Genomic DNA, 69,225 nt, shown 5'->3' with positions numbered 1-69,225 from the left:
ACACAGGATGTTACGAAACAGCCGACTAATCTGCAAACATCAACTCCATCAACTAATCAAGATGTTACAACACAGCCAACCAATCCGCACAAGCACGAAGCCGAAGGCACCAGCCTGAAGATGGCGAGTGGGACCTCGTCACCAAAATACTCTCAATGTTACAATGTTTTATCTATCTATCTATCTATCTATCTATCTATCTATCTATCTATCTATCTATCTATCTATCTATATCTATCTATATATATCTATATCTATATCTATATCTCTATATCTATATCTATATCTATATCTATATCTATATCTATCTATCTATCTATCTATCTATCTATCTATCTATCTATCTATATATATATATATATATATATATATATATATATATATATATTTAAAGTCACAACCCCTGGTATGCCCAAATATGGGAGAAAGTTCACTGCTTCAATTCTATGTCCATCGGCTTGTCACAAGAGACCATCCAGACAGAAACCCAATATTTTTACTGTTGCCTTTGTTACATTTGTGTTGTATTTGTGCTGACAAATAAATAAAGGGAGACTAGTATAGATCTATTTCAAGCTATTTAGCTCTCATCAGCTAGCCATACCCTTACTGGGATTAGAGTCCCTTTATTTATTTATCTAGTCTCCCTATATATGTGTGTGTGTCTGTGTGTGTGTGTGTGTGTGTGTGTGTGTGTACATATGTATATATGTATGTATTTACATATGTATATGTATGTATGTATTTATATATGTATATGTATGTATGAACGTATGTATGTATATACTTATTATAAATTTAACATACATAATTTCATGTTTATCTGTTCTCTCTGAAGAGAGAGAGATTCAGAGCGAAAAGATAAACATGAAATTATGTATCTTACATGCAAAATAAGAATTAAAAGAATATTGTGAAGCAAAAAGCAGGAAAAGGGTGAAAAAGAAATACAAATAGAATAGAAAAGATTTATAGTTCTTTTAATGTGTTTAGTTTTTATAGCTTTAATACAGCCTTTATGCTGTTTTAACTTTTGATTTGGAGCCTCCCAGAGCTGATTATAAGATGGGCAGCATGGGTGGGTTCCTGCCAGTTCTAACCTCTTCTAGAGAAGAGGTTCCACAAATCTACAGTGCCGTTTAGAACCGGTTCCAGCTCCCTCCCCCCGCCCGTCCGCACATCATCAAGATGAAGAGCGAGAGGAGGAATTCTGGGAGTTGAAGTCCACAAGTCTTAAAGCTGCCAAGTTTGAACACTCCTGGGGTTTTCATAAAATTTCATTGTGCAATTGGACTCCTGATTTTTTTAATTTTTTTTGCCACCATAGGCCAACACAGCTCTCCCATAATGTGCAAAGAATGGTGTATATCAACAGTGAGGCACAGAGGCTCTATTGCTTTGAAGTGTAATTGGGAGTGAAGGTGCATAACAAGGGAGGTTGGGAGGGAGGAAAGGAGGGAGGAGGGAGGGAGGGAGGAAGGAAGGAAGGAAGGGAAAGGAAAGGAAAGGAAAGGAAGCTAGCACCCACCCCTCTCCTAGGAAAATGAAATATTCTAGGAAATATTAAAAAGACTGAATATTATATTTTCCCTAAAGGAGAAACATGTTTCTAAAGACAAACTCAGAATCTCAGCTCCCTGCCCCCCCAACAGATATTTTGGTGCCAACCTATCTACAAGAAAAAAGCCTGGGCCAGCTTATCTACAACACAAAAGACATGGCCCTCAGGTCATGATAGGATTACTCACTCAAGATCCAGACCAAGACAAAGCCATTAAGCCATAATAGGATTTGCCCAAAGCCCTTCATTACATCATCATCATCACCCAGCAAGATTCAACCAGGCCTGGAACTCAATACAACCTACAAAGTTACTCCTGCGTGGCTCCATGGGAGTCCGACAACCAATCAGAGTACATTTCTTACACAGGAACAGGAAGCTCCAAGGTGGGGCCCAAGAGGGGGTATAAATCTCTCTCCCTCTCTCACCCATGTGCTCTTTTATGCGCAGGATTTCAAACCATGTGGTCCTGTCCATCATTAAACCATCTTTCCAAGCAGTCGTCATGTTTCCAGATGGACGGGAGGAAGGGAGGGAGGGCAGGAGGAAGAAAGATGAGAGGAAGGATAAATGGATGGAAGAGAGGGAGGGAGGAAGATGAGAGGAAGGATAAATGGATGGATGGATGGATGGATGGATGGATGGATGGATGGATGGATGGATGGAAGAAAGAAGAAGGGAGGGAGGGAGGGAGGAAGATGAGAGGAAGGATAAATGGATGGGTGGAAGGAAGGAGGAAGGAAGGAAGGAAGGAAGGAAGGAAGAAGAGGGGAAGGAAGATGAGGGGAAGGATAAATGGATGGATGGATGGATGGATGGATGGATGGATGGATGGATGGATGGAAGCAAGCAAGCAAGCAAGCAAGGAAGAAGAAGGCAGGGAGGGATGGAGGGAGGACGGGTGGGCAGGAGAGAGGAAGATGAGAGGAAGGATAAATGGATGGATGGAAGGAAGGAAGAAGAAGGGAGGGAGGGAGGAAGATTAGAGGAAGGATAAATTGATGGATGGATGGATGGATGGATGGAAGGAAGGAAGGAAGGAAGGAAGGAAAGGGGCAGGGAGGGCAGGGAGGGCAGGAGGGAGGAAGATGAGAGGAATTATAAATGGATGGATGGAAAGAAGGAAGAAGAAGGGAGGGAGGGAGGAAGATTAGAGGAAGGATAAATTGATGGATGGATGGAAGGGAAGGAAGGAAAGAAGGAAGGAAGGCAGGGAGGGAGGGCGGGAGGATGGGTGAGTAGGAGGGAGGAAGATGAGAGGAAGGATGAATGGATGGATAAATGGATGGAAGGAAGGAAGGAAGGAAGAAGGCAGGGAGGGCGGGAGGACAGGTGGATAGGAGGGAGGAAGATGAGAGGAAGGATAAATGGAAGGAAGGAAGGAAGAAGAAGGGAGGGAGGTTACAGGAAGGATAAATGGATGGATGGATGGATGGATGGAAGGAAGGAAGGAAGGAAGGAAGGAAGGAAGGAAGGAAGGAAGGAAGAAGGCAGTGAGGGTGGACAGGCAGGAGGGAGGAAGATGAGAGGAAGGATAACTTGGATGGATGGATGGATGGATGGATGGATGGATGGATAGATGGAAGGAAGGAAGGAAGAGGGAGGGAGGGAGGAAGATGAGAGGAAGGAAGGAAAGAAGGAAGGAAAGCAAGCTAGCTAGCTAGCTAACTGGGGAATTCTGGAAATTGAACTCCACACATCTTAAAATTGTCAAGGTTGAGAAACACTGCTCTGGGCTCAAAGCTAGTACTGAGTGAGGCTCATATTACTCTCGCCCATCCCACAAATGTCTTCACTCACATTTTTTGCTTGGTAATGCTCAGCCAGAGGATGGCAGCATTGCATGAACTTCTTCCTATACACCCTCCCCACTTGATAGATTCTACAATATGGTTGCATTCTAGCTGGAGAGGGATAACTCTGAAAACAAAAAATGAGAAGGAGCTGTTGAAGCTTTTGTACGGCACCATCTGAGGGGCTGGGAAGAAAAGCTGAGGAACACCAGATCTTTCAGCCTGAAATCCGGGAATCTGAGCCTAGCAAATAAATGATCAGTTTTACTCTACAAACGCTGATCCACCCCAGTATAATATATCTAGCATGCTGCAATGTTTCTTTTGAGCCAGGTCAATAACTCTCATCCCAGGTCACGGCTATCCAAATTAGAAAACCCTTCTCTGTGAATAGGCAGTGGCGTATTTTTGAACTCTGCCGTTCCCCATTGTTGAAATAAAAATCCACTTTTGTCCACAAATGCAGCATTTAGCTTTCCCATGGATAGAAAAAAAAAACATTATCTTGTTACATTACCATCTTTCCTTCTTCCTTTTATCCTTCCACTTTATCTTCCTCCCTCCCTCCTTCTTCCTTCCTTCCTTCCATCCATCCATCCATTTATCCTTCCTCTCATCTAACAGTTCTTGACTGTTCCAACCATCAGCCAGAGTGCACCTTTCTCCAACCTTGAGCCTTTCAAAAGAGTTGGGACTACTACAGGCCTTAGACTTCCCAGCCAGCAGGACTGGGGATTATACTGGAAAGTCAGTTTGGGGTAGGAGTTCAGGGGCAATAAAAATTGTTTTGTGCATATGCAGAAGAAAGAAAGAAAGGCAGGCAAGCAGGCGTATGTGTGTGTGTTTGTGTGTGTGTGTGTGTGTGTGTAATGAAATGGAATGAAGAAAAAGAAAGAAAGAAGGAAAGAAAGAAAGAAAGAAAGAAAGAAAGAAAGGCAGACAGATGATATAGAGCAGGGGTGTCAAATTTGATTTCATTGAGGGCCGCATCAGTGTTGTGTTTGACCTCAGAGGGCCAGGCGTGGCGGCTGGGAGTGATGTCATGGTGGGCGTGGCCATGGTGGGCATTTGGCACAGGCTCAAGATACGCCAGGGTCGCTACCGGTTCCAGTGACCCAGGCTGCCAAACCGCTACCGGCTCGGCTGAACTGGTCCAAACCAGTACGAACCCACCATGAAACACACACACACACACACACACACACACACACGTGTGGAAGAGAAAAATCAACCTCTTTTACTATTGTGCCCTCTTAGTAGTTTCTACCAAATGTAACCTACAGCTGCCTGAAACCTGGAAATAAACAGCCATCAAGATTAACAGATATGTGTGCCTACTTTAAATTCATAGTTGAGCTTCAGGCGTCGCGTACAACCCTAAGTGGGAAGTGATAGTCATCTCCGTGGGAGGCAGAGATCATGGATGGCTTAAAATGCCATTAAGATGCGATTATGGCGGCATCTTTAATTACTCTGCTATTTTGTGAGCAAACAACCTGGGATAAAACTAAATTGATTTTCCCTTCCCCTCTTTCACTTCAAGCTGTAAAACTGCAAATAGGGATTTCAAAATTGTGCATGATTTATTTAATGCACTACCTAGGAAATTCAGCACTTAATTCTACTGAGCCCCCAAAGAGAACTGAAAGGCTTCTAGCAAAAACAGGGGAAAAAAATGGTTAAGCTTTTGCTTAAAAACCTCTAGAGGGCTCTGCAAATCGTTGCCGAAAGTGAAACCATTTACTTTGATTCCTGTAAACATAACAGATCTGTCCAACTTTATCAACACTAGCTAGAATCGTATTCGTATTGCATTTAATTGTCTAGATTATTTTTGTGATCGTATTTAATCATCCAGATTATTATCATTTTTAATCGTGACCTCCCTGCTCTCTTTGCTAAACTAATAATTAAAGCAATCCCTTTATAATTCTTCCCAAATCAAACTTAAAGGCACTTTCTGGAACGTGGGTTGTTTGATTTGATCTAAAACTTCAAAGCCTTGCCTTTGATTAAAACCACAGCAGAAGAGTCCATTAAGGAAAAGTAAGGGAAATGGAAAAAAACATATTAGCCCTTCAATCAAGTTGTTAATTTATATCCCTCAAGGAGTTTAGGAAGCTTGTTAAGGCAATGTCCCTATCCTCCGTTTTTCCAAATATTCCAAATATTCTCAGCTAAATTAAGGCAGGAAAGAAAAGCTGAATCTTGATTTTCAAAGATGATGATTCTCCTCCTCCTCCTCTTCCTCCTCCTCCTCCTAGTTGATTCTAGTAATGAAGATATGTGTCAAAAGAGAGTGTAGTGAAAAACAGGACAAATGATACATTTGTCTCCTCCTCCTCCTCCTCCTCCTCCTCCTCCTCCTCCTCCTTCTTCTTCTTCTTCTTCTTCTTCTCCTTCTCCTCCTCCTCCTCCTCCTATCCCCCCTGAGTGGATCAGATAAAAGTAAATATTTGTACATCAGAACAAGCCGTTCTTCAGAAGCTGCCAGCTCAACCACCAGTATCCCTACCAAGGCATTCGTTCCATGAGTATGCAGAGGTCAGCTCCGTTGAAACACTGCATTCCTCAAAGCTTCCTCATCTATATTCATAAATACAGAGATCCCGGTTCAATGCTCATGTGGGAAGTTACCCCCCTCTCCTAGAGAGTGAAATATTTGGGCGGGGGGGGGGAGATATTAAAAGAGGCAAAATATTATATTTCCCCAAAGGAAATAGCCCCAATCTTCCTGCCATAGGAAAACAGCTTCAAACGAAGAAGCTTGATGAGGCTGACTTTTAGGAATGCACATTTTGTATCTGTTCAGAAAGACTGGACCAATCTATTCATAAACAAAACACCTTCAGCCACAGTTCACAACTAAGGGTGGAGCTGATGGGATTAAGAATGTACATTCCCCCACCCAAAGTCTAAGGACAGGGCACGACCTTTAGGACATAATAGGATTCACCCACCACTATTAGAATAGCCAAAGACACAAGGCTCACTGTATTGTACAACCCCTCTGGAGCATCTCAATCACCAAACCCCAAAACCCTATAAAAATCCATATTCTATTCTTGTCAACCAGGTGGTGAGTCCCAAAGTGTCTGCCGAATAGCACCACTGTATGTGACAACCCAAACAGAAACTGGCGTAGTTGCAACATTCTCAGGTCAGCAGCTTGCCCTCAGAGGACAGCAGTAAAGAGGGAGCAGTGGTGGGATTCAGCTGGTTCGCACCTATTCGGGAGAACCGGTTGGTAACTTTCCAGGCAGTTCGGAGCGTGACCCGTCAAAACCGCGTTCCACAAAAGCGCGGTCGACGAAAGCGCGTATGTGACATCATCACAGCACGACGAAAAAGATCGAAAAATTTAAATAAAAATTAAATTACAGCAAGCCGATTCACATAAAAGTAAGGGTTAGGTTTAGGGTTAGGGTTAGGTTAAGGGTTAGGGTTAGGTTTAGAGCGTTAGCATTATGTTTAGCGTTAGGTTAAGGGTTAGCGTTAGGTTTTTCGTTAGGTTAAGGGTTAGGTTTAGGGTTAGGTTTAGGGTTAGGGTTAGGTTAAGGGTTAGGTTTAGGGTTAGGTTTAGGGTTAGGTTTGGGGGGGTTAGGGTAAGGTTTTCGCTTTATTTTTACATTTTTCGATCTTTCTCGTCGCGCTGTGATGACGTCACATACGCGCTTTCGTCGACCGCGATTTTGTCGTCCGCGGTTTTGTGGTGGAAGAAATCTCCTTTTGTTTTTCCCCAGTTTACAGGGCTAATCCTGTAAGGAAGGCAGGAAAGAAACATTCTGGTGTTGTTTCTAGCCTCATCTTTGTTGACCTGCTTACAAAAACTGTCTCTCCAGGTAACCCTGATTGCATTGTAAGAGCTAAGACGAAGGAACCATCGACGGGAGTGACGTTGAGTTGGCCAGACCCACCCAGTCACGTGACCACTGAGCCATGCCTACCCAGCTGGCCATTAGGGCAGAGATCCGGTTGTTAAATTATTTGAATCCCACCACTGAGGGGAAGGGATATAAACACCATGAATGTTCTTTTGTCAGCATGTTGCAAAAAGACTCCGACAAAAGCAACTGGAAAAGGACTCTCAATCTGATAAGACATGCACACAAAGAAAAAGATATTTGAAAAAAGGCTCAGTGCTGCTGCATTCGGACTCATTGATTTACTAGCTGAATGACAGTGTCCGTGTGCATCCGTGTCCGTGTGTGTGAAGTGTTGCACATTTGCAAATGCAGAGAAAAAGAACAGGATCCTCAGTTCAACAGTGTTGCAGTGACACATAGATTTACCTACCTTTCTTGCATTGAAGAACAATTGTCCTTAAACTGTTTGACCCAGCCTACTTCCCCCTTCCCCTAGCTAGATCCAGGGCTCGGAAACAATCAATGATCAAGTGCACCCCGACAGAAGAGAATATCTGTAGCAGTGGTGGTGTTCCTACCGGTTCGGCCTGGTTCAGCTGAACCGGTAGTGGCATGCCGGCCTGAGTTGCAGAACCAGCAGCGACCCAGGCTGGCAATGCCCCTGAACCGGTTCCCCGGTTGCCGCAGTCGCTGGCACCATCTTGTTTTTTAGTTCTGCGCATATGCAGAACAATTCCTATTGAATTGTGCATGCGCACCCAGTGTGCACCCAGGGCAGGAGTGCATGCGAAGCGAAGCATGCCCACGAGCAAACCGGCAGTAACGCCAGATAGAACCCACCCCTGATCTGTAGCGGAGTTGAATTATGGAGCCCTTGGGTGCTCTTTGAACCTTAGTTGTTTTCTGGCAGGTGTTTCATGATCCAATTAGATAACATCATCAGTGCAATGTGTTGTTGATGATGTTGCTTAATTGGGTAATGGAGCGTCAATAGAAAAACAATCCCAGATGATGTTATCTGCTTGGGTAACGAAACATCTGCGTGAAAACAACCAAGTTCAGAGAATACCAAGGATCCCTCCTGAGTTGCTCCACTACCTTCAAAATATGCACCAATCACCTGATTGGGATAATTACCTATAGTTTAAGACCATTGAAGTAGAGATTTCATCAGAGCTGTTTCAAAGCTTGTGTGCATGTCAGTCAGTGGTGGGTTCCGGCTCCTGTTGCAACCGGTACGCTGCAACGGGGCTGGGCGTCCACCATGGTCACGCGCACAGCACACGCGTGTGTACCCACCACCTGTGACACTCCAGCTGCTTGGCGGAGCATCGCACAGGTGCCATACGCCCCATGCAAATGCACAAATGCCCCGGTCAGCTCAAGTAGAGATAAGGAGAGTGGGTGGGCCCTACGGAGCACCGTACCGGAATGGTACCTGGTGCTCCCAGCATGCACTGGTATGCCCGTACCAGGGCGTACCAATCGTATCCCACCACTGGTGCATGCATCTCAGAGGGGGTATTCAGCAAGTTCTGATCAGTTCTGGAGAACCGGTAGCGGAAATTTTGAGTAGTTCAGAGAACCGGCAAATACCACCTGTGGCTGGCCCTGCCCCCATCTCTTCTCTGCCTCCCAAGTCCCAGCTGATGGGGAGGGAATGGGGATTTTGCAGTATCCTTCCCCTACCATGCCCACTAAGCCACAGAACTTGTAGTAAAAAACATTGAATCCCATCACTGGTATATATGTGTATTACTATACAGTATTGTTTGTTTGTCTGTGTGTATGGAATGGAATGAAGAAAGAAGGAAGGAAGGAAGGAAGGAAGGAAAGAAAGAAAGAGAAAGAAGGAAGGAAGGAAGAAAGAAAGAAAGAAAGAAAGAAAGAAAGAGAAAGAAAGAAAGAAAGAAAGGTAGATGATATAGAGCAGTGGTGTCAAATTTGATTTCATTGAGGGCCGCATCAGTGTTGGGTTTGACCTCTGGAACGAACTCCCCGTGGAGATTCGTACCCTCACCACCCTCCAGACCTTCCGCACTGCCCTTAAAATCTGGCTGTCCCAGCAGGCCTGGGCCTAAAGACCCTAACCCCACCCGAATGGTATGACTGTTGTGCTTTCTTTTAACAATGTATTGTCTTTCATGCTATAACTTGTTTGTCCTCCCCTCCCCCTGAGTTGTGAGCCGCCCTGAGTCCCCTCAGGGAAAAGGGCGGCATACAAATAAAGTATATTCTATTCTATTCTATTCTCAGAGGGCCAGGTGTGGCGGCTGGGAGTGATGTCATGGTGGGCATGACTGGGGTGGGCGTGGCCATGGCAGGCGTTTGGCACAGGCTCAAGATATGTTTTTCCCCCTATTTTCTTTCCACAGTTCTTTACTATAATCACTTTCCTATCTCTTCTACTGGATGTTATGGGCAAACATTTATTGCTTTATTCTTCATACTCCACTAAACTTTTTATTTCTAAATTTACACCCCATTGTTTAATAGTCAGTTGCTTTATACTACTGTATTGTTATTATTCAACTAATGATAAAAATACAATAACGTAAATAACATGGCAACACAAGATCTAACAGCAGAGGTAAATTTCCAGGATGGTAAATAGAAACGGCTGTCAATTATAGATTGTTGATTGTAGATTAAATGGACCTACAGTATTTAAATTCTGGCATTACACTGTAGTATTAACATAGGATGTTGCTTGTTTCCTATCCAGTTCAGGCACTTCATTGTAAGCCAGTCCAATCCAGTCTTCCTGCAGCACTCTGCTGGCCCAAAACGGGCCCCACAGGGGCCTCGCGGGCCTCCATGTGGCCCATTTTCATCCGCCAAAGTGCCTCTGGAGCCTGGGGAGACTGAAAATGGGCCACGCGGGCATTGCGCGTGGCCTCAATGCAGCCCGCTTTTGTCCCGTTCTTTCATATTTCCAGGCTGGCCCCCCATGTGCCGGATTCGGCCCATGGGCCTTGAGTTTGACACCCCTAATATAGAGAGACAGAGAGATGGCTATGTAAACATAGAGATATTGTTAGGTTTCTGTTGTGACTGGGCAGAAACCTCCTGTGAGTTGTTTCGGGATGCACGCAGGAAAAGGACTGACCGACTCACAGGAGAGGATAACGAGCAGCTGTGGCTCGTTGGGATCTCCTCCTGCGGATAAAAGACGGATGGTGCCACACCCTGGTTGCAGAAGTCAATGTTCGATTCCGTTCTGTTTCTGTTCTAGTCAAGCTCTCCGTTTGTGTGCAACCATCGAGAAAAAGCACTTGGATAAGTGACTTGATTTATATAATCCTGCTTTGTATCAGTTTAGGAGTGAGGACTTTTGCCAGAGAATTTATCTGTGTTTATTTTGGGCTCGCAGCCAGCAAGAGCCGGGACTGATAAAAATATTCCTTTGAAGTTCTGTTTGGCTTTCGTTTCTGAACAAGAAGGTGGAAGTCAGAACAGGTTTCCAATAGATGCCAATGTCAACTCATAAAGTTGCCAGGTATGTTATATACCGGTCGATGTAGAAGTTATGCAAAATACCCATCTCATTTTTTCCATGGTTTTATTCATCAGCGGCTCATAAACATTTGTATATTTTCAGTGTTTCGGGCTTCTTGGTATGAAGTGGATTTAGCATCAATGCATTTATAGAACCCCTTCCCCCCCATTCACACAACATTGTTCCTTCGTGTTGAAGATCTGCACACAAGACGCCACTCAATAAAAGCTAAACCAAGCTGCTCTTCCACTGTAGGAGCTACCCTTTCATAAATAAAATAAAGACAAAATTTCATACATAGAAGATCAAAGTAAAGAAAAATAATATTTTTTTTTTTAAAGGAAAAAAATACACGAGAAATCTTAAAAGCAGGTTATGCCGGAGAGAAGTGCGGTTGGCTGGCAGTCACGAGTCCTGGTGATGTTGGAAGAGTGTCCAATGGAAGCCTTCAACGTTTTCACCTGGTCAAAATGTCCATCCATAATGTGCTTGAATGTGCCCAGAATTCTCATGAAACCCATCGTCCGTCCTCTTCTCTTGCTCTCTGTTTATTGAAGAGGCTTCCAGATCTGATAATCCAGGGACCTTCTTACAAGTTGTCCTAGTAGTAAGCGTCTTCATAGGCATCAGTTCGTAGGCAGTAAAGGATGGCTGCTCCCAGCATAAAGATGGCCGAACCCCAACCCAACCCATATCCCCAGTTGAACTCATGGTAGCTTCTCAGCGGGCTACTGTCGATGAACTTGATGGGGTAGAGAATTAAGGCACAGATCTGGAGAACCACTAGATCAATGGAACAATAGGAGAAACAAGTTCTGTTAAAACCACTGGCCAAGTTGTCAATATTTACCCAGGAGTGGAGGTGGGGGGCTAGAGAATGAGAAGACCTACCTGCTGCAAAGAGAAGAATTGACACTATCCGATAATAGTATTTATAGTTCCCCAGGCACAAGGCTATCAGAGACATGAGGAACGACAGCAGAGTGATGGTGGCAGCTGTCAGGATTAACACCAGGGTAGTGATTTGCCAGTCTGCAAAAGAAAAGGCAGAAGAATAAGAAAAGGAAAAAAAAAAACAAATGAAGAAGAAACTTCAGTCACAGTCAGTATCCATGGTAGGCAAATAATACGCAAATAATATTATATTGGGGATTGGGTCCTTTTGATTTGCTTCTTTAATTCAGAATAGAATGGAATGGGAGTCGAATAGAGTCGAATAGAATTCAGAATAGAATACAATAGAATAGAATAGAATTCAGAATAGAACAGAACAGAGTAGAATAACAGACTTGGAAGGAACCTTGGAGGTCTTCTAGTCCAACCCCCTGCCTAGGCAGGAAACCCTATACCATTTGGGACAAATAGTTATCCAACATCTTCTTAAAGACTTCCAGTGTTGGGGCATTCACAACTTCCGGAGGCAAGTTGTTCCACTGATTAATTGTCCTAACTGTCAGGAAATTTCTTCTTAGTTCTAGGTTGCTTCTCTCCTTGATTAGTTTCCACCCATTGCTTCTTGTCCTACCCTCAGGTGCTTTGGAGAATAACTTGACCCCCTCTTCTTTGTAGCAGCCCCTGAGATATTGGACCAGTGCTATCATGTCTCCCCTGGTCCTTCTTTTCATTAAACTAGACATACCCAGTTCCTGCAACCGTTCCTCATATGTTTTAGCCTCCAGAGAAACTGTTCCCTTGCGTTTACTTTTACATTCCAGGAAGCTGTTCACTGCCTTTCTTGGAATTGAGCTTTTCAGTACCTCCAGAAATAATTTAGTTTTTCATCCCCCATATTTTTTTTAATATTTTCTTCTTTAAGAAAGAACTTCAAGCAAATGCTACTTGGGTAGCCCCCCCCCCTTTTAAAAATGTTGTTTCAGGTGTATGCTGCCAAATGGCAAGGCTCTAATACAATAAAGCAACTGGGTGCCAGGATCTCTCTTTGTTTTTCCTGGAGAAGATTCTGCCAACATCTCCAGATGCATCTTTAACATACTTAGCATGAAACGCTCGACCACCACCATTAGGGCCACACCACAACCACCAGTTTATTCAACTCCCCCATGAGAATGAGAAGACAGCATCTCAGATCTCTTCTTACAAGTTTTGTTTGCTGAGAGATAAAGCTCATCTCTGAAAGCCTTTCTCCTAGAACCTACCTTTGAAGACCTTATCAAGGTTCAGAGATTAGGAGATCTCCCTCTGCTTCCAACCACTCTCTTGAATATACCAAATATTATACAATAATACAATAGCAGAGTTGGAAGGGACCTTGGAGGTCTTCTAGTCCAACCCCCTGCCTAGGCAGGAAACCCTACACTATTTCAGACAAATGGCTATCCAACATCTTCTTAAAATCTTCCAATGTTGGAGCATTCACAACTTCTGGAGGCAAGCTGATTCACTGATTAATTGTTCTCACTGTCAGGAAATTTCTCCTCAGTTCTAAGTTGCTTCTCTCATTGATTAGTTTCCACCCATTGCTTCTTATTTTACCCTCAGTGCTTTGGAGAATAGACCCCCTCTTCTTTGTTGCAGCCCCTGAGATATTGGAACACTGCTATCATGTCTCCCCTAGTCCTTCTTTTCATCAAACTAGACATACCCAGTTCCTGCAACCCTCCTCATATGCTTTAGCCTCCAGTCCCCTAATCATCTTTGTTGCTCTTCTCTGCACTCTTGCCTAGGTGACAGAATCCGATATAAGCATGAGTCTGAACTGATTCAAATTTGCTGTTTATTCATCATTTCATTCAGACCTTGAACAAGGCACCAAACCAGCCTGAGTGCCTCTCGGGAACTAGAAGTCAAGAATCTTATACTATCTTCTCTTCTACATATATAAAAACGGCTCTGTGTGTATCCGTTCCAGCATAACACTGGAACGGTTTGAGCAATTTCAACCAAACTTGGTACACAGATGACTTACCCTCTGGAAACAAATACTGTGGGGGTAAGACACCCCCAAAACCCCTGGGGGGGATTTGTTCTGTTAAGATACAGCCTGTTGTGCCTTAACATGACTTCTACTGTACTGCTGTAAAATGGCTTCTACTGTACAGTGTAGTGGAGTTGCCACAGTAATGGCTTCACAGTACTTTTCCCCACAGTATGTGGGGAAAATCCAACATTAGAAATTATGTTTGGTCCGGACATTTTCCCCCTATTAATAAATACTCGGGCAACATTAACATTAACATCAACTAGTTGTTAATAAAAAGAGAGGAAGGGGGGAAAAGATTCTCCACCAAATATTGTCATGTAAAATTAACCTGTTTAGAATTCCAATCAGCCATTCCCTTTGCATACATAAGGTCGCTAGTGGGGTGAGTTACACAGACACACAAAATGACAGAAAACAACCCTGACTGCTCTTTAGAAGGCCAGATCCTGAAAGGAAACTCAAATACTTTGGCCACCGAATGAGAAGGAAGGACTCACTGGAGAAGAGCCTAATGCTGGGAAAGATTGAGGGCAAAAGAAGAAGGGGACGACAGGGAACGAGATGGCTGGATGGAGTCACCAAAGCAGTCAGTGTGAGTTTCAATGGTCTCCAGAGGATGGTAGAGGACAGGAAGGCCTGGAGAAACATTGTCTATGGGGTTGCGATGGGTCAGACATGACTTTGCAACTAACAACAACAACAACAACAACAACAGAATAGAATAGAATAGAATAGAACAGATGAGTCCTAGAGGAGATCAACCCTGACTGCTCTTTAGAAGGCCAGATCCTAAAGATGGAACTCAAATACTTTGGCCACCTAATGAGAAGGAAGGACTCCCTGGATAAGAGCCTAATGCTGGGAAAGATGGAGGGCAAAAGAAGAATGGGACAGCAGAGAAGGAGGTGGCTGGATGGAGTCACCGAAGCAGTCGGCGTGAGCTTCAATGGACTCCAGAGGATGGTAGAGGACAGGAAGGCCTGGAGGAACATTGTCCATGGGGTCGCGATGGGCCAGACACGACTTTGCAACTAACAACAACGAGGGTAAAATACAAGAGTTATAGGATAAAATACAACAATTTAAAACATAGCTATGTCAAATCAAATAAAATGACATAAAATTATATTTCTTCATCACACCAGCAGTCTACCCCAATCAGGTTTAATTATCAGTAAAGCAGAAGGTGGAGGGCAGGATAGCTGCAAATCACATGAACTTTCTAGGTCTGTTTATGAAACTCACAGAGCCCTCTAGAACCGTGCGGCTGAAATTCAGCAGAATGTGTGTGTGTGTGTGTTTTGTTTTTTGCAGTTTAGAATGGCAGCATTGACTCTTGCAGAGGCTTCCGTTGTGTGGCTGAAACAGTCAGGGAGGGGGGCTTACATAAATCAATAAATAAACACAGGGGAGGAAGGTTGACCAGCCGGCTTCTAAAAGCTTTTCCCAGTTTGCCAGAATATCCAGGCAAAGGAGAGTCGGAATGTGTGGCAAAGGGGTCTTAACGCCAAACTGAGTCATCGAGAAAGAGCGAGTGCCCCCCCGGGGGGATTATTCCAGGTCAACATGTGTGAGGCACCAACAGACCCATCTGGAACGACGATCCCTCTCATGGACGCCCTTCGGAACGAAACGACTGATTTCAGTCTTTAACTGAAGCCAGATTATGCAAGAAACAGAGCGTTTAAGTTCTGGGAAGGGAAAGACAGGAAAGGAAAGGAGGGAAAGAAGGAGGGAAAGAAGGGGGGAAGAGAAGGAAAGGAGGAAAGGAAGGAAAGGAAAGGAGGAAAAGAAGGGAGGGAAGGGAAGGAAAGGAAAGGGAAAGGAAAGGAGCGAAGGGAAGGGAAGGAAGGGAGGGAGGGAAGGAAAGAAAATAAAGGAAAGGAAAGGAGGAAAGGAAGGGAGGGAAGGGAAGGAAAGGAAAGGAAGGAAAGGGGAGGAAAGGGAGGGAGGGAAGGGAGGGAAGGAAAGAAAGGAAAGGAAGGAAAGTAAAAGGAAGGAAAGGAAAGGAAGAAAAAGAAAGGAAGGGAAGGAGGAAAGAAAGGGAGGGAAGGGAAGCAGAGGAGAGGAAAGGAAAGGAGGGAAAGGAAAGGAAGGGAAGGAAAGGAAAGGAAGGAAAGGAAAGGAGAAAAGGAAGGGAGGGAAGGAAAGGGAAGGAACAGGAAGGGAAGGAGGAAATGAAAGGAAGAAAAGAAAAAGAAGGGAAGGGAAAGAGGAAAGGAAGGGAGGGAAAGGAAAGGAGGAAAGGAAAAGAAAGAAAGGAAAAGAAGGGAAAAGGAGAAAGGAAAGGAACATGAGGCAGGGGGACTGGGAAGAAAAAGGAAGGGGAGGGGGTAGGATAGGGGAGGGGGAGAGGAGAGAATCTGACCATGTTTACAAACTTTCTGTCCTGCACCACTGCCAAACTCTTCCGAATGCCCACTTTTGAAATCAATAAAAACAGGAGCAGGCTGGTCTGAATTGAATGCCTGGTTCTACGATTTGGAAACAGCTGTCAGCTCTGGGACGGTTATGTGAACATCTCTCCATCATCCCCATTTACTCTGGTCCCAACAGGGCCAAATGACCTGCCTTTAGACTCAGCCCCGGAGAGCTTGCTCCCTTCGGCATTTCTAGTAAGGAAAAGGTTCCCGGGGACGTTTAGACACAGATTTTCTTTTCTTTTCTTTTTAAAAGAAGTGTTGAAAAGTTCCAGGAAAACCTCTGGGTCGCCAAAAACGAGCTAGTCTTTCTGTTCCTTCTCAACTGGGGAGTTATAGTCTCAGGGTTCTGCCAACCAACCAAACACTGGCTGAACAAGCCACTCACAAAAGCAACCCAAGATTTATAGCGAGGGTCATCGTGGCTAACGATGGAATAAACGAAGAAAACTGCTCCCTGGTTTGCAAAGAGTTTAAAGAACAAGGGAATCTTTTGTCTGAAAGGAGAGGCAGTTAGGCAGGCTGGAAAAGACTCCGTCTCAACAGATGCTTCCTGTAAGGGCATGGAAATGGAGAAACCCAAAACTCAATCAGCCTTTACACCTCCTGTTGATTTTAAATTCAAGGTGACCAAATCAAGGACGAAGCAGTTAGACTCCTCAGATTCCTCTCTATCAGTGGCTTTTCCTGTTTCAGCCCCCTTGGCTATTTTTCACTTTCAAACTATTTTCTGCTGGCTCTTTCCTATTCTCAAAGAGGAGGGTTTCAAAAAAGCATCAGCTGTTAATGATGATACCTGGAACGGTTCCACCACAAATGCGCGAACAATAAAACCGCGCCGGCAAAACCGCACGATGAATGAGCGACGAATTAGCCCTGAAGCGCGCCGACAAAAGCGCGCTGACAGAAGCGCGCTGTAACGTAACCCTAAACCTAAACCTAACCCTAACCCTAACCCTAAACCTAACCCTAACCCTAACCCTAAACCTTACCTTAACTTAAATCGCGCTTCTGTCGGCGCGCTGTTGTCGGCGCACTGTTGTCAGCACGCTTTTGACATCACGGTTTTAGCGCCGCGGTTTTGTCGGCACGCTTATGACGTTCGCGCTTTTGTCAGGTCACGCCTGGAACAACAGTGACTTTCATGAAAGCCTGGAAACCCTTTATGGACTTTTTGCCAAAAAACCGATAGAAGTGAATTGGTGATTTTTCTTGATTAGAAAGGTCTGTTTATGAAAAGGAAGGAACCATCCTATGTTATATTATGTGAAAATATCTACAGACCCCTCACATCCTGGACATAAATTATTTCAACTTCTACTCTCAAAACTACGCTATAGGGCACTGCACACCAGAACAACAAGACACAACACAGTTTCTCCCCCAAATGCCATCACTCTGCTAAAAGAACTAATTCCCACAACACTGTCAAATTATCTACTAAGACTGTATTACTATTATTCTTCTCTTTCTTCCTAGTACCTATCTCTTTCCTAGTACCTATCTCTTTCAACTTATAACCATGGTACTTGTATCTTTAAAATGTATATTGTTTCATTTGTTTCCTAGTATAATTTGATTGCTTATTAGTAATCTATGACTATCACTGTGTTGTATCTTATGATTCTTGATGAATGTATTCTATTTTTTTTATGTACACTGATAGCAAATGCACCAAAGACAAATTCCTTGTGTGTCCAATCACAGTTGGCCAATAAAGAATTCTATTCTATTTCTATTTCTATTTCTATTTCTATTTCTATTTCTATTTCTATTTCTATTTCTGTTCTGTTCTGTTCTATTCTATTCTATTCTATTCTATATCATTTGGAGGGCGAAATACTAATGTCTATGTTTATGGTTGTTGCAAAGTCACTTCTTTAAATATCTTTCTTTCGCCCCTCCTTCTTCTTCTCTCTTTCACTTTTTTCTTTTATATTTCTTTTTTCTACTTTTCTTTTTATGCTTCTGAGGTTTTTTTTAAATCTGATGCAAAACTTTCTTTTAAGGCAAAGTATATTAAACAAAACCTGTCATTTACACCTCTCTCTCCTGCCTTCATATAGTATATATCTTCCAAGCCATCTTCTCTATGATTTCCTAGTTCCTGCAAATTGGTTTGTGTCCAGATAAAATTGGTATCTATTAAATGACCCGTCTTTCTGAGGTCAGTTTCCTTTGTCACCTTTTGAACTCTAAACTCAGTGCTACGAAGGAGTGACGTTTTTCTCTCCATTTATATTCTAGTGGCTTGTTCTGTCAGTGTTGGTGGGGGTGGGGCTGTTTAGTGTTGGCTTGTTTGGCAGTTCCTTCATCAGACCAACAATGTTGGCTTGTTTAGCAATTCCTTAGCAAAACCCCAATCAAGGAACTGGCAAACAAGCCAACACTACACAGCCCAAACAAAGAACCTCCAAGACCATTCCCCCCAACACTGACAGAATATCAACTGAGAGCGAAACGCCTTCCATACTAGCACTGATGATGTTACCTAGTTGGGTAATGAAACGTCTGTAAGAAAACAGCCAAGCTCAGAGAGCACCAAGGACCCCTGAGAGAAACATTATCTAATGGCAGTTGTCTTCGTTCAATAAGAAGTCTTCTGTGCTTCACTCCAAACATCAGAGGAGGCAGCAGAAGATTTGGGAAGCCAAACAGGTGGTCAGCCAATGAACTGCACATGAATGGCTGGGTTTAAGCACAGGGTGGGAATAGGGGCAGTGTAGCCAATCTACACATCTGTTGCTCTCCATCGCAAGCCTAAACAGCCGCCTCCATGCAAGACAAATTGGCACACTGCCCTCACCCTCCTCCCACTTTCAAATTTGCACGCTTGAACGGCGACAAAGAAAGAAAAATAAAAGTTTGCAGCGGGCTCCTGGGGCTGCCCCTCCTGCTTGGACCGTGTCTCCTGGTTTTCTTCCAAGAAAGGGGAATTTATAGGCAGGAATGCCAACCCTTGTCCTCTTGTTCAAGATGTTTGCATGTGGGTTTTGGCTCAAGCTTTTACTATGCAAACTTCAACTGGAGAGTTGTTATGGAGACCAAAATCTTGTCGAGGACGATAGGAGTAAACAAGAGCATGTTAGTTAGAGCAAAACGCTCTCTGAACCAGGCTTGACTCTGGCATATGTTGATACAGAAAAACAGAGTTGGAAGGGACCTTGGAGGTCTTCTCATCCAGTGGTCACCAACTGGTAGTCTGTGGACCACTGCTGGTCTGCAAGAAAATTTTGGTGGTCCCCAGAAAAATTATTTGCATTTTTTTAATATTCCACTAAATCAGGGGTCCTCAAACTATGGCCCCTGCAATGAACATTTGTATTGCTGCAGAGAGTCTCCCCCTTTCGGGGTCTTTTTGTGTGGGTCGGAGGGGGGCAGAAATTCCGACTTGGGGTCTGCTTTAGCCTCCTGGTGGGGGGCTTTGGGCGAAGGCTGGAGGGAAGCACCGCTGGTGGTGATGAGCCGGAGGACCTTGTTCCAGTGGGACTGCATCATGGCCTGGAACTAGCTGACCATCTCAGCCTGCTGAGTCTCCAGGTGCCGGTACCTGGCCTTGCACTCCCGCAGGTCTTCCCTCTGCTTGGAAAGCCTATGCTCCTAGTCCTCAGTGAGGTGCTTCTACTGAGCCTCCTTCTCGGTCAGATCCAATTTGAGCTGAGCTGTTTTGCCAACTCTTTCCCCTGGTGGCTGCTTAGCTCCAACAACTGCTTCCTGTTGGGGCCCTAAGGAGCCCAGGCGGGGAGGCGAGGAGTAGCAGGGAGGGGAGGGGCGAGTAGAGGCTGGCAAGGCGCCCCTTGAAATGAGTGACATCGAGTTGACCACGCCCACCCAGTCACATGACCACATAGCCATTCCCACCCCACTCCTGGGGAAGGATACTGTAAAATCCCCATTCCCACCCCACTCTGGGGTCAGCCAGAGGTGGCATTTGCCAGTTCTCCAAAACTACTCAAAATTTCCTCTACCGGTTCTCCAGAACCTGTCAGAACTTGCTGGATTTCACCCCTGGTTCAAACCTTCTTTAGATGTTTTATTTGATCATCTGGTTTCAGTCTTTTTCCCTGACCTGGGGCAGCAAAGATACAAGTCTAAGCATATTTCCCAAATTAGCCACAATTGCCTGAGTTTGCATAACTATGAGGCATATTTTACGAACCACAATTGCTGGGTTCAAATAATCTCTGAAAACAAAGCCAAACCGGCCCAATGTTGCATGACTGGAATGTCTCCTACCAATTTGGCCCTTGTCTGGGATGAGGCAGAGGGTACAAGGAGGGGGTGAACAGATGCTGCTTTGAAGACCCTTAGAACAGAGAGGCAAAACATTTCTGCTGTGTTTTCCTTGCCCTTCTGTGTCTCCAATTTCTTGGGATTCGTTTTTTTTTAATGTATAAGCAGCTCATTTGGGTCAGAGAAGGAGAAACATTCAGCCTTCCAAGAATCACCATCTTGGAAATGATTGCAACAGAGGCTTGTTTAACAGCTTGTAAACCAAGAATTCTTTCCATTCCTGGAAGATCTTTCTCTTTCACTTCAGGTCTCTTTGACTTCTTCAGTGACCAACTAGGAAACAAATAAGCACAACTTGAATTTTCCAAAATCCAGAGAGCTAATTTTTGGAGTGTCTTCTTTTAATTTGTGACTGCATATAGAATTTGGGGGACGCAGTGGCTCAGTGGCTAAGACGCTGAGCTTGTCAATCAGAAAGGGGTTTGTGCGCCACCCTGAGTCCCGCTGGGAATAGGGCGGCATATAAATAAAATGAACCTTGAAGCTTGAAAGGTCGGCCGTTCGGCGGTTCGAATCCCTAGCGCCGCGTAACGGAGTGAGCTCCTGTTACGTGTCCCAGCTTCTGCCAACCTAGCAGTTCAAAAGCACGTAAAAAATGCAAGTAGAAACATAGGGACCACCTTTGGTGGGAAGGTAACCACGTCCCGTGCGCTTTCAGAGTTGAGTCATGCCGGCCGTATGACCACAGAGACTTCTTCGGACAGCGCTGGCTCTTCGACTTTGAAACGGAGATGAACATCGCCCCCTAGAGTCAGGAACGACTAGCACGTAGGTGCGAGGGGAACCTTTACCTTTACCTTATAGAATTTTATAATCAAAGAACCAGGATTTTGTTTTTTTAAAAATGCTGCAGATTAATACTACTTTTTAAAACAGTGGGGTTATTTCCCCTCTCTCTTCCACACAGCACTTCCATGGGGTGGGAAACCATTGGCCCTGAATGATGGTTAACCAGCAAATCTCAGGAAGTATGGTTAGGGTTAACAAGTGCAAAGAATCAGGTCCTTATCCCAAAAGCCCTGTTGGATAAAACCAAATCTTGTTTCTTCTATCTAGGAAGTTCTTCAATTGTAAAGGATGTTTTCCCCTTATTCACATCCTGACAAACCGTGGCACGACAAAACCGCACTGGTCAAAATCGTGGTGATAAAATCGCGGCGCTAAAGCCGCGACGTCATCACCGCGCGTCATCACCGTCGCAACAACAGTGCGGCAACAGAAGGGCACTTTAAAATGGCACCGCAGCAGAAAGTCGACTTCAATTAAGGTAAGCGTTAGGATTAGGTTTAGGGGTTTGTTTTAGGGTTTGTTTTAGGGTTAGGTTTAGGGTTAGGTTTAGGGTTAGGTTTAGGGTTAGGTTTAGGGTTAGGTTTAGGGTACTGAGCGCTTGGGAATGCGCGAATTTGCCCTCTGCGATTATGTCATCGCGGTAGGGTCACGTTTTTCCTTAGCGCTTAGAACGGCGCGAATTAGTCTTCGCACTTATGTCTCCGCGGATAAGGGCTTCACGGATTTGTGGTGGAACCCTGACAAACAGGGTTCAACCATTTCCATCTGCAAAGGTGCCTTTCAGATACAACCAGAAGACCCTCTGTGGGTAACATACAGCGTCCAAACCGCATCTTGTTCCTTGTACAGTCATGGGACATCCACAAACTTTACATAAACAGCATGGCCATTTCACCCGCTCGTGATTATCCAGATGTGTTGAGTGACACATCAGTGAATCAAGCAGCGATGACTCCACACAAAGACTAAAATATCCCTTTAGCTTTCTGGAGGAGAAAGTCATGAAGAAGGAATGTTCTTGTCTAGCTTATTGGATTGTGGCAGGATCAATTAGGAAGGGGAAGTGAAGAAGGCTACACCTCTTTGGAGGAAATATAGGGATTGCATGCAACCTTAAAAAAATAATCAGTGTATATGGAGATTCTCAGTCACCCAGGTCATGGTTGTCCCAAAGGTCGTAAAATGGGACACGACTCATTTAACAAATGAATGTCTCACTTAACAACATACATTTTGGGCTCAGTTATGGTCATAAGCCAAGGACTTCCTGTACTAGGATATTTTTCTGACCTTAAAAATGTTGCTCCTGCAATCAAAAGTGTGGCCATTTCTTGTGCTTTTTTATTGATTGTACACCACTTGTGGATCTGACCTTAGTATCACTCACTGATCAAACTACAGGCAATTCTCGACTTATATCCATTCATTTAGCCACCATTCGAAGTTACCATGGCAATGAAAAAAAGTCACCTACAACCAGCCCTTGAATTTACAACCATCACACTTAGGGCTTGGTGGGCCGGGTGAATCTGGGTATCGTGATTTGCAAGCTTGTGGTTTATTATTTGGGACTTGTGAAGCTCAGCCACTGTGGTTAAATCATTAAGCTGTGGTTAAGCAAATAATTGTAATCTCTGTTTTCCTAGTCTATCTTGCTTCTTAAATGGACTCCTGTCCTTATTAAGACGGACTTCCTGGAAGATGGAGATTGTTTTTTATTCCCTCTTGTATCTTACAAGCCCTTTCCCTTGCTCCTTTTCCTTCCCTCAATTGCCTCTTTTCTTTTCTTTGTATTTTATATAGCAAAACAAATAAAAAATTAATATGTTAAAAAATTTAACGAGGTACTAATACCCGTGGCACGACATAACCGTGAACGTCAAAAGCGCACCGACAACACCGCGGCACTAAAACCGCGATGTCAAAAGCGTGCTGACAACAGCGCGCCGACAACAGCGCGCCGACAGAAGCGCGATTTAACTTAAGGTAAGGTTTAGGGTTAGGTTTAGGGTTAGGTTTAGGGTAGGTTTAGGGTTATGTTACAGCGCGCTTCTGTCGGCGCGCTGTTGTCGGCACGCTGTTGTCGCACGGTTTTGACGGTGCGGTTTTGTCACCGCGCTTTAGTCACACGCGCTTTTGTCGTACGCGCATTTGTGGTGGAACCACTAATACCACCCTATAAAGCCTTAGTAAGACCACATCTAGAATCCTTCATCCAGTTTTGGTCACCAACCTATAGAAAAGAGGTTCAGACTCTAGAAAAAGTGCAGAGAAGAGCAACCAGGATGATTAGGGGACTAGAGGCTAAAGGGTTGCAGGAACCAGGCATGGCTATTCTAGTGAAGAGAAGGACCAGGGGAGACAGGAGAGCAGTCATCCAATATCTGAGATGCTGCCACAGAGAGGAGGGGGGCCAAGCTATTTTCCAAAGCACCTGAAGGCCAGACAAGGAATCATGGATGGAAGCTGATCAAGGAGAGATTCAACCTGGAAATAAGGAGGAACTTTCTGACATTGAGAACAATCCACCCATGGAATAGAAGTTGTCTTTGAAGTTGTGGGAGGTTCATCACTGGAAGCTTTCAAGAAGAGACTGGACTGCCATCTGTCAGCAATAGTGTAGGGTCCCCTTCTTTTGGGGAGGGGGGTGGACTAGATGACCTATAAGGTCCCTTCCAACTTTGTTAATCTGTAACACTTAGGAAAATCAGGAAGACCCTTAAAAAGCCATCAAAGTTAACCAGTTGGAAGTTTGATACATCACGCTCTGGCATGGCTTAGTTGCATTCAACCTTAAATGAACAAGCCAGCGCTTCCCACGATCCGGATTTCGGTGCGCGCAATCCTCCCAGCATCAGCCTCCCACCCCACCACCCCACCCCGATCTTCCCGCCTCGGGATCCCGGACCCGAGCTTACCACTTCCGAAAGTGGAGAAGCATTGCCAGCCGCCCAGGAGCTGCCGACACTCCTTCCAAAGGGAGAGAGAGTAGCGTTCCGACGTGACCCAGGCTGGGCTCAGCAGCGCAGCCACATCCAGAGCCAGCGCCAGGAAGGCGCAGAGCAGCGCGATCAGCTTGAAAGGGCGCACCGTCAAACCCCTCTCCTCGGCCGCCGACATCCTGGCCCGGAGCACCCCGGACAACCGCGGGATAGAAGGAAAAGAAGAAGGGAGAACCGACGGGGACGGGTGGGAGGGAAACGCGAGGAGAAAGCCGAGAAGCGCTTCGCTTTTTGCGCGCTTCCAGCGGTGGAGTTGGCCAAAGGGACGCGCGCGGCAGCCGGCGAGGCGAGGGTCCCGCCCGCCCCGAGGTCCGCCCCCTCCAGCCCCCTTGGAGGACGGCCGTCGGATCCTAGAGACCCCCCCCCTCCCCTGAGCCTGGGGAGACCCGCCGACGGGTGTGGTTGGCTTTAAGAGCCGAGGAGGGGGGCGAAAATCTGGACCAGCTTCGGACGTTGGCACAGAGGGGCAAGAGGTAGCTCTGCCCCCCCCCCGGCTTCTGAGCTGATTTTAGCCAAGGGGTTAGATTAGAATAGCTCTGGATCCTGATGTGTGTCTCTGCACGCGTTTGTTTTTAGGATGTCTTGTTTTTGTTTATCGCTGGCTTGGCAATCTTGAAAGTTGGAGTGACTGGACCTAAGGAGATGGAGGGTTTAAGGCTCTGTGGACCACTCCTCACTGCCAACTTATCATGGCCAACTGGCTGCGGGGACAACTTGCCACTAACTTGTTGCAGCGGGAAGAGAGTTACACTAATATCAAAGAAATAGTGGGATAGAATCCTTAAAAATCACACTTGGCCAATAAAGACTTCTCTTCTCAAGAAAAGATGCCAAAGAAGGGACAGAATGAGATGGGTAATGCCAAAAAATAATTAGAATTGTCAAATTGTCCCATGGTGAGTTGGCGGTAGCAAGTTGGCTTTGGCAAGTTGTCCTATTCCCCCAGTTGATCCTGGAACACTCTTGGTGATTTTGGGTGAGCTCCGTTTCCTCCCTCCCTTCCTCGCCCTCCCTTTTTATGCCCAACCAACCTCACAGGGCTGTTACAATACAATACAATATAATGCAATACAATACAATACAATACAATACAATACAATACAATACAATACAATACAATAGCAGAGTTGGAAGGGGCCTTGGAGGTCTTCTAGTCCAACTCCCTGCCTAGACAGGAAACCCTATACCAGTGTTTCTCAACCTTGGCAACTTGAAGATGTCCGGACTTCAACTCCCAGAATTCCCCAGCCAGCGAAGGCTGGCTTGGGAATTCTGGAAGTTGAAGTCCGGACATCTTCAAGTTGCCAAGGTTGAGAAACACTGCCCTATACCATTTTGGACAAATGGCGATCCAACATCTTCTTAAAGACTTCCAGTGTTGTTGAGGAGAGAGACTCGGGTGACCTTTCTGGAGTTTCCCAGGCAAAAGTGGAATATCAATGCTTTAAAGGAATGAATGGAAGTAAAGAGGTGGAATATAAGCGATTTAAATAAACAAATGGGTAAATGTAAAGAGGTGGAATAGAAATGTGTGAAATCAAGGCATAAATGAATGTAAAGAACTGGAATATGAATGCTTTAAGCAAATGAATAAAAAGGTGGAATATGAATACTTTAAACAAATGAACACAGAGGTGGAATATCAATGCTTCCAAGGAATAAATGAATTAATATAAGCAATAGCACTTATATACCGCTTCATAGTGCTTTTACAGCCCTTTTACAGGGTAAATTATAAATGCTTTAAATAAACAAGTCAGCCTTATTGCATTTATGTTGACATTACTGTCTTGTGGGAATGGAGGCCACTAAAAACGATAAAAACAGTAGAGGTTAAAGGACAACAAAATATACCGCACAGGCCCTAGTGCTGCAATTAAAATTAAATTGTGTTCAAAATAAAACACACAGGGAGATTCGAAACCACCGTCTGGTTGGCTACTGTGGGAACTTTTGGTCTGTGGTCTAATTCAGCTCCCCCGTTGTTACATTCTTCTGTTGTCTAGTGGTGATAAAGAGTTTACCCGCGGAAGACATGACCTGAATGAGAAAAAGCAGGACAGAATAAGATGGAATAATATTTCTGAGCGAGGAGGCCCTTCGAACAGAACTTCAGCCCGGATATCCAGACTCAAAAAAATATCGCAGAATGAGCTGGATCGCCTTTCCAAACACACAAGAACACTTATCCTTTCTTGGAAAACCATTCCATCCAAGCTAAAAAACATGGGATGACATTTAGATAACTTGATTGCAAAATGGTTTTAAAAAAAGGATACAGTGTGCTTTCAAAATCTGTCTGTTCCAATGAATACAGATGCATGCATTAAAATGAAAACAACAGATATTTCCCTCCCCAAAGCTTGTATTCATATCGTAATTCTTGATAGCTCATTTTTCTTTCTTCATACCTTTGGACTATAACCATGTTGCTTGTATCTTTCAATTTATATTGTTTTATTTGTTTCCTAATATGATTTGATAGCTTATTAGTAAGACTGTCACTAAGTGTTGTATCTTTTATTCTTGATGAATGTATTTTATTCCCCTTAATGTACACGGAGAGCATATGCACCAAAGACAAATTCCTTGGGTGTCCAATTGCACTTAAAAAAGTTTATTCTATTCTACCATTTCCCTGAAAACAAGACCTCTCCGGATAATAAACTGAATTGGGCTTTTAAGCACATGTGCTAAAATAAGCCCTCCCCCGAAAATATTGCAACACAGCAGCAACCATGAGGTGACCACGCTCACCACCTCCGGAACCTCAAAAATAGTAAAGACCTCCCCAAAAATAAGGCCAAGCACTTATTTCGGGGGTCAAAAGAAAATAAGACCCTGCCTTGTTTTTGTGGGGACACAGTATTCTATTCTCTTGTGCGTGGATGACAAACTTGAGTCAAACTTTCAAAGTTTTAAAAACTTTTTTTTAAAAGGGCCAGTAAATCTGCGATTAAAGGGTCCACGGATCCTGTGGCTTGCGCGCACCCCACTTTCTCTGACATTCAGAAATGACAGGTGTTAAGCTCAGCTTTGTATCACGAGGCAGGAATGCACCCTTTTGTCCCAACCCGGTGCTTTATGCTTGTGAATCACATTTCCCTCCACCTCCCCGGGAGTTTATAAATAGGCCGGCCAGCTGCCAGGGAGCCATGAACTCAGATAATGCTGCTGTAAACATTATCCAGGAAGGACCGAGGAAACAGAATGGAATTCGAAAGTCTCTCGGAGGACCCCGCCCAGCCGATGCCAATGGCATGTGTGGGGACAGACTTCCTCCTCTGCTCGTGCTAACAGAACAACTTGTTGGCCAAAAAAGGTGCCATTCAGTCCGATGGTTCCAGCAAAGGCAGGAATAGCACATTCAATTGTTTGCATTTTTGTCGACGCATACAAGAAGGGGCACGGGGAGGTTAAAGAGAAGGGAGGCTTTGCTCAGAGGGAAATCAACTCGGCAGTAAATGGGACATGTTCAACTCATGAATTTGAAACAGAAGTATATTTTTCCTGTTTCGTTGCATTTTTGCAGGATGACTTGTGGCTTATTGTAAACACCGCTGCAATGGAGTTAACCCCCCCCCCAAAAAGATATGTTCCAGAGCATTTTTAGAGTTTAGGGGCCTGTGCAAATTGGGCCAGTTGATTTCTTAGCCTACAGCTAGAGCTGAGAATATAAGAACACGGGTAGTCATTGACTGCAAGGTGATCCAACTGGTCAGTCCTAGAGGAGATCAATCCTATCTGCTCTTTAGAAGGCCAGATCTTGAAGAAGAAACTCAAATACTTTGGCCACCTAATGAGAAGGAAGAACTCACTCGAGAAGAGCCTGATGCTGGTAAGGATTGAGGGAAAAAGAAGACGAAGGGGACAGCAGATAATGAGGTGGCTGGATGGAGTCACTGAAGTAGTAGTAGGTGTGAGCTTCAATGGACTCCAGAGGATGGTAGAGAATAGGAAGGCCTGGAGGAACTTTGTCCATGGGGGTCGCGATGGGTCGGACACAACTTTGCAATTAACAACAAGAAGTTCTTGACTTACAACAGTTCATTTAATGGCCGTTCAATGTTACAATGGCAGTGAAAAACAATGACATGAGTGTTTTTCACACTGATGAACTTTGCAGCATCTCGAGTCACGTGATCAAAATTCAGATGCTTGGCAACTGACTGTTTATGACCGTTGCTGTGATCCCCTTTCTGACAAGCAAAGTCAATGGAGAAGCCAGATCCACTTAACAACCGTCTTAGTAAACTTAACAACTGCGGTGACTCATGGAACAATTGTGGCCCCCCAAAAGTGGTAAAATGATAAAATAGGGGAACAGTCACTTATAGCAACTGTCTCAGTTAGCAAACAGAAAGTTTGGGCTCAATTGCGGTTATAAGCCGAGGACTACCTGAATAGCTGGGAACAAATTGCAGCTACTTTTAACAGATTACCAGAGTTGGAAGGGACCTTGTAGGTCATCTAGCCCAACCCAAGCAGAAGACCCTACACCATTTCTGACAAATGGCAAATGGGATGAAACTCCCACAACTTCTGAAGGCAACTTTTGTTCCATTGGTTGGTTGTTGGTCACTGTCAGGAAATTTCTCCCTATTTCCAGGTTGAATCTCTCCTTGATGAGTTTCCATCCATTATCCCTAGTCTGGCCTTCAGGTACTTTGAAGAAGAGCTAGACCCCTTCCTCTCTGTGGCAGCCCCTCAGATATTGGAAGACTGCTATTCTGTCTCCCCTGGCCCTTCTCTTCACAGCCATACCCAGTTCCTGCAAACATTCATCGTATGTTTTAGCCTCCAGTCCTCTTAATCCTGTTGGTTGGTTTTTGTCTACAATGTTTGCTCAAGGTTGTGCCATTTTGTTAAGCAAGTATCCGCTGAAGCTTTCGCTGAGTTTTGCAGGCAGGTGAAACCCACCTGGCTGCATTTTCCAAGTTCACAGCCATGAAAAATACCCTCAGCTGCCACTTCCCCTCCTCCCCCCCTTCCCTGGCAATTGCATCAGGAAAAAAACAACCATGAAAAGGGGACACCAATCCCCTGGAGATGAGGACCATCACAAAGTCGTAATTTTCAGGGAAGGAAACCTTCATTTGGCAGGCAGGCCTAAAGTTGCTGCACTGATCTTGGCAAGTTAAAACAGAGATCAAGGCAAGAGGGAAATCCAACCCGGCTTGACTTGCTTTCTCTGGGATAACGGCTAGTCGGGGCTCACGTACAACACAGCTGCTTCGGTAGGGAAGAATGCGGTGAGAATTTACAGCTGCAGCAGCTCTTTGAAGATGCTCTGAGTGCCCTTCAGTTCTCCAAGGCCTGGCTCTGATCCTGGTCAAGAGGGGAGCCGGAGGGGAGAAGAAAGCAGTTGCTTAAACCAGTGGCGAGGGGACTTCAAGGAGAGACTCTGAAAAAGGCCATGCACAGAAGAAACACACCCATATGGTATGACCGTGATGGTAAACCTATGGCACACATGCCACCTTTGCCACAGAGCCATATCTGAGGGCATGTGAGGCATTGCCCAATGTCAGCTCCAGCATGTGCCATCTGATTTTCTGCCCTCGAGAGAGCAGGGAGGACGGTTTTGCCCTCCCCGGGCTTCAGATTTTCCTGAAGCCTGGGGAGGGTAAAAAACAGCCCAACGGATCTACCTACCGGAACTCCAGATTTTAGTGAGGCCTGCACACATGCGCAGAAGGGGGGGAGCGCAGGGGGTTGTGTGTGCATGGGCTGGGGGGGGGCATTGCATTACGGGTGTGGGCACGCGAGCAGAAAAACGTTCGCCATCACTGTGATATGAGATAGTCCCATCATGTCCAGCAGTTACGAGTGGGAACTAGCAGAATCAGGAAAAACTATTCTTTATGCAATGTTTTTAGGTGCCTGCAACAAACAGAACAAACAAATCTGTGCAGATATGTGACTTTTTCCTTCCAGTCTCAAAATTGGAAAGTTCCCCCCACCGCCCACCTCAAAATCAAAATTCATTCATCTCGGCCCTTTGAGGTCTTCAATTATAGAATGCCCTGGAAGAGAAATCTTCTAGGATGAGCTTGTCCAGCTGAGATTTTCAAAGTTTTACTAATTAAATTGGGTTATAAAGCCACAGTTAGGTTTGCTGACTCTTATGCATTATTTGCGGTATTTTTTTTTTTCTCTTTCTCCTTTTATATGGAATGGAGCTGCCAGGGGACAACATTCGGAAGGGATCCAATCATTTGACTTTATTCCATTCGAAGAGAGGGGGAAAAAACATGCAAAATCCTTCTTCTGCAGTCAAGAAACGTGACAGGAAGCAGAATGAGGCATAAGAAATAGCGTGCTATCTCTCAAGACCCACCAGAACGGTGCATTCCCGAGATAAATTAAGGATCAGTTGCTACTCAATGCAGTAAGGACAATGGTTGCTGTGCTTATGTTATCTGACCTTGACAACTTCAAGATCCGTTATGTTAAAAAAAAAGAAAAATGAAGTCCACCATGTAAAAAAAAGTTATTTCCCTCTTCTGCAGTTATCTGCTGTTCTGTTCCATGGAATCCTCGCCGCCTTGAAATGCCATTTGGCAGAGGTGGCCTTGGCGTTCTCTAGCGGTCACGGCTGCCAGGTGGAAGAGGGGGCAGGAGGAAACAGCAGCCAAGGCAGATGGGGCCGAGCCCAGGAGCTCGGGAGCCTTGGCCTCCGTCACTCCAAGGCAGCCAGTTCCTCCAAGAGCTCTTCTTTCTCCCTCTGCAGTTCGTGCATTCGCTGCTTGTTCTGCTCCAAACGGTCCTCCAGCCACTGCAGCAGAGGCCCGCTGATGGCAGACATCTGGCTGCAGAGGTTCTTCGTGAAGACTGGCAAGGAAAGAAGAGGGGCAGCTGTGAGCGTGCAGGAGATACCTCAAGAAAATGGCGCAGGAAGAGCCCAGCAACTTTCAGCTCCGTACAATAGCACTTAAGGCTTATGTACTGAGTCATACTTTTTACAGCCCTAAGAGGTTTTATAGCGTCGGCCCTATTGCCCCCAACAATCTGTGTCCTCATTTTACCCACCTCGGAAGGATGGAAGGCTGAGTCAACCTTGAACTGGTCAGGATCCAACTGCTGGCAGTGGGCAGAGTTAACTACAGCAATAGCCCTTATATACCACTTTGCAGTGCTTTGAAGCCCTCTCTAAGCGGTGTACAGAGTTAGCCTATTGCCCCCAAACAATCTGGATCCTCATTTTACCCACCTCAGGAGGATGGGTCAATCTTGAGCCAATTAGGATCGAACTCCTAACAATGAGCATAGTTAGCCTGCAATAGCACTTAAGACATATACTGCTTCACAGTGTTTTACAGCCCTCTCTAAGCGGTTTACAGAGTCAGCCTCTTGCCCCCAACAATTTGGATCCTCATTTTACCCACCTCGGAAGGATGGAAGGCTGAGTCAACCTTGAACTGGTCAGGATCAAACTGCTGGCACTGGGCAGAGTTAACTATAGCAATAGCCCTTATATGCCACTTTACAGTGCTTTACAGCCCTTTCTAAGTGGTATACAGAGTTAGCCTATTGACCCCAAACAATCTGGGTCCTCATTTTACCCACCTCGGAAGGATGGAAGGCTGGGTCAACCTTGAGCCAATCAAGATTGAACTCCTGACAATGAGCATAGTTAGCCTGCAATAGCACTTAAGACTTATATACTGCTTCACAGTGTTTTACAGCCCTCTCTAGGCGGTTTACAGAGTCAGCCTCTTGCCCTCAACAATTTGGGTCCTCATTTTACCCACCTCGGAAGGATGGAAGGCTGAGTCAACCTTGAGCCTGGTGAGATTCAAACTGCCAAACTGCAGCTAGCAGTCAGCTGAAGTAGCCTGCAGTGCTGCACTGTAACCACTGCACCACCTCTACAATATGGATGACACCCCCTCTAGGTATTACTGTTAGTTCCTCCTCACTAGTTACACAGGACAGTTAAAACACCCTGCTGACAGATGTTTCAGGACTCGGAATCCTAATTACATCTTTCTGAGCCTCGAGATATAAGCAGCACCCCCAAACTCTGGGTGGTGGAAACCTTACCTGAGCCATTGTGAATCTTGGTTATAGAATCCAGGTGGGTGAGGCTAAACAAGGAAAGAAAAAATATACCTGTGTTACTGAAACATTGAGAGCAATCCCCAAAAATCACAGGCATGCTTTTGGCCCAATTACAAGGGACTCCTATTGGGGTGTGTGAGAGAGAGACAGAAAGAGAGGGGGAGAGGGAGGGACCATGTGTAGAATATCCATCCTGCCCAGGTGATTTAAGAAGGAAACAGAAAGCTGTCCCAAATGTGCTTTTTCATGAGACAACTGGACTTCAATAAAAAAATTTTCCTTGAAGATGTTTCACTTCTTATCCAAGAAGCTTTTTCAGTTCTGAAGAAGAGAACTAAAGAAGCTTCTCGGATGAAAAGCAAAACATCTTCAAGGAAAAAAAAAATCAAGACAAGTCCAGTTGCCTCTTGAAAAAAAGCACCTTTGGGATCACCACGGCCTGGGTGGTTGAGGATCTGCATAGACAAAAAGGAAGCTGGATTTCATCTCACCTGTGGATTTTCCTATACGCGTCCTGCTCTTCCTGACACAAGATTTTTGGCAGTTCCACAGCCGATTCGAGGCAAACTTTCCCTATGGTATTGTGTGGGACAACGTGGATGGGGATTTCAATCCTTTCATACCTATAGGGGAAAGCATCACACACACACAATTTAGAGGGTGATGGTGGTGGAAATCACGTTTTCTAAAAAAAAACATTTCGGAAACTGTTTTTTCATATTTGCTGGTCCTGGAAGGAGCTTGGTAAAGGAGACTCAGGTGAAAGAGGGACCCTACTTTTGCATGAGCCAGGGTGGTGCAGTGGTTAGAGTACAGTACAGTACCAGCTGCCAGCAGTTTGGCAGTTCGAATCTCACCAGGCTCAAGGTTAACTCAGCTTTCCATCCTTCTGAGGTGGGTAAAATGAGGACCCAGATTGTTGGGGACAATATGTTGACTTTGTAAACCACTTAGAGCAGGCTGTAAAGCACTGCGAAGTGGTATATAAGTCAAAGTGCTATTGCTAAACACATTGCCTATTTGGCTATAGAGGCCTGTCTGCTTTGTTATAGACCAGGTTTCTTTTCAATGATGATCATGCCTTAAATCATGTTTATTAACTGTTGTTAGTGGGAATGTGAGTGTTAAAGCAGGTTCATTATCCCACTGATAGCTACTTCCCTTGTTGAAATAACGGAGCAAAACGCTGGGCCCTTAACACTTAAGACTTATATACAGCTTCACAGTGCTTTTACCGCCCTTTCTAAAAGGTTTACAGAGTCAGCCTATTGCCTCCAAGAATCTGGGTCCTCATTTTACCCACCTTGGAAAGATGGAAGGCTGAATCAACCTTGAGCCTGGTGAGATTCAAACGGCCAAACTGCAGGCAGCCAGCAGGCAGCAGAAGTAGCCTGCAGTACTGCACTCTTACCACTGCGCCACCCTGGCTCAATAGAATATAGAATAACATTCTACCCTTTGGCTTATTAAGCTACTGTGTTCTTACATTGTTTATATAAATATGAAGCGTCTTTGACTTTGATATATTCTCATTTTGTTGTCCCACCCACTCTCTTCATCCGTTTTGTATTTGATCTTTTACAGCCAAAACCTGAAGACTTTGATGCACCATGTCCTCTTGCCACCCTAGCTTTCAGCTCCTATGATTTATGGCTACATTTCTCACTTGTTCTCTGCATTTCTTCTGTTTCTCTCTCTCCCCCTCCCCCCTCTCTCTGCCTCTTCCTCTCTCTGCCTCTCCCTCTTTCTGCCTTTTCCTCTCCCTCAACTCTCTGGCAGAGATTTCCTCTCCATTCCTTCTTCTCCAAACAGAGAGAGAAAAGGTGCACCAATGTGCCTTGTCTCCACCCTCCACTCTCCCTTTAAGGCAGTACACAGTTCTACAGAAGTCGTTTTCAACCAAAGGCAGACACCTTAAACCAGCGATGGCTAACCTTTTTGCCATCACATGCCAGAAGCGGGGGGAGCCACACCCATAATTCTATGTGCCTTCCCCCTGCACATGCGCTCTCCCCCCCCTCCACTTTTGGCACATGATGGCCTGGTAAATCTGTTTTTCGCCCTCCTCAAGCGCCAGAGGGTTTCTAGGAGCCTGGAGAGGGCGAAAATGGCCTCCCCCACCACCCTAGAGGCTGGAAATGTCCCATTTTTCCAACTTCCGGTTTGCGTTCAGTTTTTTGCCCTCCAGAGGGCAAAAAACAACCCTATGTGCAAACCGGAAGTTTGGGAAATGGACTTCCGGGTTGCCTGTAGGGCTGTTTTTTGCCCTCCGGAGGCTTCCCTGAAGCCTCAGGGAAGCCCCAGGAGAGCAAAAAATGGCCAAAAATGAAGGCCGAAATCAGCTGGCCAGAGCACTGAAGCTGACAGGGCAATGCCTCGCATGCCCTAAAAAAATAGCTACGTGTGCCACCTGTGGCACGTGTGACATAGGTTCAGTATCACGGCCTTAAACAGTTAACAAAGTCAATAAAAGATACTTATTCCATGCACACACAGACACAATAGATCATCTTATTACAACTGTTTTATTGTGACCTGTCAAAACCGCGCTCAACTAAGCCGCGCCCGATTAAACCGCGTCGCTGACGTCATCAACAGGGCGACAACAGCCAGCGGGGAGAAAGAAGGGCGCTTTAAATAGCGCTTTGAAAGCAAGCCGATTCAACTTAAGGTGAGGGTTAGGTTTAGGGTTAACTTTAGGGTTAGGTTTAGGGTTAGGTTAAGGGTTAGGGTTAGGTTAAGGGTTAGGGTTAGGGTTAGGTTTAGGGTTAGGTTTAGGGTTAGGGTTAGGTTAAGGGTTAGGTTTAGGTTTAGGGTTAGGTTAAGGGTTAGGTTTAGGGTTAGGTTTAGGATTAGGTTTAGGGGGGTTAGGTTTAGGTGTTAATTTTAGGTTTAGGGTTTACAGCGTGCTTCTGTCTCCGCACTGTTGTCGCCCTGTTGATGACATCAGCTACGCGGTTTAGTCGGACGCGGTTTAGTCAAGCGCGGTTTTGTGGTGGAACCCTGTTTTATAATGCTGGAGGAACTCTGGCTTCACAGTATAAAAGGTGGGGCAAAACAGCTGTCGCAGAGAGTTAGTAGGATAGATAGGGACAGGGCAGGTAAGGTGTACAAGATTTCTTTTCTCTTCACATAGTTTACTACAGAGACTAAAGAATTACATGCACTGGGGAGAATTACTAAAACTGAAATTGAGAGAAAAGTGTGAGAGATGTTTTAAGTTTGCTGCGCGGATGTTCAACAAAATCCTTACTCAGAGCTCTTCTGGGCTTGAATGGACTGGAAACAGGTATACAAGACTCGGCCCGTCTACATCAAACAAATAATAATAATAATAATAATAATAATAATAATAATAATAATAATTGATGATGTGAAGCATGTTAGTGACTCACTCTCTATCTATCTCTCTCTCTCTCTCTCTCACACACACACACACACCTTCCCACATATACACACAATGTAGCTGCTTACTTCAAATCCACCCAATCCAATTTTCCACTGCAGACAAAACTGTTTTCTGGGAGTAAGAGGAGGGAAAATTGTTGAGGGACAGATTATCAAATAGGGTTTGGTGTCATATTATTCAGTCTGCACCCTGATTAAATATTCATCTCACTGCTTTCTAGCCAGAATGAAACCAGATACTTGAGATGTGACTCCATATTCCACACTCTGTTTAGTTTGAACCAAAGGTCTCCTGCCATTTATTTCTTTCCTAATGTTCAGTTATACTTGTTAGGAATATAATCTAATGGTTGTGTTGGCAATATATAAATCATGTAACAATGGTGTAACTGTTTCTTTAAACCATTCTGTAACATGTGATTGGTTGCTGTTTTCCTCAATCGGCCATAAGAGGGGGCCAGAATGCCTGTTAGCTCTCTCTCTGATCTGATCTGAGTGCCGTGAGCTATTGTAAGTTTTGCAATTGTTAGCAAACCTTGATTACTGGACTGATTATATGATTATTGGACTATGTTATTTGGATTATCCCTTAACTGAAAGACATCAATGACTGTCTTAACCGTGTATGACTTGGACTGTTTGATGGACTCTGATACCTCTATTTCCACGAAAGTAAAAGCCTATTTAAACTGCAGTGTCTCTGTATGCTGGTTTGTGTGTTCTCCAACACAACTCTCACAACGCTTCGCTGAACACACTCGCTCTCCCAACAGGGAGCTTACCTAACAATACTCTACTAGAAACACATTATATTCATGGACTTAATTTTCATCAGCATTGACCAATTTCATCCACGGGTACAGTTAAACTCAGAGACATTAATTTCAACCTTCGACTAAGGACTCAAGGGAATCATCTGAGGAAATGTTATCTTCCCTCAAGGAATTGTTATCGTATCTTCCATTGTTTTAGCAATCATTTTTGAAACCCATTGGTAAGTTACACAATCAATTTTGTGTTTTTTTTCTAGGAAGCCTGGATATCTGGACGGATGCTTTGAGGGAAGGAAAGCCAGAATGTTGAACAGATTGTTGCGAAGTTACCATCCTGTTTAGCTAAGCTCATGCACTTTTCAAACTTTACGATGCTGTTCACTGACACACCCAATTTGCATATCAGGGCTGCAACATCATGCATAGAAAGAAAGAAAAATGCAGGGAATCTACTTTTTAAGCACAATTTTAAAACCAATGCTCTTGCAAATCATACTGAAATTAAAACCACAGGAGTGGGACTAGATTTTAACAGCTTCTGGCTACACTGACTAGAAACAGAGCAAAACACTTATTCCAGAATGAGGTCAGACAGCAAGATACCTGTCCTATCGGAGGACCAAGTACCATTTATCCATGTTCTATTTACCTTTGTGTTTTTATCTTCAATGAAACAAGAGAAGATAAGCCCCACAAAGCCTTGGTCCATCATCTGATACATTGCTTGGGTGCGCACATCTGTAGAAAATCATCAACAAAAAAGGTGTGAGATTTCAAACATCTCTCCTGTACAGAAATGGCAGTCATGGGACTATTGGCACCAGATTATCACGTCAAAGAAATGTTCCTTTTTTCCAGAAACAGCCGAAAGCTTCAGGAAAGAAACTAAGCCAAAATCAAGGTGAGCATAAAAGCTAATGAAAACAAGGAAAGTCCAGTCACAGAATCCTGGAAATCAGCTACTTGTCTAGCTGCAATCTTAGTTAATTAGTTTATTTTACTGTCATCTAAACTAAATGCCATCTTCCGTGTACATTATAGCTATAAAAATAAAACACACAACACCTCCTTCACATTCTATACCATTGAATTGAAAACCCCTGATATTGCATTAATATTGCACTATACAGTAGAATTCAATATGGTTACTGCCCTGCGATAGAAGCTGTTTTTCAGCCTATTTGTCCTTGTTTTTTTATTATCCTGTACTGTCTGCCAGATGGTAATAGTTAAAAAAAAGGCTGCCCAGGATGAGATGGATCTTTGAGAATGTTTTGAACTTTAAGGCACAAGGAGCTATAAAGCTTTTCCTAAGAGGGGAGAGGGCAACCAATGATCCTCTGGGCAATGATGTTAGCCTATCTTCAAAATGTTGGAAAATACTGATTCTTTTTCCTGTATGTGACTTAAAGCAGTATATTCTTATATATATTTTTCAAATAGGTGAAAATATATTATTATTTTGCTATATGCCAGAATCAGTGCTGGATCAATGCACGCATATTAGAAGAGTTACACACAGTTTAGTTTCAATGACCTATTTCTGTACTTCAATCTTCTCAGATCAGATTGGATAAAACCATAACTTAGCAGAAGGTCAATGATTCAGTTCCAACTGCCAGAAATTTTTCTGCCAGCCAAGAACAGCTTATCTGATTAGAATTAATTAGAATTAATTATCAAGCTCACTAATGATCAAAGCACAGCCTAAGTGACTCCCTTCAAATCTTATCCAAGTCAGCAAAGGCTCTCATTAGAACATTTTACCCATTCAAATAGTCTTGGGAAAGAGGTGGATAGAAAATAATTTAAAGCATCTGATCTTATCCTTCCTACCGTACTCAGTTTGGTACTCTTACTCTTACTTACCTACATGTGATGGCCACACTGTTATGTGAGGATGAGAGTGATACCAGCCTACAACTCTCATGGGGCGTCCTGTTAGTTCAGCCAATCTGTGTGTTAGTTAAGGGTGTTCAAAAAAATAATAATCCAAACCCCTGCCAGAAAAAGTATACTTTTTACATTGTGCAACAACAGCACTAAATTACATTTAATTTATTTGCAGCCCCGTCAAAACAGTAATTTAATAAATCCCTGGAATAAAGCTTTTCTCACATTTAAACAAGCGAGGAAGGTCATTAGGAAGAAATACCGACAATGATCAAAGTAAACACACTTCAGTGCAAGCTTCTCTTGCAGTATAGAAAAAGAAATTAGCAGAAACTGGAAGTCTCTTTTCTAGGTTGCAAATATCTATCTGCTTTCAAACTAACATTAATCCATAAACTCAATAAAAAGATATCTCTGCTTCTGTTGAAGCAGCCGAGAGCTGCTCAGGAGAAATTTCCACACGGTCTTTTCTTTTATCTGACCTCCGCAGAATGATCACTGAGTGAATGTGAACAATTCGGCTTGTATCAACCTGGAGATAACAAAGACGAAGGGGGAAAAAAATCATTGATAGGAAATACAACACAAGATACATTTCATTATTGCTATCTGCATGATATAGTTAAGCCTCTGCATCAGGTCACCATGTGTAAAGACATCCCTTCAAGCTATCATCTTATCCATCTCCATCTGACCTCTCTGTGACACTTTATGTATTGCACAAGCTTGGAGCAGCTACTCTGGTTCAGGTTGTGGGTATCAGAATATGAAAGCAATCTTGTTTGATGTTCAGTTCCAGCTTGTGGAAAGATGAGTTGTGTAAAGGCACTTTGCACCGCATTATAGTCATTCAGTCACTGCAAATATGTGTATGGCCACACTTCCTTCCTTCCTATCAATTCCCACTCTCCAGCATAATTCCCATTGTAAATTATTGCAATGCATATAATTGCCCTGGCAACATGTAGAGACTATTGTCCTAGGCCCAACTCTTCTTTTGTCACAAAACCAGTTGTGCAGAAAGACAGTCTAAGCTTTCTTAGCCTAGCATTACAATTCAGCCTTCTCTAAGCAATATAGCCAGAAAAGGATGCTGCGGTGCCCAGCCTTGGGAAAAGGGAAGTAAAGGTTGTTGTGGGGAATAAAGGAGACATGCATGCATGCATGCAAGCATATATGTGCATGCATGTCAGTACATATGATTTTGTGTGTATATGATAGATGTATGTATATTCAATACAATAGGGACGCAGTGGCTCAGTGGCTAAGACCCTGCGCTTGTCGATCAGAAAGGTCAGTAGTTCGAATCCCTAGCGCTGAATAACGAAGTGTGCTTCCGTTACTTGTCCCAGCTTCTGCCAACCTAGCAGTAAAAATGCAAGTAGAAAAATAGGAACCACCTTTGGTGGGAAGGTAACAGTGCTCCATGTGCCTTCGGCGTTTAGTCATGCTGGCCACATGACCACGGAGACGTCTTCAGACAGCGCTGGCTCTTCGGCTTTGAAACAGAGATGAGCACCGCCCCCTGGAGTCAGGAACGACTAGCACATATGTGTGAGGGGAACCTTTACCTTTATTCAATACAATATGTATTGAAAGCCGAATCTGGCCCTAGGTTCTACCTTAGTTTATCTTCCCAATAAGCAACTGATTGGATAGAATAAAAGTAACCTTCCCTTTGCATAGGAAATCGGTTACATGTAGTCAAACATGTTGCATATTTGCATCCCATAATATCACACATGTTCATTAAAATGAGGTCTGACATCAGAAGTGGTGTAAATTGTAAGGAAAAAGGTTGTTTGGAGTTGACAAAAGAGATAAACCAGACCCCAATTTGTACTAACAAACTTTTTCCTATCTGGAGCCAGTCTCCAGCTTCCTTATCAGTTTAGCAAGGTTAAAAACTAATAATTATTTTAAGAGAGAGAAAATAAATCAAATTAAAATACAAAGTAACTATATTAGTAAATTACAAAACCCATGTCATTTCCCTCTCAGGGTACCTATGTATCTTTGGTATCTATGTGTCTGTACGTGTGTGTACTTCTGTATATAACTCCACGTTATATACAGGGCGGGGCATAACCTTTTCCTAGGGGGTCACAGCAACACTTGTAATAACAACACAAATAATTCATACACCATTCGAAAGCCCATCAAAAACTGAGTTTATTGACACGATTTAATAGTCAGTATGACCACCATTAGCCCTTCGAACAGCATTCAAACGAGGTGGATAAGAACACAACAAATCTTCAAACAGTTCCGTTCGATTTTCCAGATTTTTCAACACAGTTTCCAAATTCATTCTCAAAGTTTCAACCGAATATCGATTTTGACCTTGCTCCTGAATCATCAGAGCTTCCACTTCATCCTTAATTATGGCCCCAATGTTCTCTGCCGGATTGAGATCTGGCGAATTGAGATCTGGCTCCAGCATCGCGAGCCTCTCGAAAGGCAATGCATTTTATTCTGTCAATGATCCTTTGTTCTTCCGAATCGAATTTTCCAGCCATTCTTAAAGCAAATTTAACATTTAATAGCTCATTCAATTCAGTTTTTTATGGGCTTTAAAATGAGGTGTCGCGGAAGTTGTAAACTGCTGTCGATCTTGCTGTGACCCCCTAGGAAAAGGTTATGCCCCGCCCTGTAAACATAACACATTATTTCTAATACGTAAAATATTTAATAAAATAATTTAATGAATGCTTGGCATTAATATCATTTAGTAACCATTCAATGACTAAATATTATCAAAGGCAATACGTAAAATATTTAATAAAATAATTTAATGTTTGATATTAACATCATTTAATAACCATTCAATAATTAAATATTATCAAGGCAGGGCAGAACCATAATACTCAAAACACTAAAAAGCAGGGAAACTACACAAACGTCACTGATCCCGGGTCAAGGCCGGGTTCGCCTCCTCCCTGCTCGGCCCCACCAGCCAGGCGAGCCTGTCGGCCGGGGACATGGGAGGGGGGGAGCTAGTCCCTTTACTGCATCCCGCTTTGGCTCCCCTGCCCGTCGCAGCGGCCGTACCTCCCCGATGCAGAGCCCCATGACTTCCTCCTTCTCGGTGCTCAGCGCGTGGTTCAAGCACACCAGGAAGGCGTCGGCCTCCAAGTGCGCCGCCTGCACCGCCATCCCGGCTGGCTCCGCTCCTCCTCCTCCGACGGCCACCGTCCCGGGAGGGGCGACGGACAGGCGTCGAGCCCGTTCCTCGGCTTGGCCCTGCAGAGCCCTTCCGCCCTAGGCCCGCGTTTCCCGGACAACGCCGACTTCCGGTCCGTCTCGCCGGAAGTTCCCGACCGGGCTCCAGCTGACGTGCTCGTGAGTTCCACCGGCGCCGCTGCCAGCAGGTCGGTTCCGGCTGGGGGTGTGTGGAGGCGGTGGAGTTGGGCAGTGCGAGCTGTGTATACGTCGGTCCGTGGGGCGAGGGAGAGGCGGCGGGGGTCTCCCGTGGGCCGCCGACCTGCTTGGCTTGCCCTTCAGCCGGGAAGGGCAGCGTGTGTTGGGGTGGGTTGGTGTTTGTGCTGCTGGCGAAGGGAAGAGCGGGCGGTTGGGTCGACCCCTCACCCCCACCCTCCGTGGGGAAGGGGGCTGCTTGGACGCCCCCTCCCCCCCGGGGACGTTCTTGTGGGTGGAGGGGGCGCAGAGGAAAGGGTGAAGCCCCCCCTCCCGACCCCTGGGTTGAGGGAAGCTCTGCCAGGCAGGCTACAGTGGCAGGCTGCAGCCCAACAGGCAGAACCCCTTTCTCTAATCCAGGCACTCCTCGACTTACAACCGTCCGTTTAGTGACCGTTCTGAGTTAGAAAGCGACTCATGACCGTTCCTCCCACTTAACAACCGTTGCAGCATTTCCACCCAGCCACCCACTGATCGAAATTTGGACATGTGGCTCGTATTTATGACGGTGGCAGTGTCCCCACACGATGCCCCTCTTTGCGACCTGCTGACGAGCAAACGTCAATGGGGAAACCAGATTCGTCTGAACAACGGTGTTTGGAACTTAAGTGCGGTGCTGATTCACTTAACCACCACGGGGGAGAAAGGTCGTAAAATGGGACAAAATTCACTTAGCAACAAAGTTTGGGCTCAGTTGCGGTCGTAAGTCAAGGACTACCTGTAGGGGCTTCTTTTTTATATGGGGAGAGGGGGGAGCTGGTGATTCTACTCTGGGGCAGGGAGCCGGGACCTGGAGAAAGAGGTGAGGGTAACCTAAGCCAGGATACCACCAACCCCCTCCATAGATGGGTTCACACGACATTCCCAATTTAGTAGACAAACCTGCTTTCCAGGTTTGTGGTATGTTCAACTGGAAACTAATCCAAGTATCTGGGTTTGGACAGAATGCTAAGTCACACATGAAAGAAATCCAACTATGGTCAACACTAGCCAACATATAGTATATAGTTGTTGGGCTTTGAATTAGCCCATTGTCAAGGTGTTATCTGAATGCTGCCGTCTGCAGATTGGACCAGCCAATTCTGCCTTCCCCTTGTCTCTTTATCGGAATGTGATCAACAGGAAATCAACCCCAGCAGGGTAGCTGCAGCACCTTAGGATGGAGATACGTAGATGGGAAAGATTTTGGCTGCAAGGTTTCTATTAAAAGGTGGGAATGTAGGGCCTCCCATTTCCTCTAGGCTTCCAAAATCCGAATGGAATTGTAGGTTTGCCTCCGTACGTCGTATGCAGAAAGCGATCTTTTTCCTTGTCCCACATTCAAGGAAATTGGGAGGATACACATGCACACAGGCACCAGATCAATTTTTAGGAGGCTGCAGGAATCTTGGCCTTCTAAAACTGAACTTCAGAACAACTGCCTGGAAACAGACCAATCACGCTCACAAGAGGCTCGCTAAGTTTTTCAGAGGGATTGCTTTGGGTTAAGCGTGTTGCAGCCATGATGCGTGGCTTAATAATGCTGCTTATGACAGATCTGCCTTTTGGTTCAGTCCTGCCACCATCTCTACGCTGAGCCTTTTCTGTCTCGTGTTCCATAACAAGTCAGATTCAGCACTTAAGAAGCAAACCGAGGGGTGGGGGCAGTGAAATGAGCTGCTTTTCTCCAGATCTGGAGGTGGCATTACAAAAAAAAATAATAATAATAATTCATCACCAGCTACCCCTCTTGTTATGTTTTCTTACTGCTCTGCACAAAGGGAGTCTAAACAGACTTCAGCGAATGTTCTGTGTTTTCTGAGCAAATTGCCGACATCAGAATTAATGGTATTAACAGAATGTGAGCCGGATGTTGCAGCGATAAATGTTTAATGCTCCGATTCTTACTGTGTGGATTAGGAGACCATTTGAAAGGACTCCGGTGCAGCTTGGGAAAGTGTTATTTCTTCAAACCAAATATAGGCCAAAATTTCTCCCCTCTGAGTCACCCTCAAAAATAGCTCCCTGGTGAGAGCCGCCCTTTGTCGTTAGGGTGATGCCAAACTACAAGCAGGAGCATTTTAAAAAAAAATTCTATTGGCTTTTTGTATTTGCGGCAAGCTGTTGGTTGTGCAGCCCAGCTTTGCTGCACCAGGGTGTGTATGTGCGTTTGTGAGAGAAGGGGATGGGGTTCTTATATGGAGTACACGTTTCTTGGGGAAAGTTTCTTGCATTTTGTGGGTTTGGTCCTTAATTGTGTCATTTGAAGAGCTCTTGATGCATTTGGCATATTTAGTCATTTGAGCCCAAGAGGTTGTGGTGGAATTCTCAAGCCCAGAGCCTAGTACAGTGTTTCTCAACCTTGGCAACTTGAAGATGTCCGGACTTCAACTCCCAGAATTCCCCAGCCAGCATTCGCTGGCTGGGGAATTCTGGGAGTTGAAGTCCGGACATCTTCAAGTTGCCAAGGTTGAGAAACACTGGCCTAGTGCCTTCCTTGGCTTACTCTGTATTCCTTCGCAGTGATCAAATGCAAAACGTTCTTTCAAAAGTTGGCCACCAAAGAGGTTAACTGCATAGTTTTCTTTTCTGTTGCTATACAAAAGTGTTTTAAGTTGGGTGTTTCTTATGCCTGGCAGTTTAGAACACCCTCATTCTTCAGCCACTCTATTCAACATGTGTTAAATATTTTTTTTTTAAAAAAATGAATACTAGAAATATATATGTTCCTTTCCCAACACTGTCACGCCCTTGGTTGAATTTTTGTTTCTTGATCTGTTCCGGATGTGACAGCAGAATGCTACAAAATATTTCACTTAAAGTGCAGTATGCTTTTTTGCATCTTTCTTTTTTTTTTAAATTTGCCAAAAAGAAGAGCTAAATTTGTTTGTCTTTATACTGGAAGATCTATGGGGCACCCTTGCAGCTAATGCAATTGGGATACTAAATAATTTCCATTTTGCTATGCTTTTCCAACTCTTCAGCAATTCGGTTTTACCCCCAACGAAGGAAAATGATGCTCCTTTTGAGAGAGATTTTTGCCCTTCCTACTATTCCATGTATCTACTTTACTCGGCACTTAAGGTGTTTCAAGTAACAGCAGAAGAAAGTATGGTGCCCGCAAATCATCAGTTGAACCTATTCTTAATTTCAGATTTTTGTAGTTTTCTTTCGTTTTCTCCTCCCAAAATGGTCTAACATGGTTGTGGAGACATTGAATTGAAAGAGAGAAAGAAAGAGAAAAAAAAAAAAACCTGGAGGTTTTTAAGAAGAGGTTGGGTAACCATTTGTCTGAAGTGATGTAGGGTTTCCTGCCTAAGCAGGGGGTTGGCCTAGAAGACCTCCAAGGTCCCTTCCAACTCTGCTATTCTAAATAACGGAAAGGCGAACTCTTAAGCGCTTTTAAGGCCATATCCAGACTATAGATTCTCTTGGATTTGTGTTCTTCACCCTCAGCAACTTGTGGGCGTGTGGACTTTAGCTCCCAGCTGGCTGGAGAATTCTGGGATTTGAAGTCCATGCCTCCTAAAGGTACCGTGGTTGAGAAACATTAACTTAGTCCTGACTATTGATGAAGGCCACTGGTAGATCATCTCATAACTGACCACCACACTTTTGTCTATTTGAAAGACCTTTCCAATAGAATCCATTTGATCTCCAGTGACCGGCGCACATTTCTGAAACTCTTTTTTTTTTTTTAACATGCTCTTCACAGTGCTAGGACGCTGCATGCCACCTGGCCCTCCCTCCCTCCCTCCCTCCCGGCTCCACTTCTTTGCAAGACTAACCATTGCGTAAAGTAAAGGTAAAGTTGGACGTGTAGACATGGGAACCGAGGGTGGGCCTTCCTAGCCAAGTAGCAGGGCATGGCAGAAGGTGAGGAAGGTGGCGACGATGCCCAAGTCCCACCCGTCCGCCTCTGGGTACGGCGGATGGGCGTCTACTGCGATGAGAACCAAGCAACATGGCTGGTGGCCCCAGAAGAGGTAAGCTCCCTGGTCTCTCTTGCTTCCCTGCCTGGGGTCGATTAGGCCTGTTTTGGCCTTGAGCTTGCCGTGACTCTCTTTTTGGGCTTCTCCCTCCTCTAGGAAGGAGGGACGCTAAAAGCCCGGATCAGAAGAATCCCTGTGCCCCTGGGCGAAGCCGTTCGCCCCAGCCGCCTTCCTGCTTCTCAGCTGCCCCACATGTGGCAGCTCTCGGAGGGGCCGCAGTACCGAGACAGTAACTCTCGCATCTGGGGCATCGAACACCACTTAACGGTAGGTGAAGCCAACCTGGCTCAGTGGAGAATTGGATGGAAATGCATGTCCCGACGATCGTCCGTCAGCTGGGCTCTTACAATAAACTCACCTGGACTCTTTGGGTCCTTGCAGGTCATGGGAGTGGAAGAGCTGCTGTTGCAACTCCTGACCAGCAATTAAACCCGGTGAGGTTCTTCTCCTCCTCCTCGTCGTCTCCCTCCCGAACCTTCCTTGCGTCCCTATGTTGAGTTTCCGCTTTCTTTGACTGACGGTGGTTCTTCCATGCCGTTTTTTTGTCTTTCAGGAGCTGCAAACGCTAGGACAGTCGTCCCGTTGTGTTTTTTTAATGTGTTAACTCCTAGCACTCAAAATGCCGCTGCCCGCGAGGCAGAGCACGGTGTGCCACTCTCTTCACCGCCCACAGCAGCATCGCCCAAGAGCTTAGGACAGGCAGTCAAGGAGAGTGCCATGGCCAGTTGAAAGCGGAGGGGCAGTTTTAGGTAGGCGGATCGGACCTGCCCCTCCCCCTGCCGAGAAAGGTGGTCAGGATACCATGATTTAAAGAGCGGAGGGACAAGCCATGGCGATGATGACCTTCGCCCTCCTGCTTGCCAGAGCTTCTGGGGGGCGGGGAGGGGGCAAGGTTAAAATGGAAAGATGGACCCCATGAACCTCATTGGCTTCTTGATCCAGTAAAGCAGGTCGCAGCTTCTTCTTTGAACGAAGCGCCTTGAAAAATACTGTGCTCTTTTTACCGACCGAGGATGTTGTGTGTTTGGTTTTTCATCTTGTTAATTTCTGGCAGCATCACCAGGACTTAACACTGTTCCCTACATGTTTTTACAAGACCAGTGACTCAGAGGGGAGAATCTAGTTTCCAAAATGCAGCATATTGGGGGCCTTCCCCTCTCCCTTCCACTCCTTCCTTCCTTCCATCTTTCCATTCCTTCCATCCTTCCTTCCATTCCTTTCCTTCCTTCCATCCTTCCATTCCTTCCCTTTCTTTTCTTTCCTTCACAAGGAACTACTTTCATTCAACTTCCATTCAGTCAACATCATTTCTTCAACGCATGCCCTCCTTTAAGTACTTTAGTTTTCATCCTTTGAGCGTGTTAATTATCCGACAAGTTGGTTTAACGGTGTTTGTAGTAAGGGAAGGCGGTGCCAATGTGTCTTTCTAAGTGTCATTCTAATATTTAGGACAGGAGCCTAACAACTTATCAGTTGATAAAGCTCAGAATCTACTCAAGGAGGGACCATCTCTCTCTGGCTGGGTTTATTTATCACACTAAGCTAAAGAAGTTTTGGTTAAGGCCTAATCTATGATACGAAGTTGTTTCCTGTAATGGTGGTTTTTGGTTTTGTTGCATGAATCCATCAGATTTTATTTTGGCAAGCTGGGTTTAAAAAGCAAACCCGGTTAGCACATTGTAGTCCTTCTCGAACTTTCTCCATCCAGTGTTGTCTCTTGCTTGGCAAGTTCTGAGCAAGACAGAACTCCCCCGGACTCTGCCCGCTCTCTCAGGTGGCATGTGGGAGATTGACAGCTGACCCTTTTCATGAGCAAGAAAATGGACTCTAAAGGAAGGTTCAGAAAATCCTTGACTGGCTGGATCCTCTAAGAACAGATTCTGGATCAGTGATGGGTGGCGGGAGACATAACTCTGGGCCTCTAATGTTTTCCTTTCTGTTCTTTTTTTTTTCTAGTTCCTTGGTTATGGCCGCAAAAGACCCCTGTAAGAAACACGCCTGTGAAATCCAGAAATGTTTGCAAGGTAAGCAGTGTTTGAATGATTGCTAAGTAAATAGATGCCCTTTCCTTGCTCTTCAAAGCATTTTTTATTTAGAAAGCATAGTTTAATTGTAACCAAGCGGAGGACCGAAAAGCCTCATTTTAAAATTCACACTTCTTAGCAGAAAATGATTTCAATCAGGGGTAGAATCCTCTGAATCTGTAGGGACTATTGTCCTTCGTCCTGTGAACCGGTAGTTAAAAAAAAAAAAGCTTCCGAGGATCGCATCGTTCACAGTTGAGCCACGCGATTGTCGGAAGCTATTTTTTTTAGCTTTGTAAAGCATTTTCTCCCTGCTGGTTCGGGCAAAGCGGCAGGAAAAAACGCTTTAAAAAGCTAAAAAAAATAGCTGAAAGTGAAAAAAAAAAGTTGCCCACACCCACCAAGTCACATGACCCCCCGTACACCACCACCAAGCCACGCCCACAGAACCAGTTAAAAAAAGGGGGGGGTGGAATTATGTTTCACCACTGATTTAAATCCTATCTGTATCTATAGCCTGTCTATGACTTCCCAGCACTCCATGTGCAGCTTTTAATGCTTGCTGAGATGGTGGGGCTGAATGTTACTTCTTTCTGGAATAAACGAGATTTCCTTCCCGGTTTAGCTATTCATGTTTATCCTAAATTGGTGGACGAAGTAGTTTTTGCCATGTTTTTTCTACTTTGCGTTTCTTTCCTTTACAACCGACTGTATTTGAATAATGTTGAAGCTCTTCGGAACAACAAAATGCTACAGGTATCTGAACTAGTCTATATTTGTGTCAATTTCTTGCGCTCTGCGAGCAATTCTTAAAAAGCGCCAGCTTAAATTGTAGCCTTTAATTAAAATCTTCCTCCCAGACATAGATGGAGAATTGTAGGGCTAGAAGGGACCTTAGAGGTCTTCTATTCCCACCCTCTGCCCAAGGTCTCCCTGATATAACACTGAGTATTGACATCGGTAAAATTTGAGCTAACCAAGTATTTTGATCTCTCTTACATTAAATTTGAATATAATTAAAATTAAATGCAGTTACTGTAGCCATGAACTTTGTTTTCTTGCCTTGTCGAAAAATTGTGATTTGATTACATCTTCTGGAGACCAGAAGGTCCCTTCCAACTATTCACCTCCTGCTCCTCCTCCCCCTCTTCTTCTTTCTCTTCCTCTCCTCCTCCTTCCTTTTTCCTTCTTATTCTATTCTATTCTATCTTTTGGAAATTGAGTGGAATGTGTTCGTTTCTGGTTATCGGCCTATTTTGAAGGGGATTCTGCCCAGCTTCCATTCTTTCACCCTTGGTCTTTCTTCTTCCATTGCAGCAAATCACTACTTGGAATCGAAATGTGAAGCGGTTTTCCAGGAGATGAGACGGTGTTGTGCCCGGTATCCTAAGGGCGTATCCCTCTCTTGTTCAGGCTTTCAAGGGGAGGGAAAAGAGAAGCAGGTACCAGATTCCAATCAATCCCCACTTACAAAGCCCTGAGGGAAGCCCGTTCTCTGGGAGGGCCGAGCAGCCTTACCTGCCGTCGACGTAGCTACCGCGCTATACCTCAAATCTGTTCTCTTGCATGGGAGGGCTACTCCCACGACGCAAGCTGGCTTCTCTTTCTCCAGACCCTGACGGAAGACCCGAACACAACAACATCCTGTCGTCGGTCGAAGGGTAGAGCCCCTAGCACTTTTGTTGTCAAAACGATGTTACTGCTGTAGCCTTATTGTAAAGTAGTTTGGAGTAGAATGCCTTGATTTGTGAATAGTCCGTTTCCTTTGTTCTGTTGTCCAGGAGAGCAATATTCCACTGGAAGGTGAAATCCAGCCTGTTTTTTTTTGCTGGGTGTCAAATTTCAGACATATCTCGTTTACGTCTGGTACGTGTAAGCTTAAGTCCTTCGTTGAAACGCAAAGACTTTACCCTCGCGAAGTCGTCGTTCCCCGTCCTGTTTGAAAGTTGTCCTTTTCCGCTGGCAAATAAAGCCCAGAGCGCCAGCTTTTTAGCTCAGCAGTAGGTTTTCCCCGAGGTGCCCGCTGGCAATGTTGAGACGAAGCCACCCGGTTCTCTGGGCTTTCGATTCGGAAGAGGTCCAAACCCAATTGCACAATATTGGTTTTATGTCACGCTGTAGTAGAAGCAGCCGATTTCAGGGATAGTTACGTTGTGTGTGCTGTGTGGCCTCCTCTCCCTATTTGTAAAGCAATAGGCACTTTTGTGGAAAGAGTTGAAAGTATTATTTTTGAAATTCAACATTTTGCTATTTTATGCGGATGAAATCCCATTTCTACGACGGGAAAAAAAGAATGTTAAGTGTAGCACCCCTTTCCTCTTCACCCCCCTCCCCCAATTTAGACCGAATCAAATATTTCCCAAGGGATTTTGATCACCCTTGATAACTCTCGCTGTTCTGTATCTCGTTCCTCCTCAGTGTCGAAACCATCGCAAAATAACTGCAATGTTGTGTATACAGTACCATAAGCAGGCTTTTAGCAAAGCTGGTGGAATGAGATTCTGACCCTGTTGCAGTTTAATAAATACTCAATCCATACAAGGATATGATCATGTCATCTTGATACTTAAAAGCCCAAAAGGAATAAAACTTGTATTTTTGAATTGCCTTTCTTGGACCGAATTATGCTGAAAACCAGACAAAGTAACTTTCCCATCTTGCAGTAAAATCTTAAGCCACTGAGAAATGCATGATTGTTGAAAGTCTGGATAGTTGCCAAGAGAATCCCTTATTCAAATCCGATGACTGTCGTGAGCAAACATTCAAGTGTCGAAGTCAAACAACAGAATCCTCCAATATATATATATATATATTTCATGTCTGCAACTTTCTTTCAGTAAAGTGTTCCAGGTTGTCAGGGATGGTTGAGAGTTTGCAGAGAAGGGCTGTATAGCTCAGCAGGACGATGCCTGGTTTCTACCGTGTTTTCCCCAAAATAAGACACTTGCCAGCAAAAAAAGCACCATGTCTTATTTTTAGGGGGGGGGGTATCATCCACTGACTCCCCTCACTTGTGTGCATCACCCCCGGGCCTCTTTTTCGCTATCAGAGGCCTTCAGGAACTTCATCATCTGGATCGATCCGAAGCTCTGTTATCAGCTACGGAGGCCTTCAGGAAAGCCTTGCGGAAATGGGCCAAGGTGTGCGAGGCGTGGTTGCAACTATCCAAAGGTAAGTAGTAGGGCAGCTCCACTACCACCCCATCCCCACCCTAGCTTAATTTTTAGCTGTGCACCCTGGAGTGGGTGGGGTCTTAATTAGGGCTTATTTTGGGGATAGGGCTTGTATTGGGCAGGTCGTATTTTCGGGGAAACACGGTAGATAGGAGGCTCTGAGCTTATTTAGCTTTTCCAAGTAAAATCGAAAATGCTCTAGAATGGAATCCTGTATTCCTGTTGTCAACTCAGTATAAGCCAGAGAGAGGCATGTGCCTTAACTAGCATAGCCAGCATCATGTGAGTTACAGTTCAAGGCCATACATTGATAATAAAGAGCTGAATAGATCTGTTGACTGGAATTTTCCAAGCTCAGGAAAAGTGTTATTTGTGGTAGAATACTATACAGTCTGGAATTAATAAAAATGCCCGTATTGACAGGCATCTGAAATAGAGCCACTGTTTAGTAGGACATACAACAACTCTGACAATCTGATGCTTCCTAGTTTCTTGGAAGGCAGAAATCCCAAGAATCTTTGATTGTGAACTAATCATATAAACTAATTAGCAAAGCATCAGGTTGCCCTCTGTTCAGCAAACACCAACGGCCTCTCGAGACAAAATTATGCTGAATAACTACAATCGTAAGCCTTTTCAACTTTTCCTTTTAATTCTTCTAGGCTTAATTCAAAAAAATATATGAACCCCACAACTTACAAGAGACTTTCCCTTTTCCAAGAGATCTGATGGCATACAGGTTGAATAAATGAGAGACTCCCCAAAACCATTTCATTCTCACTTCAAAATATTTGACTATTGTATAAAAACTTAGAACCACAGATTCCTCCCAAGTCTGACACACACGGCTGATTTGAATTCAGTTTTGCAACTCTTGCCCCACCCAGGTAAATCAAAATTGACCCAGTTTCTATGTCTTAACCTCAATCTCCAAATGTGTCTCTCTCTCTATGTATATACCCTATACACATATATATACACACACAGTGTCTGATTGCAACACCAAGCATCTGTGTGTGCATTGCACAGTAATAGTTTTGCGATTCTAGAAGACACATCTGTTTTAAAATGTTATAGACAAGTCGAGGTCTATTCATGCTCCTGCAGGGAAAAAAGATATTTAAAAACATTTAAATAATGACTGAATCCAAAGTGCTGCATAAAAGAGCTGTCAGTTGAATGCCTTCTACTTAAATGCTTTTAAAAGATTTTTTTTTTGCCCTGCCTCCATTCTTTATCCCCCACCCCCCAAAGGCTGATATTATATTCTCTTGTGTTTCCCACTAGCTCAGTCGGCTTATTCAAACTCCCTCTTGTGTTTCAAGGATTCCCTAGCATGGCAAATATTTTAGGCATCTCCCGGTAGATAATAACCTTGAAAACTGGCCTCTGATCTCAGTGAAATTCACCAAAGTTCTGAGAATCTGTTGAAACTTGTCTTGCAAAAGATTTCTACTGGCCAAGGACTACAGCGACCATCAATTTCCTTGAGGGAGCAGGAGCAACAAGAGACATCATTTCAATACATATAGTCCCACAGGTATAACCTTAAATCTTTGTTCCAACTACTGCAAAAAGGCCAGTGTTTCGCAAACTTGGCAACTTTAAAAAGACATATTGACTCCCCGGGTATATTGAGTGGGGAATTCAGGAAGGCAATTCCTTTTAAGTTTAAAAAAAATGCTAATCAAGACTATGACAAGCCCCTGCCAGTCAAAGATGACAATCCTTGGTTAAGATGAATCAACAGCTCACTCAGTTCAATATATGGTAGCAAACAGCTCTTGCCTCCCAGATTTGGAAGTTCATGGTCAGAATCATCGCCTAAAACCCGTGGTGGGATTCAAATAATTTAACAGCCGGTCCGCTTGCCCCAGTCACCACCGCTCAAGATGACCCTCGCTTCCCCCAAGCATTTCTTTGCTAACCTGATTTCCAGCTCCGTCGCATTTCTCCATCGCGGTTCTCACTGTCGTGTGTAGGGAAGCAAAAGTTTGTGGGACTAAAAAAAAGATCAATCAATTTCAACTTCACAAGATCTTTTTCTTCCTTCGTGATTAAGTTGGAATTGATTTTTTTTTTACTCCCACAAACTTTTGTTTTCCTGCACATGATGGAGAGAAATGTGACAGGGATGGGAATCCGGTTAGGAAAGAAATGCTTGGGGGAAGCGAGAACATCTGGGCGCCAGGCGCTGAAAAGAGATCCATCTCTCTTCACCAGAACTGAACAAAAAATTAGATACCGTTTCTGCGGAATCGATGCGAAACGGCTGAATCCCACCACTGCCTAAAACCAACTAACTCGGGGGCTTGTCTTCCAGTTTTGCTGTATTTGTAGTTTTGAGGAGCCCAACAGCAGCCACTAAATAAGTTCTCAACTCAGAACTGTAGAGAAAGTCAAGTTCTTTCACCAACTGATTCTAAAACTCAGGGACAGAGGCCGTTTCTACTCAACAAGGAAAAGCTTTGCAGGTACAGTAGTCCTTAAGTTACGACCACGACAGGAATTTTTTATCACCAAGTCGTGTGGTTATTGAGTGAGCGGCACCCGATTTTAGAACTTTGGCCATGGTCATTAAGCGAAACATGGGGCAGTTAAGCAAATCCCCTTCCGCCCCTCATTTGACTTTGCTCATCAGATGCTCTAGTTCTAGGTAAACATTCTAGGTTGACTCGGCCTTCCATCCTTACGAGATCACTAAAATGAGGCCGCAGATTGTTGAGGACAAGAAGCTGACTCTGTAAACCACTTAGAGAGGGCTGTAAAGCACTGTGAAGTGGTATAGAAGTCTAAGCGCTATTGCCCTTCCTTCTTTCTATCCTTCCTTTGTTCCTTCTTTCCTTTCTTCCTTTTCATCCATTTGGTTAGAATGCAGTATTGCAGGCAAACTCTGCCCACAGTCTGGAGTTTGATAGGTCTCTAGGTTGACTCAGCCTTCCATCCTTCTGAGGTTGGTAAAAGGAGGACCAAATTGTTGGGGGGCAATGTGCAAATACAATTTCTACCTTGTAAACCACCCAGAGAATGCTATAAGCACTACGGAGCGGTGCATAAGTGCAAATGCTATTGCTATTGCTGAAAATAGGACGGTGTAAGCTTTTACGGCACAGAGCTCTACCTATAAAAACCAATGACAGAGGTTCCAGGCGAAGAAAGCTGCTGTTATTCCATAATGTATGCATTTATAGGAACTGGGGGATGAGGGGGGGGGGGAAGAATGACAGTTCTACGAGCTATTGTCGCTATCCCACAGATAAGATGGCAAGAACTCCAGGAGAAAGCAGACCTAAAGCCTCTCTCTCTCTGCTCAATATCGCAATTCCTATAAAGGGAAACTAACTTGGGAGCCTAATTTGGCTGCTTTTGCTCTGGGCTAAAAGTTAATTCTCCTATGCAGACCTCAGGGCATAAGCAGACCTACCCAGCTTCCCCCCCACCCCTCCCCCTGCATCCCACCGGCCAGGAGTTCTGAACCAGACGGTGGAGACCCTCCACATTAATTCCATTCCCGGGATTCGCTAGCAGTTGCTACCGAGACTCGAATTTATCTTTTAACAGCTCCAAGCTCTAACCCTGCTGCCGTTCCACTACATAGAACCCCCGTTTTAATATATTTTCCTTGAGAGGCAGCCACACTACCCGAGTCTTCCAGGCCTCCTCCGGTCGGACAAAGAGGAAGACAGAGAATTCCACACAGCAGAGCCAGAGGGTTTCCACAGATTATTCCAGTCATCTTGTAGTATAAATTAAAAAAAAACAAAAAACAAATCTTGGATGAGTTGAGTCCAAGAAGCTGCTGCTCTTAGGGACGGGCTGCGTTAGGAAGCCAGGGGGAAGCAGCCATTTCTGGAGGCAGTTATTCCAGGACATGCTCCCGTCCCGTCCTCGTTGATCTGTTTGCTTCCTTGGTCTGCTAGGAGAGACTCTTGACACTAATGAGAAGACGGACGCATAAGCAGGGGGCTATGGGTCCTTCCACAGTGAAGTTGTCTAGTTTACGCCAGTAAAGGAAGAAAAAAAATAAAAATAAATGTGTGGGAGGGAAGGGGGCGTTCTGCAGATTTTGGCATCTTAGGCAGGGATCGAAAGCATCTTCAAGATCAGTCCAACTTCCCTCCTGCGTCGAATTAAAAAGCAGGAACAAATAGGGGGAGGAAGGGGTGGGGAGGAAGGCTAGCGGTAGTGTTTCTGGATGCTACTTTGCAGGTATCAAAAGAAAGGCCAATCAGGAGGCTGAATGCTTCAGCAGGCTAATCAGGCGGCGGAGGGACCAAGCAGTGGGAGGGGGCTGCAAGACCAGCCGGTGGAAAGGCGGATTGGGTGGGATTCCTAAGAGGCCATGCCGAGCAAGAAGCCGCCAACGAAGCCTCCGGATAGCAGGACGTTCCTCTTCAGGAAATTGATCGCCTGGAGGGAGAAAGGAAAAAGTTTACAGGGGCTGCACTTGGACTCTCCGTACTTCTGCTGCTGGGGTTATTAAAAGTCCTCACAAAACTGGATTCCTTTGGGATCAACGGGGAGATAAAATGACACACAGAGTAAAGGAAGCCACTTGGGACGACTGTCGTGGCCTGTCGGACGCCGGCCCTTCCAGCAGCCGAATCAGATGAGGTGGCATGGGAGTCAGGGCCAGCATCAAGACAACCTGAGAGGGGGAAGAGGAAATGGAGCTGGCAGAGGCGGAGCCTGGTCCATCCGTCAGCCCTCAGATGGAGAGTCAACAGCCCTGGAGGTGGCTGATGAGGAAGAGGAGGAACAGCTGGGTCCAGTGCCTGAGACACAGATGCACAGAAAGGAGAGGAGAGGAGAGCAGAGGAAATCTATGGGCCGGTCTTGGGATGGAAGAGCCATCGCTGCTAGCGAAGCTGCATCTTAGCTCTGGGGATAAAAGGCAGGGGGTGGAGAGGAATAGATGTGGCAGACAACTATTCATCTTCCAGCTGGACGGACTTGTTAGCCTAATGGATTAATTAGGGCATTCATGGAAACCCTGACAGCAACTGTGACTTAGCTAGGAAGGAAAGCACAGTCCTGGGAGGATTGCAGATTGCTAACCTCTTAATTCTTTCTCTCTCCGTCCCTATTGCATAAATCATTGTTTTCCTTACTCGCACCCCAGCGACCAGCCCTCCAAAATCCACCTTTTCACAGGTTTGGCTTTCAGACTCACCTCATCGAATTGGCTCTTCACCTCTGGCGCCAGCTTGCTGGAGGTGCTACTAGAAAACTTCAGGTGCTTTTTAGCTTTGCTCACGTCTCGCTCAACCATCTTCCAGTCGATCTTGATGTATCCCGTGTGGTTTGCAAGCTGGAGCAGGGAGAGGTTTCATTGAAGCCAGGGTCTGCACGTAAAACCAGGTTTCCCTGGACTGTATGCTCCTTTCCCCAGGTTAACTCACTTCATGACCAATTTTTTTTTTTAAAAAGCATGCAAGGCAGACATTTTCTGCCCAGGGAAGAGCAGAACTTCTGCAAACCAGGATCTCAAACCCCCTGACACTTGCAGGCAACTCCAAAGGATACCACCATCTATATCTGTTCTGACCTAGGCTTCCTCAGCAGCACAAAGCCGAGTCCTCATCCCAACAAACCCCTTTTATTTAATTTGCAGTGTATTCCTCTCCAGCAAAGTCTTTCCTCTCCAACAGTCTTTCAAGATAGTTCACAATTACCCACCTTTATCAGGCTTAGGGAGTGGTCAGGCTGAGATCTTTCAGACGCTGCAATACTTGGCAAGAATGCAGGAATGAACTAATTGTCTCCTGTAAACTCTCCTCCCCTTTCGTTCCTCTTTTATTCCCTTTGGGAGGGGCCATTCACCGTCCACCTGTGGCCTTATTCCCAAGTCGACCCGTTCTTTAGCTGTTCCCTTTGCACGGCCACTTTGCTCATGCGCACACTGGGAACAGGCTCCAGCTGTTTGTCTGCCTCACTGATGTCTGACTCTGAAGGCAGCTGATAATTGGCATACGGCTCTGGCCCTCTCTCTGCCTCCGACACAGAGCCCTCATCAGAGCCTTCCCCAGACTCCAGGACTGGCCCATGTTCCTCCCCAACCTCCTCACTGTCCGAATCTGCTGCCAGCTCTGCTGGCCACTGGTGGGCCACAACAATATCTTATCAAACTGCAAAACTAGTAGGGGTATGAAAGATCCAGACCCCTAAGCAACTGTCCTGATGTTATTGAAGTACAGGAGAGTCACATGTTCCCTGATCCTGATCTCTAGAAGCCAAGATGCCCAAGAGGGCATCCCACGAGATAAAATAGTAGAAGGCTGTCCCTGAATAGGTCCATAGTCTAAAAAGGTTCTATATTAAAAGCTGAGTATGTCAGATCTGAAGGCTCTACATGGCCAAGTCAAAAAGCAAGAGTCTTAAGGGCTCCATTAAACTACCACCATTACTATCCCTGCTACCGAGTGGTGCGGTGGCCTAGAGATGGAGCTCTCGCCTCACAATCAGGAGGCAGTGAGTTCGATCCTAGATAGAGGTAGATATTTCTCTCTCTGGGCCGAAGGGGAATGTATCTGCTGAACAAAACTCCGCACTGGTGACAGGAAGGGCATTCAGCCAGTAAACACTAGGCTCCATTCAGTTGCTCAGACTCCATCCTGCAAGGGGTTATGGGGGTTATCACTGCTACCATGAATTAAAACATGAGGGTGAAGCTCTTGCTGAAGAGAGGTTCCTTTTTGTATTGTTAACTACTCCCAAGTCCATGGTGGACAGAAACCAACCTGGAGCAGAAAGAAGCCTCCTCCCACTGCGGTCGCTGCTAATTTGCCAACCTTCTGGAAGATGAATCCAGTGCACCTGCGAACCAAAACAGAGAGTCTCAAATAAAACAAGGCTAGATTAGAGTCAGTTTGATGTAGTGGTTTGCATACCAGCCGAGAATCCAGGAGACTGAAGTCCCATCTTAGGCATGAAAACTGGGCCAATCACCAGGAGTTTCACCTTAGGCATGAAAGTTGGCTGGGTGACTTTGGGCCAAACACCAGCGAACAGAAAAGAAGTTTCACTGCGCAGAAATGCCAATGCTGATGAAGTCAAAAGTTTGATTGATAATGTGTTGCTGGCCATAAACATGAATGTGTCAATATTATCAGTCAAAGCCATACATGGCCACATAGGCAAGTATGTGTCCATTCCGGAGAGCTGGCGCAGCAAGAATTATGGCTTTGAGTTTGTGGAGTGCATCAATTCAGTTGTTCAAAAAGAAGTCATGCATGATCTATGTAATGCCAGTTGTCATACTCTTATTGCTGATGAAAGCACCGATGTATCAGTCACCAAAATGTTGATTTTGTATGCGAAATTCCGCCCGTCTAATGCTGCGATTTATAAGACCGTGCTTGCAGGAAATTTACAGTTGTCAAGGTGCGACAGCACAGCAATCACAGCAGCCATAAAAGAGTTCTATGCTACAAACAACATCAACATTCAAAAGATGGTCATGTTTACGTCAGATGGTGCATCTGTGATGCTGGGTAAGAATAATGGTGTGGCTGCTCAGCTTCGTCGAGATGTATCCCATTTGCTTGAACAGCACTGTGTGGCACATCGAAAAGACCTGGGGATTGATGATGCGTGTAAGCACTTCTCATTGATGAAAGACATCGAGACTTTACTACGAACTGTCTACACTCTGTTCTGTGAAGAAAACGGCATTTGCAGAACTAGCAGAAGTTCTTGAGTGTGAATCGGTAGCCTTCAGACTGTTGAATGAAGTACGATGGCTTTCTAGACATTTTGCATTGCGAGCATTGATGAGAAACATTACAGTTTTGGTTGAGTACTGTAAAGAGCAAGCAGAAACACACAGTGACCCAGTCTGTAAATATTGTTACAGAAAGTTGACGGATCCACAGATTCGTGCTGCATTGATTTGTGTTTGACGACGTTCGCGAATTAGCCGAGTTGAACAAGCTGTTGCAAAGAAGCAACCTGACACCAATAGAAGCCGTTCAGGCCAGAATAACCAAGCTTCGCCTGCAGTATTTAGGTGAAACGGTTTACTGGAATAACGAAGCTCGCGAATATATGGAGAGCAACCCAGACATATACTCAGATTTATTGAACGTTTGTGCTTGCATCTTGACAGTCGTTTTCCAGACAATGAGCTGACAGATTGGAATATATTCGAAACTGCTGCTCTGTCGAATGTGAATTCTTTTAATTTTGGGGAAACTGAGATTGCAACTCTGGTTGGAAAATACCAGCATTTCTTTGACGATTTGGATGAAGTCAGCATCACATCAGCTGTACAGTCACAATATCGTGACTTCAGATTTCTGGTATCAGAGAAATTCAAGTCTGGATTAATACACTCATTTGATGATGTAGTTCAGTTTGTACTAAGAGAGCAACAGTTTGGATTGCTGTCACGTTTGCTGGACATCTGCGCAACATTCCAAGCATCAAGCGCCGATTGTGAGCGAGGTTTCAGCCTGATGAATGCCATCAAGACCAAAGCTCGCAATCGGCTGCAAACTGAGCACTTGGATATGCTGATGCGAATCCAATCTTACCAGACTTCAGCGGCGCAGATTGACCTTGACAAAGTGTACTCAGAATGGTTGTTAAAGAAAGACAGATGTGAGAAACTTTAACATGAGACAGATTTTCAGTGAATAACAGTGTACAGTACCGTAATCACTACACAAGTATTTTAATATTTTAATAATATTATAAGTAATACTGATATATAACTTTTAATTAAACGTGTATCTTGAATAAATATAACTTTGACTTTCAAATAACACTGATTTCATTGTTGTCTTGGGTGACATCTGTGAAAAAAATCCAGGTGCTCAGGCATGAAAATGTGCCGCTCAAACACTATACTTTTCTGCCCACAGTGAAAAAAAATTAGAGGGAACATTGTCCTGGAGTCTGGGGAAGGCTCTGTGTTGGAGGCAGAGCCGTATGCCAGTTATCAGCTGCGTTCAGAGTCAGACATCAGTGAGGCAGAGGAACAGCTGGAGCCTGTTCCCAGTGTGCGCATGCGCAGAGTTGCCAGACAAAGGGAACAGCTAAAGAACAGGCGTCAACTTGGGAGTAAGGTCACAGGTGGACAATAAATGGCCCCTCCCAGAGGAAATAACAAGAGGGGTGAAGGGGGAGTGGAGTTTGCAGGAGACAATTAGTTCATTGGTTCTCCAAGCCAGATAAAGTCTGTGACTGTAAATCCTCCCTTGAAAGACTAGATGTGAATGAGCAGGATTCACAGTAAAGTAATAAAAGGGGTTTTCTATTGGGACAAGGAATTTGCTTCCTGCTCTTGGGAAGCCTCGGTCAGAACACCATCAATCCAAGCACAACCTGCACACAGAACAAGCTCACCATCCTGTGACGCCTCCAATTGCCAGCTGGGTGGCCACGTTGTATTTTTCCTCATTGGAAGTTGAACTCTGCCCAAACAGTTTGCGCCACCACGGTTGATTCTTGGTGTATTCAGACAGGTCCAGCACATCCTCGTCACTGTTCTTATTCCCTAAAAAACACACAAAAAAAGCAGACCAAAATAATGTCTGTGACTTACAGGAGAAGAAAGTTTACTCTGCAGCAAAAATGCAAAAAGAAGTGAAGTGGCAGAAAGGTACTTTCTCAAATGTAATTCAATCAATCAGTCAATCAATCAATCAATCAGAATAGAGCTGGAAGGGACCTTGGAGGTCTTTTCAAACACTGCTCTCATCCATGGTGTCAGGCCTGCAGTTATATCCCTTTTAGGATCTTTGGCCTGCCACACTCTCTCTTATTTCATTATGCTGTTTCTTTAGTGTAATAGTTGGGAGGGGGGAATAAAAAGGAGTAGAATGGTGGAATGTGTTGTTGTCATTCTTTTCTAGAAGCCAAGGTCATATTTTGTCTCCGCACTTCTGCATATGACCGGAACCAGCTGGATGGAGATGCCAGCGTGGAAGAAGAGGATTGGACCATGTGATGGATTGTGGGTGTGGGGACAAAATCATGAACTTTCAACTGGGTGGGATCCCAGGAGGTTTTCCAGAATTGGGATTCCACAGATGTGCTAAGATGTCTGATTTATTAAATTGGAACTTTAAGGATCGTTTTGCCTTGGACTCTGATTTAATTCTATATGATACTTGGAACGCTGACACATGAGTTGTTACCCATAATTTATTGAGTAGATGGAAAATGACATCATTTGAGCAAATCAAAATACAGCAATGGTTTTGCTTCACTGGCAAAAATATGAATAAATCATAATCAAATCAGAAACAAGTCAGACATATTTTAATTTAGCATATTTTAGTCTTGGTGGTGCAGTAGTTAGAATGCAGCATTGCAAACTAATTCACTGCTGACTGTCAGGAGTCAAAATATCTCTATTATGCCAGTCTGACTACAAATATATGAATAGAGATGAATGTAAGACAGAGGAGGTTCTACAACTGTAATAAATATACTGACTTATTTTATAGGCTCCTCTAAATGGCACTTTCTATTTCCAACCTTGTGCAACTCTTTCTGTTAAACATGCTCAATTACTGTCATCTTAAATAACAACAATGCCTACAATTGTATTGGGTGCAAAGCTCAACAGCATTATACACTTGATACAGAAAAGAACTTTTCATTTCAATTTCCTTCCAGAAAGTGTCAGTTTCCAGAAAGTGTTAGTCATAACAAACAAACAAAATGCAAGCCATGGTGACAGGGAAAAATCCAGAACTACTGAATACTTAATAAGGACCAACTAAATAGCTCAAGAATGCACACATTTTTGTGTTTTCCAAAACTCTTCGTAAATACAATTAGTAGTTGTTGTTTCTTACATCCATATAGAGTTTATTTGTATCCACTAACATGGAATGCAAATATATTAATGATTAGAATGGAAAGAAAGTTTCATTAATTTGCTACTTTGCTTTTCAAAACATTACATCCAAAACCATGAATACTGAATGTTAATTCAGTGAGAGAACCAACTTAGTACTAAGGAGAAATTTTCTGACAGTAAGAACAATTAATCAGTGAAACAACTTGCCTCCAGAAGTTGTGAATGCTCCAACACTGCAAGGTTTTAAGAAGAAATTGGATAACCATTTGTCTGAAGTGGTGTAGGGTTTCCTGCCTAAGCAGCGGATTGGGCTGGAAGATTTCAAGGGTCCCTTCCAACTCTGTTATTCTATATTCTAATGTGAACTGAAATATCTAAAACTGTAAAAGGAATCCTTGTCTTTTAGTTTAGAATTACTATTCGTTAAAGATCACAGCTTTTGAGCTGTTTTGCGTTGTGCCTGTTTTCAGCTGAGGTTTCAATAAGAAATTATTCAGCTGCCATAAAGAAATCTGAATTAACATGTTCTATAATTTGTCAAATGAATTCTTGCTATTGACCTCATTGCCGTATTTTTTAATTGGTGTTTTAAACCTGCTGTATTGTTGCAAAGGATCTAATGTATTGGTATTTTTCTATTTCTTACTATGCATTTTTTCCTTCCCTCTGCAGCTTCTTGGGTTTTTAAAAATATACATAATTAAATTTCTGGAAAAGATTAAAAACATAAAAAACAAGAAAAAGGAACACACACTTGAGGAAAAGAAAGTGCAAAGGAATAATGGAAAAAGAAAAAAAAGAAAAATTAGGTGTTCTGAAGAATTTGGTAGGTTGCAAATTCTTTTATTCCGTTTTGGTCTGTCCCTATTAAAGATTTTATTCAACCATGGATTTTGAGCTGCTGCTTCCCGCAATCTACTTTCAAGCTGCAAAACCAGAAAGAGGCATATTGAGAACCTCTGCTTTTTTAATAGAACTTAACAGAATAACAGAGTTAGAAGGAACTGTGGGAAGTTATCATCCAGCCCTCTCCCAGAAAAATGAAATATCCTAGGAAATATTGAAAAGGCAGAATATTTCTCTGGATGTGAAAAGAAAGAAACATGCTTTAAAAGACAGAATAGTTGTCTGTAGCTTCCTGCCCATTCACACTTTGTCAATAGGCCATTGAGAAGGCCAGGCTAGCCCACTTTACATAATAAAGACTCCTCCACTGCAGCTGTAGGGGGAAGGGATATTACTCAACTGACCACAAGGCATCTGAGAACTCATCACAGCCTAGAGAGTAGCCCCCTGCATGGCACCATGGGAGTCTGACAACCAATCAGAATACATTTCTTACACAGGAACAGGAAACAGAGAGGTGGGACTAAACAGGGTATAAAAAGCCTAGCAAGCCCCTTCCTCAGCCCTTCTCTTCTTCTTCACCTACACTGAACCATGTGATCACCTTTTCTGTACAGGGCTCAAGCCATGTGGCCCTGTCCAACAATAAACCATCTTTCCAAGCAGCCTCCATGTCTCCAGTGTCTTCTTCCCCACTTGGAGCTGAACCCAGAAGGACATTTCTTTCAACAGAACCTTGGAGGTCTTCTAGTCCAACCCCCTGAATAAGTAGGAGATCTGGCCTATACCATTTCAGACAAGTGGCTGTCCAGTCTCTTCTTAAAAACCTCCAGTGATGGAGCACCTACAACTTCTGGAAGCAAGGCATTACAGAGATTAATTGTTCTCACTGTCAGAAATTTCTCCTTAGTTCTAGGTTGGATCTCTCTTTAATGAGCTTCCACCTTACTTCTTGTCCTGCTCTCTGGTGCTACGAAAAATAGGTTGACACCCCCCCCCTTTTCTTTGTGGCAGCCCCTCAAATATTTGAACACTGCTATCATGTCACCCCCAGTCCTTCTTTTCTCTAGACTAGCCACACCCAATTCCTGCAACAGGCCTTCATATGTTTAACCTCCAGCTAAAACATACAAAGAACCGGCAAGTTAGTTGATTGCTCACAGAAGCCGGGATAATTAAAGATAATTAATCAAAGATAATATGAGAATAATCGTGAACATTCTGGAAGCGCATCCAGAGAAGCAAATGGCACTGATTTTCCTTGATGCACAGAAGGCGTTTGACAATGTGAACTGGCAATTCAAGCTGACACAACTAAAAGTTATGGACTTTGGTGAGAGATTTATCAGGATGATTAAGGCAATACGATATAAACCAGTGGTAGTCAACCTGGTCCCTACCGCCCACTAGTGGGCATTCCAGCTTTCATGGTGGGCGGTAGGGGTTTGCTGTAACTCTGCTTTATAAATTTTATAAAGTAAAGTTGCTTCTCTACTTTATAAATCACCATTACTGTGGAATTGGTGGGCGGTTAGAAAATTTTACTACTAACAGAGATACAAAAGTGGGCGGTAGCTATAAAAAGGTTGACTACCCCTGATATAAACAAACCACAAGGGTAAATGGAGATATGATTGAAAAGGTTAATATTAAGAAGGATACAAGGCAGGGATGCCCCCTGTCGCCATCATTATTTGTGTTGACACTGGAAGTATTAAATAGAAATATTAGACAGGATAAGAAGATAAAAGAAGACGAGATAATTTTTCAAGGGCAGTAACGGGAAGTTCCCGTTCTCTTACCTGGGCTGTGACGACTATTGGGGAAGTGTGCAGCGCCTCAGAAGTAAAGCTGCTGCCGTTGACGCCATTCCTTGGAAGCGATGGAGCGGCTGAGGAAGGAAGGCGCGCGGCGGTGGCAGCTGTTCAGCCAGCTGCCTCGCAGGAGAAGAGCCGCTCTTGGGTTTCGCAGGGGGCGGCGGTGGCGGCGGTACCAGCAGCGCCCGGGGATTCCACCAGCGCGCGCGCGGACCTTTGGGCAGCTGTTCATGTCCCCCGGCTGCTGCGCGGTCCGGTGCCAGGTACTCCACGGCCCGGCACCGGTCCGCGGACCGGGGGTTGGGGACCACTGCTCTACACCACTTCAGACAAATGGTTATCCATTCTCTTCTTAAAAACTTCCAGTGTTGGAGCATTCACAACTTCTGGAAGCAAGTTGCTCCACTGATTAATTATTCTAACTGTCAGGAAATTTCTTCTTAGTTCTAACTTGTTTCTCTCCTTGATTAGTTTCCATTGCCTTCAGGTGCTTTGGAGAATAAGCTTAACTCCCTCTTTCATTAAACTAGGATGTGTTAAAGCCAAAAGTAGGACATCACAGCTCCAGATCAACACAACTAAGATTTGTATAAAGGAAACCTAGAACTCCCCGGAGCTATGGTAGTTTCTAAACTATTTGACCTAATTAATTACCTCTTTTCTAAGTCTCAAATAATGCAATTACTCTCAACACGCATGTGCACAAACATACAGAGACTTGTTTAAACAAGTATCTCAGCAGCAACAATTCCAAATTGAGTCAATTCCAAACTGCTCCTATTCTTCCAGGATAAGTACCAATATTACTCCTTTTATGACAACTGCCCGCAATTTAAGGATGGCTGGCTTAGAATGTTATGGTGAGGGTCAAATGTGCAGAGGAGAATGTTCTGAGCTGCCATGAGAAAACTCTGGGCATTAAATAAATGCAAAAAGAATTACGGATGCTTAATTTTGATATTGTGCAAATGTACAAAATGAAGTGGAATATAGTAAACATGAGTGAATTCAGAAGCACTTTTTAAAAAATAGTGAGTCCAAATAAACTATTAGAATAGAATAATATAGAATAATAAAGTTAGAATAATGAAGATGGAATGGAATGGAATAGAATAGGAATAGAGAATTCTTTATGGGCCAAGTGTGATTGGACACACAAGGAATTTGTCTTTGGTGCATATGCTCCAAAAAGACAAGCTACATTCGGCAGGAATCATAAGGTACAACACTTAATGATAGTCATAGGTTACTAATGCCACCTCAGAGTAACCCAAGCAAGGAGTGCTTAAATTAAAGGACCACAATTTCCAAATTCTATCCTATTCTAAATTAAAGGATTTCTAAATTACATTTCTAAATTAAAGGACCACAATTTCTATTTCAATGTTTGTCAAACCTGGCATCTTTAAGACACCTGGACCTCAACTCCCAGAATTGCTCAGCCAGGGATTTTTTTTTTTTAAAAAAAAGCAAATAATTTCATTTTGTCTCTAGGACCATTCATGGAAATGGATTTCATGGGAACCTCCCTGATTCCATTCCCCACCCTTTGGGGCATCTTCCTGACACCCCTGTAAGGTAGGACGCCAGCAAGGGTAGAGGCGCGTGGTCCTCCCTTCCAGAGGCTGGGGAAGATGGGTAATGGTGTCAAACAGATGCAGAAGGCACCAGCACACCCAACACAGCTTCAAGGAAGCCCTTCCTAACAGGCGGTGGGAGGAATGCATAGGGGGGGGGGGAGCCAGATGAACGACCCGCCCCTTCTCCTCCCGCGGTGACGTCACTCTCGCGGTGACGTCACTCCTTTATTTCCGACAGCGGGGGGGGGGCAGGGGAAGGGAAGGCGGCGGTCGTCCCTCACCTGGCATGATGGTGTAGAGCCGGCGCTGCTGCTGCCGTGCCCGCCTCCTGCGCTTGGCCTCCTGCTCGAGGTGGATGAGGGAGGAGCACGAGTGGGCGCCGCGGCCGTTAGGCGGCCTCTCCTCCTCTTCTTCCTCCTCCTCCTCCCCCGGGTAGGCGGAGCCCTCCATCGCGCTCCGGAAGGCGCATGCGCGCTCTTGCCTGCGCGTGGAGGGAGCCGACTAGCAGCGCCGCCCCGAGCGTCGCGGCGTTTTGTGGATCACCTAGACGACGGCGCGGTGGGCAGGGCTGACGCGCGCTCTGTTTGTGGGCGGGGTTGTGGCGTCATCGGGCCCCGCCCCGTCCCCTTGAATGCTAGCAAAGGAGGTCTGGGCGGCTAGAGGCGGGTTTTCAATTCCCCGAAGTGGGTGAAACAGCGTCTCTGAGCGTGTGCAGAGTTTTTTCCCCCCTCTTCACCCTACCCTGCCGCTGAAAGCCATCCATGCTGTGCAGGGAACCAGGCAGCAGCAGCAGCCTCGCTGAAATAACATGGCTCAGGGTTTCTGTGGCACATTTGGCACACTTTTTCAATTGTGTGGAACGATTCGTGCAATATGTAGAATGATCGATGCAATGCCGTTTTATTTTATTCAAGGCCCCAGCCACATCCAAATAACATCCCGCAGTGTGTACACCGCCGTGGGAAAGTCAATGAAGACAAAGCAACATTCTCTGAAAAACTCATTCATTGCAAGAATTTTGACATGTGCCAAGTCCTGGATTGTGCAACACCAAAGGTTTTCCTGTAGTACCTTATTTATTTATTTGATTTGGCAACTGTTTACAAAATAATAGGTATAAAAATAAACATGAGGATGAATGAAGTAGGTACGAATAAATGGGGACAGTAGGACAGGGTCGGTAGGCACGATGGTATGCTTATGCATGCCCCTTACAGACCTCTTAGGAATGGGGTGAGGTCAATAGTAGACAGTTTAAGGTTAAAGTTATGGGGATTTGAAGATGTAACAACAGAGTCGGGTAATGCATTCCAGGCATTGATCTCCCTGCTGCTGAAGTCGTATTTCCTGCAATCAGGTTTGGAGCAGTTTACCTTGAGTGTATCTGTTGTGTTATTGAATACCTTGCAAGAAAGGAAGAGTGAACTTTTGATTCAGACCTTCCTGCTTGTCGTATCTACAAGGATAGCTAGATGAGAATGCAATCAATGGAATCCCATTTTATTGAAGGCTCCAGCCATATCAGAGGTGGGTTCCTACCAGTTTGTACCTATTCGGTAGAACTGGTTCGTCAAATCTACCGGACCGGTTAGAAGAGGTTCCACCAGTGGACCCGGAAAGCAGGCCACACCTACAGAAGAGGTTCCAAAATTTTTTGAAACCCACTACTGCTAAAGGGTTAGAGGTGCAAGGATCTTGTAACTTGACAGCTTTAAGACTTGCACGCTTCAATGCCAGAGTTCCTGAGCCAACGTGACTGGAGGAGGAATTCTGGGAGTTGAAGTCCACAAGTCTTAAAGCTGTCAGGTTTGAAGACCCCTAGTTTTTTTTTCTTCTAAAGGGTTAGGGGTGCAAGGATCTTGTAACTTGACAGCTTTAAGACTTGCATGCTTCAATGCCAGAGTTTCTGAATAGCTACTTGGACTGACCTAAGTACTAATTCATAATTTCATATCCAGTCACATGGGCAGCAAGCCACTCCCATCCAGTCACATGGGTGGCAAACCACTCCCTACCCACAGAGTAGGTTCGAACAATTTTTGAAACCTACCACTGAGCCATATCCAAATAACATCCCACAATGTCTACACTGCCTGAGAAAGTAAACAAGACAAAGCAACATTCTCTGAAAAATTCATTTTTTGTAGCACTTTATTGTATTTATTGTCCTGTACTAAGCAGCACAAAATGTTTTCCTATTTACAAGGATGCCTAAGTGAGAATGATCATTATTAAAATGGATTTACAGCATCGAGACCTGTTCGTTCTAGGGATGCACCACACTTTACTGACGAGCTTATTCAAGCAGCCTGTAAAATAAGGCATGTTTGGGCATCATGGATGGAGGGATCAGATTCTCCAGGAAACTCCTGCTTCACTACTTTTATCATGCTTAGGGAGCTAGTTCCTTATTGGGCTAGAATGGTGTTTCTGAATCTCAGCAATTTTAAACTCTATAGCTTTCGGCTCCCACCATTCTGATAGTTGAAGTCCACCCCTTGTAAAGCATGCTGGCTGGGAAATGCTGGAAGTCTAAGTCCACCCATCTTCAAAGTTGTTGAGGTTGAGAAAATGGTTGAGGTTGACTTAGATGTGGACATATTGATGGCACAGTGGTTAGAGTGCAGTACTGCAGGCTATTTCAACTGCAGCTAGAAGTCAACTGATTTCTAGCTGCAGTTCGGCAGTTCAGATCTCACCAGGCTCAAGGTTGACTCAGCCTTCCATCCTTCTGAGGTTAATCAAATGAGGACCCAGATTGTTGGGGGCAATAGGCCGTCTCTGTAAACTGCTTAGAGGGGGCTGTAAAAGCATTATCAAGCGGTATATAAGTCTTAAGTGCTATTGCTATCAAGTCTGTCAATGGGCTATATACCATAAACTGAACACTGCACCTTTCGGTTCCACCACAAAACCGCGGACGACAAAATCGCGGTCAACGAAAGCGCGCATTTGACGTCATCACAGCGCGACGAAAACATCGCGCTGTGATCGAAAAATGTAAAAATAAAGCGAAAACCTTACCCTAACCCCCCCAAACCTAACCCTAAACCTAACCCTTAACCTAACCCTAAATCTAACCCTAAACCTAACCGTTAACCTAACGCTAAACCTAAGGCTAACCCTTAACCTAATGCTAAACGTAACCCTAACGCTCTAGACCTAACCCTAACCCTTAACCTAACTCTAACCCTAACCCTAAACCTAACCCTTACCTTTATGTGAATCGGCTTGCTTTAATTTTATTTTTATTTCAATTTTTAATTTTTTTCGTCGCGCTGT

At 44.5% G+C, this 69,225-nt stretch overlaps 5 protein-coding genes across 9 annotated transcripts; 2 read left to right on the top strand and 3 right to left on the bottom strand.

The window, feature by feature from the left end:
• Window positions 1-10,765: 10,765 nt before the first annotated feature.
• On the bottom strand, window positions 10,766-24,456 carry LOC116515172 (transmembrane protein 47-like). Its single transcript, XM_032227073.1, has 3 exons — window positions 24,081-24,456; window positions 11,611-11,751; window positions 10,766-11,502 (listed from the first exon to the last, which is right to left on the bottom strand). The coding sequence occupies exons 1-3, from the start codon at window positions 24,280-24,282 to the stop codon at window positions 11,321-11,323; spliced, it is 525 nt and encodes a 174-aa protein (XP_032082964.1). The 5' UTR covers window positions 24,283-24,456; the 3' UTR covers window positions 10,766-11,320.
• A 5,553-nt stretch (window positions 24,457-30,009) lies between these two features.
• Window positions 30,010-41,580, bottom strand: BRCC3 (BRCA1/BRCA2-containing complex subunit 3). The gene is made up of 8 exons (XM_032228028.1): window positions 41,354-41,580; window positions 38,715-38,834; window positions 38,279-38,366; window positions 37,059-37,147; window positions 35,482-35,537; window positions 32,720-32,851; window positions 32,211-32,254; window positions 30,010-30,998 (listed from the first exon to the last, which is right to left on the bottom strand). The coding sequence occupies exons 1-8, from the start codon at window positions 41,456-41,458 to the stop codon at window positions 30,847-30,849; spliced, it is 786 nt and encodes a 261-aa protein (XP_032083919.1). The 5' UTR covers window positions 41,459-41,580; the 3' UTR covers window positions 30,010-30,846.
• Window positions 41,581-41,613: 33 nt separating this feature from the next.
• CMC4 (C-X9-C motif containing 4) lies at window positions 41,614-50,314 on the top strand. Of its 3 annotated transcripts, none has more exons than XM_032228033.1 (3): window positions 41,614-41,673; window positions 47,647-47,714; window positions 49,032-50,314. In XM_032228033.1, exons 2-3 carry the CDS (start codon window positions 47,657-47,659, stop codon window positions 49,193-49,195), a joined length of 222 nt encoding a protein of 73 aa, XP_032083924.1. In that variant the 5' UTR covers window positions 41,614-41,673; window positions 47,647-47,656; the 3' UTR covers window positions 49,196-50,314. The 3 variants fall into 3 exon arrangements, with proteins under 3 accessions (XP_032083924.1, XP_032083925.1, XP_032083923.1); XM_032228034.1 differs by lacking the exon at window positions 41,614-41,673 and adding an exon at window positions 41,758-41,830; XM_032228032.1 differs by lacking the exon at window positions 41,614-41,673 and adding an exon at window positions 46,355-46,439.
• Window positions 41,636-46,333, top strand: MTCP1 (mature T cell proliferation 1). 3 transcript variants are annotated; one of them, XM_032228031.1, is made up of 5 exons: window positions 41,636-41,673; window positions 45,414-45,684; window positions 45,787-45,957; window positions 46,072-46,124; window positions 46,244-46,333. In XM_032228031.1, exons 2-4 carry the CDS (start codon window positions 45,565-45,567, stop codon window positions 46,117-46,119), a joined length of 339 nt encoding a protein of 112 aa, XP_032083922.1. In that variant the 5' UTR covers window positions 41,636-41,673; window positions 45,414-45,564; the 3' UTR covers window positions 46,120-46,124; window positions 46,244-46,333. The 3 variants fall into 3 exon arrangements, with proteins under 3 accessions (XP_032083922.1, XP_032083921.1, XP_032083920.1); XM_032228030.1 differs by lacking the exon at window positions 41,636-41,673 and adding an exon at window positions 41,743-41,830; XM_032228029.1 differs by lacking the exon at window positions 41,636-41,673 and having other exon boundaries at window positions 44,996-45,684.
• Window positions 50,315-53,840: 3,526 nt separating the features above from the next.
• FUNDC2 (FUN14 domain containing 2) lies at window positions 53,841-66,408 on the bottom strand. The gene is made up of 5 exons (XM_032228357.1): window positions 66,225-66,408; window positions 60,236-60,386; window positions 57,628-57,703; window positions 56,061-56,198; window positions 53,841-55,297 (listed from the first exon to the last, which is right to left on the bottom strand). Exons 1-5 carry the CDS (start codon window positions 66,391-66,393, stop codon window positions 55,220-55,222), a joined length of 612 nt encoding a protein of 203 aa, XP_032084248.1. The 5' UTR covers window positions 66,394-66,408; the 3' UTR covers window positions 53,841-55,219.
• Window positions 66,409-69,225: the final 2,817 nt, after the last annotated feature.

Source organism: Thamnophis elegans, chromosome 12, assembly GCF_009769535.1.
Source record: "Thamnophis elegans isolate rThaEle1 chromosome 12, rThaEle1.pri, whole genome shotgun sequence".
In the NCBI taxonomy this organism is placed as follows: Eukaryota; Metazoa; Chordata; class Lepidosauria; order Squamata; family Colubridae; genus Thamnophis; species Thamnophis elegans.
Note: the sequence above shows the minus strand (reverse complement) of the source record. Positions and strands in the feature narration are given on the sequence as shown.

Excerpts from the sequence above, each read along its gene's own strand:
- CMC4 (XM_032228033.1), top strand. The coding sequence starts at position 47,657 with ATGGCCGCAAAAGACCCCTGTAAGAAACACGCCTGTGAAATCCAGAAA. Across the intron at positions 47,715-49,031 it reads AATCCAGAAATGTTTGCAAG|CAAATCACTACTTGGAATCG; the intron begins GTAAGCAGTGTT and ends CTTCCATTGCAG.
- MTCP1 (XM_032228031.1), top strand. The coding sequence starts at position 45,565 with ATGGCAGAAGGTGAGGAAGGTGGCGACGATGCCCAAGTCCCACCCGTC. Across the intron at positions 45,685-45,786 it reads GGCTGGTGGCCCCAGAAGAG|GAAGGAGGGACGCTAAAAGC; the intron begins GTAAGCTCCCTG and ends TCCCTCCTCTAG. Across the intron at positions 45,958-46,071 it reads GCATCGAACACCACTTAACG|GTCATGGGAGTGGAAGAGCT; the intron begins GTAGGTGAAGCC and ends GGGTCCTTGCAG.
- LOC116515172 (XM_032227073.1), bottom strand. The coding sequence starts at position 24,282 with ATGTCGGCGGCCGAGGAGAGGGGTTTGACGGTGCGCCCTTTCAAGCTG. Across the intron at positions 11,752-24,080 it reads CTTCTCCACTTTCGGAAGTG|ACTGGCAAATCACTACCCTG; the intron begins GTAAGCTCGGGT and ends TTTCTTTTGCAG. Across the intron at positions 11,503-11,610 it reads AATTCTTCTCTTTGCAGCAG|TGGTTCTCCAGATCTGTGCC; the intron begins GTAGGTCTTCTC and ends CCATTGATCTAG.
- FUNDC2 (XM_032228357.1), bottom strand. The coding sequence starts at position 66,393 with ATGGAGGGCTCCGCCTACCCGGGGGAGGAGGAGGAGGAAGAAGAGGAG. Across the intron at positions 60,387-66,224 it reads GCTCTACACCATCATGCCAG|GGAATAAGAACAGTGACGAG; the intron begins GTGAGGGACGAC and ends TGTGTTTTTTAG. Across the intron at positions 55,298-56,060 it reads TGAAGAGCCAATTCGATGAG|GCGATCAATTTCCTGAAGAG; the intron begins GTGAGTCTGAAA and ends TTCTCCCTCCAG.
- BRCC3 (XM_032228028.1), bottom strand. The coding sequence starts at position 41,458 with ATGGCGGTGCAGGCGGCGCACTTGGAGGCCGACGCCTTCCTGGTGTGC. Across the intron at positions 38,835-41,353 it reads TGGGGCTCTGCATCGGGGAG|GTTGATACAAGCCGAATTGT; the intron begins GTACGGCCGCTG and ends TGTTATCTCCAG. Across the intron at positions 30,999-32,210 it reads CAAGATTCACAATGGCTCAG|TCTTCACGAAGAACCTCTGC; the intron begins GTAAGGTTTCCA and ends TTTCCTTGCCAG.